General features: G+C 32.8%; 4 protein-coding genes across 5 annotated transcripts; 2 read left to right on the top strand and 2 right to left on the bottom strand.

The window, feature by feature from the left end:
• The first annotated feature begins 2,102 nt into the window (after positions 1 to 2,102).
• Positions 2,103 to 2,957, top strand: LOC130933785 (uncharacterized). Its single transcript, XM_057863398.1, has one exon. The coding sequence runs from the start codon at positions 2,103 to 2,105 to the stop codon at positions 2,955 to 2,957; it is 855 nt and encodes a 284-aa protein (XP_057719381.1).
• A 33,982-nt stretch (positions 2,958 to 36,939) lies between these two features.
• On the top strand, positions 36,940 to 39,023 carry LOC130935644 (fatty-acid-binding protein 1). The gene is made up of 4 exons (XM_057865486.1): positions 36,940 to 37,361; positions 37,482 to 37,731; positions 37,996 to 38,087; positions 38,617 to 39,023. Exons 1-4 carry the CDS (start codon positions 36,974 to 36,976, stop codon positions 38,754 to 38,756), a joined length of 870 nt encoding a protein of 289 aa, XP_057721469.1. The 5' UTR covers positions 36,940 to 36,973; the 3' UTR covers positions 38,757 to 39,023.
• Positions 39,024 to 39,106: 83 nt separating this feature from the next.
• LOC130933784 (ent-copalyl diphosphate synthase, chloroplastic) lies at positions 39,107 to 43,223 on the bottom strand. Its single transcript, XM_057863397.1, has 12 exons — positions 42,932 to 43,223; positions 42,051 to 42,234; positions 41,740 to 41,954; positions 41,545 to 41,665; positions 41,342 to 41,454; positions 41,031 to 41,257; positions 40,773 to 40,888; positions 40,498 to 40,596; positions 40,170 to 40,406; positions 39,739 to 39,862; positions 39,448 to 39,639; positions 39,107 to 39,349 (listed from the first exon to the last, which is right to left on the bottom strand). The coding sequence occupies exons 1-12, from the start codon at positions 43,185 to 43,187 to the stop codon at positions 39,107 to 39,109; spliced, it is 2,127 nt and encodes a 708-aa protein (XP_057719380.1). The 5' UTR covers positions 43,188 to 43,223.
• Positions 43,224 to 48,834: 5,611 nt separating this feature from the next.
• On the bottom strand, positions 48,835 to 54,138 carry LOC130935982 (protein TIME FOR COFFEE-like). Of its 2 annotated transcripts, none has more exons than XM_057865939.1 (11): positions 53,642 to 54,138; positions 53,229 to 53,558; positions 53,016 to 53,131; positions 52,731 to 52,917; positions 52,370 to 52,622; positions 52,209 to 52,269; positions 51,878 to 52,115; positions 51,699 to 51,765; positions 51,504 to 51,576; positions 51,037 to 51,423; positions 48,835 to 50,918 (listed from the first exon to the last, which is right to left on the bottom strand). In XM_057865939.1, the coding sequence occupies exons 1-11, from the start codon at positions 53,838 to 53,840 to the stop codon at positions 49,164 to 49,166; spliced, it is 3,666 nt and encodes a 1,221-aa protein (XP_057721922.1). In that variant the 5' UTR covers positions 53,841 to 54,138; the 3' UTR covers positions 48,835 to 49,163. The 2 variants fall into 2 exon arrangements, with proteins under 2 accessions (XP_057721922.1, XP_057721923.1); XM_057865940.1 differs by having other exon boundaries at positions 51,504 to 51,573.
• Positions 54,139 to 72,089: the final 17,951 nt, after the last annotated feature.

Here is a 72,089-nt window from a genome sequence, read left to right as displayed (position 1 = left end):
GAGTGTAATGATTGACTGTGCAATGATTATGAATGTTTATGAGACTTATACACTCAATTTTATCTGAGATACAAGTTTTCCTGGGTAAAATACCATGGCTTGCCACCAGGTGTTCCAGGTTGAGACTCGATACTCTGTTGACCCTACGACATAAGAGTGACCGGGAACTTATAAATTCCCGGGAAAGTTGACCCTCATTTAGCAGTAATATATATATATATATGAGAAAAAGCTATGCATAGACTCTTGGGGATGTGCATCGGGGGACAGTCCAGGGTTTAGTGACCAGACTTGTCAGGTTAGCTTGATAATTGACAGATGAGACTCATCAGCCACAGGACAGGCATATATCATGTGCATATTGTTTGAATTGCTTGCTTGTGTATTAAATGAGAATGCCTAATTGATTATAATATGATGATTGTTATACTTGCTATCTGTATTACTTGTATTCTACCTGTGTTTGCCATTGTCTGCTTATTTGTTTGTGCAAATTCACCGAAGATGGAGGTACGGAGGAAAGGTGGAAATATTTAGTGTTCAAGTTAAGTTTTAGGTAGGTTTAGAAATCCTTAGAAGACCACCTCTTTATGGTTTTTTGTTTAGTCCTATAAGTTTTATAATTTGAGTGTCGGCGTTCTAGGATTGCCTCTAGCATTCCCAAGACCTTATATCTTATATACGTGGCACCTTTACCAAGCTGAGAACCCTCGGTTCTCATTCCATACAATATTGTTATTTTTCATATGCAAGTCAAGAGGCACCTCGCTAGGCGTCTGGAGTTCTGCAGCGAAGTGGATTTTGGGACTTTATTTTGATGTATAATTTATATATATGGTCATATGTATTTAACTCTCCAAACAACTTGCTTTATTTTGTACCTCTTAGAGGTTTATGGAGAACTAAGGTTATGTATAGATGTATGTAAATATTCTCCGACTAACCTTAGCTTCGCAGGTTAGGTTAGGAGCTTGTTATTTTTGTATTCTTAGCCTTCTGCTCTTGTCTTCTGTATATACATGTTAGTGAACTCTAGTTTTCTTTGTACGGAAGTAATCCTTAATCTTGAGTGCTGCACTTTTAATTTTACGATTTTGTTTTATCTATTCTTCAAGGCTCATAATATACTACCTTCTTTTGACTATTATACATATATATGTTTTATTTCAGAGTTCGTAATACTACACCACCTCTGTTTTATTACTTAAGCGTAAAGCTCTGTGTGGTAGGGTGTTACATTATGGTATCAGAGCAATTCATTCCTGTAGAGCCTGAGGGACGGACTGACTATAATTCTGTGCATTCTCTGTATGTGTGTGTCTATGTGCTATTAGGATATCTAATTGATATATGTGGCATAAACGTTTATGAGCATGCATTTGGGACTTAAAGCACTAGATTTGCGATATTGAGACTGATAAACTTGATATCACTTGTTTGGTATGTATAGGAACCAGATGTCGACTCGTGGACGCGGTCGAGGGCGAGGCAGAGGTAGAATAGGCAATGCTATTCCTGAACCAATAGGGAACAACGCTGAATACTTCATGGCTACCCTGGGAAACATGGTTACGGCTATGCAGGCAACAGCCAAGGCGGTGGGGAACTAGATAAATAATGGGAACAACGAGAATAATGGTGAAGAAGGTCCTATGACACTTGCTTCCTTTCTGAAGGTTCACCCTCCGACCTTCAGGGGGACCTCAAACCCCACTGAAGCAGATAACTGGATTTAGGCTATGGAGTGGGCACTGTAGGCTCAGTAGGTTTCCGAGGAGCAGTGGGTCGAATTTGAGACTTATCAGCTATAAGGAGAGGCCCAGTACTGGTGGCAGGGAACACGACGTATTGTGCAGGCTGATGGAGCTATGGCACTATGGGAAGTGTTTCAAACAAAGTTTTATAGAAAGTATTTTCCAAGCTCGGTCAGGAATGCCAAAAAACTTGAATTGCTGCAATTAAAACAAGGCTAGATGACTGTTACCGAGTATACTAATGAAAGTGTATTAAGTACGCAAGGGGCCTTAGGAGTGGCTGAGAAATAAGTGTAGGGTGGCTGAGGAATGTGTAAGGAAGGCGGTAGTAGGAAAGGAAGTTAGCGGATGCCATTTCAAAGGGCTCAAGGAAAGAACTTTGCACCGAGGGGTAGAAATTTCAAGCGTGAAGGCTTTATTCCGCAATATAATCAAGGTCAAGGTAGTTTCAAGAGGCCGAATAACAATGCCAATCATGGAAGAAGGTATGGAAAGCAGCCACAGAGTGATCTAAGCTGTCAAAGGTGCGAGAAGCATCATTTTGGAGTCCCATGCAGAGTAGGATTAGGGGTGTGTTTCTTTTGTGGACAACCCGGGCACTTGGCTTGGAATTGCTCAGAAAAGAAGAAGTATGAGACTGGTAGAGTGCAGCAACCAGAAAAAGTGTGCACCACTTCTACAGCAGGTGCCGAAGGATCCAAAACCTTGATTAGAGGTAACTGTGAAGTAGCTAGAAAAATTTTAAGTGCATTGTTTGATTCTGGGATGATGTATTCATTTATAGAATTTGAAAGGGCTAGTGAGTTAGAACTAAAGATTGTGGTCTTAGGTTACGATTTAAAGATTCATAATGCCACTTTTGAAGCCATTGTGACTAGGCTAGGATGTCCACAAGTCTCGTTTCGGGTTCAACAACGTGACTTCATTCTTGATTTGATCTGTTTACCAATGATTGGTTTGGATTTCATTTTGGGACTGGATTGGTTATCTAAGAATAATGTTTTACTCAACTATTCTGAGAAATTAGTGTACTTTATGCCGGAGGGATCGAAAGGGTCGGTAGTGGTGAATAGCTACTATTTAAACTCTATGATGGTAAACTGTTCTGGATATGAATGTCATGGTATTATGTTGTTAACTACTGGTGTTTCGGGTGATGACCAAAGCTTAGAGCAAACTTCGGTTGTTTGTGAATTTCCTTAGGTGTTTCCGGATGACATTGATGAATTTCCACCTAATCGAGAGGTTGAGTTTGCAATTGAGTTGGTGCCTGGAATAGGTCTAATCTCGAGTGCTACTTAAAGGATGTCACTTTTAGAGATGGCCGAGCTTAAGGCTCAGCTGGAAGATTTACTGGGTAATTGCTTCATTCGACTGAGTGTTTCTCCGTGGAGAGCGCCAGTGTTGCTGGTAAAAAAGAACGACGGACATATGCATCTATGTGTCCATTATCGGCAGTTGAACAAAGTTACCGTGAAGAATAAGTATCTGTTAGCTCTACAGGTTGGGTTATGAGCTTGTTAGTTTTGTACTCTTGGCCCTTTACTCTTGTCTTCTGTATATACATGTTAGTGAACTCTAGCTTTCTTCGTCGCAAGTAATCCTTAATCTTGAGTACTGCACTTTTAATTTTACGATTTTGTTTTACCTATTCTTCAAGGCTCCTAGTATACTACCTTCTTTTGACTATTATACATATATATGTTTTATTTTAGAGATAGTAATACCATACCACCTCTATTTTACGACTTAAGCGTAAAGCTCTGTGTGGTAGGGTGTTACACCCTGCATAACGCCCTGTGTAACACCCTAGTTATCCTAAGCCTTACCTCATGCCGTAAAGCAAAGGTTAATTAAAGGCCACGACAATTCTAAGGCTTATACGATAACAATAATATATATATAGAAAGAAATAGTAATTCTAGAAGCCCGATAAAGAAATAAGCTCAAAAAGCAGAGTTATAAAAGCGCAAACGTGCACACGAGACTACAACTTAAGGCACAAGATATAGATACCAGGTAAGAAAGCATAAATAGATATATGAATATAATAGTCATAAGGAACTAGCCTCAGCCTGCAGAGTTAAGGCCGACTAGTTATATACAGACATATAGAGTATTGAAAGTTAAACAAAATACAACATATCTCTCTCAAAGTAAGCCTCTAAGGCAAATATAAATACAAAAGTGAGATAAACTAAGCAGAATATCCAAAAAGACTCCAAAAGGGGATAAAGATCCTCCGCTCTGTCACCATCACGTAACTAAATACCAGTGGTTCTCAGTATGGTAACAGTGCCCAGTAATGTAAGATATAAGACTCCAGGAAGCTAGAGGCAATCCTAGAACTTCATATCAATCATGGGATTCAACTTAAAGCATAACTAAATATAAAACCATCACTTTAAAAACCATAATTGAAATAAGGGAATCTAACTTAGGGATTTTCTAATGTAGCATATACACCGCTATCCCACAACCTTCGCCAGCCTAACCGCCTTGTGATCCCATCGCCACCGCCTTTCGAACCTCCTCAATCCCAGCAGAAAACACAAGTGATAGCAATGCAAGTAAAGCACAAGTATAAACATGTATATCAAGAAATTCAAGAAGCAAATAATCATGTTATACAATTAGGCAAACAATTCAAGTCGATAAAGTAAGCAAACAGATAGAATATGCACATGATGCATGCTTGTCTTATTTGGCTGTGATATCACATTGTCGGTTCAACTGCCAACCCGACACATCTCCATAGAGAAGTTGCCTTTCACGAATATAAATACGGGAACCCCCCCTCCCACAGATATAGTGTCGGGCACACTCTTGTGATTCGAAAGGATGCAAGCGGGATACTCTGCCACAGACCTCACATCTCAATGTAAGCGGGATAATCTAACCGTCCTTATGCCGCCGCCGCGACCTTGACAAGCAAGAATAACCAACCGTCCTTGCCAGGCGCATATCGTCTCAACAATCTCAGTATAAAACAGTATATTAGTGGTTTTCAGAAATCATTTTCAGTACTTAGTGCATTCTGAGTTCTAGACTCGTCTCAAGCATCGTCAAGTCCACAACTCCACAATTTCATCATACCAATCGTCTTTACAATACTCTACCACTTTACTCAACTAATTCGCCCTCAGAACGCCAGAATCCTAAGGCTCCATCTTATAAACTTTTTACCTGACATTATCTAGTTAACTTACTTATGGTATTCTCTATGTTTCAAAGCCTAAAAACAAGTTAAAACTCCCTAGATAAGCTTTACGAAAGTTCACAAGCATACCAGGAAGGTAAAACTATTAAAAACAAGGTTTTTTTAAAAAAAAAAACAGAACAGTGTGCGTACGCATAGAATTGTGCGTACGCATTCCCAGAAGAGTTTTCTCAAAGTGTGCGTATGCATAGAGGTGTGCGTACGCACATAAAGCAAAATTTTCCATTTTTTGTGCGCGCATGGATACGTGTGAACGCCCTCGATAGAAGGCACTTCCCAGTGTGTGCGTATTCACGATATTGTGCATGCACACAACTTGCAAATTTCACAGGGTGTGTGTGCGCACCAGAGTGCGCAAACACTCTAAACAGTTGGCATATCCCTGTGTGCGCATACGTACGTTTTCAAACATTTACAGGGTGTGTGAGCACACAAGGGTGTGCGTATGCACAAGCCAAAATATGGCCCCTGCTCAGAGCATGCACACAACAATGTGCATGTGCACACAAATCAAAACTCACAATTTCTGCAACATTACAGAAATAAGATTTTTGACACCAACTTCCAACGATCATATCTTTTTCTACAAAATTTCAACTTCCACAAAATATATACCGTTTTAAAGCTCTTTGAATTATCTTTACTTTGACACAAAATTCAATTGATTTAAAAAACTGTAACTCAAGATATGATCCACCAAAGTTTGTCAAAAATCCATTTTATCCAAGAACTTTTAAACCTCAATTTTACCAAACTCTCAATCCAAAATCACTTATTCCACATTCAAAATAGTCCTGATGTACCTAAATCATATTAACATACCTTTTCATCATTCTATAGCCTAGCAACACATAAAATCGTCCATTCCATACACCAAATTCTACTTGTAAACTCAAATCTCAACAATTTACATCACAAAATATCATTCCACCATCCTCTATCAACATCAACAAACCTCATTATTCATTAACAATCCTCAAAATCATCATTATCTAATCCCACATCATACATCAACATCATCATTCACAGAAGTAATAGCAATCATCAAAATTATCATACATAAACAATTATCACAACCAATTCAATCTTATCCTAAGGTTTACATGCTTAAGTGTCTAGAAATATTACATATTACATAGAGAAAATCAAAACCATACCTTGGACGATTCTCAATATGTGCTACACCAAATTGAGTCCAAATCAAGCCTCCAATCACCAGCAATTAATCCAAAGCTCCAATAATTCACAATTCAAGCTAGACATACATAATTTCTCATAAATCAACACCTAGGGTTCATCAAATTCACAAGGTAAAGAGTTTTCTTACCTTCTCCGATGGTGTTTGGGGCACAAACCACCAATAGCTCATCCTTAGATACCACGTAATCAATCAAAACACAAAAATTCACTCAAAACCAACACCCACATTTTCAAATTTTTTAGGGCTGCAGAAAGGAGAGAAAATTTCAAAATCTTACCAACATAAGTTAAATGAAACTAACAGGCTCAGAGAGAGTTTCGTGTAGCCGCTGACGGCATGCGAATCGGAGCACCGTATCTCGAGTTATGGCCACTGGAAGTGGAAGATGAATAGTGACACTCTCCCTTTTGCTCTCACTTCACTTCAGCCACTTAACCCTTATGTGAGTGTGTTTGTAGCTGAAAGGATTCATTAATGAGTGATATATATGTTGGGTTTGGGCCCAACTTAGTCCCTCCAACTCGTTAGCACTTTTGGCCCGTTTGGCTCAAAATTGGGTCAAACCTTTAAAATTAGCATCCAGTTTTCAATTCTAATTGTTTTTTAAAACTTTTTTACTATTTTAATTATTCTCACACAGTACCCGACAGATTTAAGCCGGTACTGCCGGTTAATTTGTCGGTACATGTTTTTACGCAATTTTCTATAAAAATTTACATTTTCCAACTCAGAAAAATCTATTGAGTCCAAACATCATATTTAAATTTTCTAATTAATATTCTAAATTTTTGGATCCTATTTTGGACAATTAATTTAATTAATTAAGCGGTTAATTAGTCGCAGTTCATATACCCTGTACAGGTGTGCTAGGCATGTTGATCCCCAACTATACTGTTTGATACTGCTAAAATCATGAAGCAAAGGTAGAAACTTCCAGTGCACAGATGCCTCAGACTTGTCTCCATATAATTTGGTACCAAATAACAACATAATATGGCACTTTACGTACCTCTGAATACTGTTTTCGTCAATCAACTGTAAACATTCTTTTAAATCCCGAAGTCACGTCAATTTTATGAAGCTTCCTCTACAGTCTGACTTTCTCAGTGCAACCTCAAATTGGTGCAAACACTCATCCTCTAAGACTTCAAAACTACTCATAGTCACTCCTGTCACTGGAAGACCGTTCGTCGGAAGACCAAGAATAACAGCCACATCTTCCAGTGTCACAGCACACTCACCAACCGAAAGGTAAAATATGTGTATGTCTAGGTACCACTTTTCGACTAGAGCATTTACCAGTTCTTTCTAACATTGAACTATTCCAATCTGAAAAACATGATAAAATTCAATAGACCGTAAATGCTCCTCCACACTATGATTGTTAGGGGTGGCAAAACGGGCTGGCCCGCCCCAACCCGTCCCGCCCCGCCTAAGCCCGCCACATAAACAGGGCGGACCGGCCCGTCCCGCCAACTAAAATGGGTTCAAAATGCTAGTCCGCTCCGCTTTATGGCGGATTGGCGGGTTGGCAGGCTAGCCCGCTTGACTTTTTTTTAAAATAAAATTCATTAAAATTAACCAAAAAATAAAAATTAAAAAATCAAATACAAATAAAAAATAATCAAATTATAATATAATTTTTTTACTATTTTTTTTACTTCAATAAAATTATTTAAAATAATATTTGTCAATAGAATCATCTTTATTTTAAAAAAGGGTTAACCACCAAAAACATCCCCGAATTATTCAAACGCTGACAAAAATGCACCTGAATTTTACTATCGACAAAAATACTTTCAAATAATTTAAAAATACAACAACGATACCCAACAGTAAATATATATTTTCAAAAAATACCTTAGAGATTGAATTTTAATATAATTTTTTGCAAGCATGATTATAAAAATAAGATATTATTATACATAAAAATTGGTGATTTTTTGTTAAGTATATATTTTTTTATAAATTTTTTGTTAACAACCAATAATATTTTTAAAAAATCACAAAACAATATATACATAACAAAAAATTACCAAATTTTAAGAATAATAATATCTTATTTTTATAATCATGCTTGAAAAAAATTATATCAAAATTCAATCTCTAATCTATTTTTTGAGAAATACATATTTAATGTTAGTTTTTTGCATGATTATCTAACATTAAATATGTATTTCTCAAAAAATACATTAGAGATTGAATTTTGATGCAATTTTTTACAAGTATGATTAAAAAAATAAGGTATTATTATCCTTAAAATTTGCTAATTTATCCTTGAGTATATACTTTTTTTGTAATTTTTTTGTTAACAATTAATAATACTTTTAAAAAATCACAAAAAATATATACTCAAAAAAAAATCATCAAATTTTAAAAATAATAATATATCGTTTTTTTAATTATACTTGTAAAAAATCACATTAAAAATTAATCTCTAAGATATTTTTTGAAAAAATATATTTACCAGTGGGTATTGTTGTTGTGTTTTTAAATTATTTAAAGATATTTTTGTCGATAGTAAAATTCGGGTGCATTTTTGTCAGCATTTGAAGAATTTGGGAGCGTTTTTGGTAGTTAACCCTTTTAAAAAATAAGTCACATAATTTGAGCATATATACGAAATTGTAAAATAAAATAAATAAAGTTAATAACTAAAAGAAGAATAAAAACAAAAAATGAAAAAAATGTTTAAAAATTCTATAATTATTAATTTTATAATAGTAATCACTCTTTTATTTAATAAAAAAAATAAAATAAAAGTCTTCGGCCCGGCGGACCGCCCCGCCCCGCCAATTTGGCGGTGCGGGTTTGGCGGGTTTTTTTAATTCGGCGGGCTCCAAATCCTAACCCGACCCGCTTTTTTAGCGGGTTTAGCGGATCGGCCCGATGGGCTTGACCCGTTTTACCACCCCTAATGATTGTACTGATCTGAAGGCAGTAGGTGATTACATGTCAAATTCGATGAACTCTACAAAAACATAGTAAACTATTAGTCAAATCATTAATAATTACTAATTTACTACTAAAGTTAATGATTTTCTAATAATACTAACTAATTTATTAAACTAATGCTTAACTTACTATTAATTAGTTAATTTAATAACTATCATGTATGCATAAATACAACTAACCTACCAATTAATTAACTATCATTATTAAAAAAAATTTACATTTAACTATACAAAACATATTAATTAAATACCTAACCATTATCATTAATTATTGAAAATACCAAAAAATAATTATTTTTGCTAAATTCAATTTATTAAACTCCAAAATAATAATGATTTAACTTTTAAATTTTATTAATAATACTAGAAATTATTTCGAATGCTTTTTTATTTTTAAAAATTATGATATTATTAAACATATTAAATATTTTAGTCATACTGTTTCCTAAAGTGAGCATTGAATTGTTTCTTACATAATTATTTATTTATTTATTCATAAATAATTTATCGGTAATAATTCCTATTTCACTAATAATAAATACTAACTATTAATAATAATAATAAGTAATAAATAAATCCAATTCTTATTTAACTAACAATGTTTTATTTTATTAAAACCTCAACTACAATAATATATTTATGTCAACTAAATATCTAACAATAAATAAATAATTATTACCAGAAAAAAATATATTATATTTTACAAAACCTAATTATTAATCATAATTTTTAAAATTATTATAAAAAATTATACAACAATCAATGTAACTCTAATAATAATAAATTATAATTCTCAAAATTATTACAAAATATTCTAAATATATATTTTTTACTAATATATCACATTAGTCTAATTCAAACATTATCATTAATTAAAATGTTCACTAACTACATTTAAACATATATATTTTTAACTATTATTTAAACATATATTCCTAAATTTTTAACAATAATAATAATAATTCTGTAATATGTCATTTAAATAAACATATATTCTTAAATTTCTAACAATAATAATAATAATTCTGTTATATAAAAAAATAAAAAAAATTACATAATCAGAATGACAGAGATAATTGATAATATAAAGTTCAGGACGATCAATATGTTTACATTTTTGTTTCTTTGGCATTGTAATTTTTTTTTAATTGAAGAAGAAGAAGGAATTAAAATGGTAAAAAAAGAAGAAGAAGAGAGAAAATGATGACTACTGGATGGGTTCAAGAAAGAGACTCCGGAGGGAGATAGTGGGTTTAGAAAAGAGAAAGGGGGTATGTTGGTATAAGGGATACCATGCTGGGGCGCAATGCATGTGCGACACGTGGCTTGATGGACTTAAATCAGACGGTCCGATTTATGCTACTTAAATCGGACCGTCCGATTACCTACTCTTAAATTAGACCGTCCGATTTCTCTTATCTAGACACTACATTCGTGTAAAACACTCATGCACTCCATAATCGCGTCCTACACCATTAACCTCCCATATATAAATTAAAAAGTGCGTCATATGAATAAGTACTATTAGCATTTAATGAATAATACATAGTTATACACTTATATTAATTTAGGACAATATCTTTATTATAATTATATAAAATCAATATGTAATGCATTATCAACTAATGAAAGTGAGATGTCAATTATTCATGAATTTATTTTGTAACACCCTACCAAACAGAGCTTTACGCTTAAGCCATAAAATAGAGGTGATGTGGTATTACGACCTCTAAAATAAAATATATGTACATTTAATAACAGAAGGAATATAATAAACGAAGAGTCTTGAAAAACGGATAAAACAAAATCGCAAAAATAAAAGCACAACGCTCAGGAAACGAGATTACTTGCGTGCTAAAAAAACTGAAGTTCATAAATATACATAGACAAAAAGTGGGAATAGAGGGTCATAGGTACAAAATAACAAGCTCCTAACTCAACCTGCGAAGTTAAGGCTGGCCGGAGAATATTTACATACATATTTATATACCCCAAAATCCAAAATACAAAGATAAACCATATTTCTCCATAAACCTCTAAGAGGTACAAAATAAAGTAGCTGTTTGGAGAGTTAAGTACATATATAAACATAAACTATACATTAAAATAAAACCCAGAAATTGCTCTGCTACAGAAGTCCAGACGCCTACCGAGGAGCCTCTCGACCTGCATCTAAAAAATAACAACACAATATGGGGTGAGAACCAGAGGCTCTCAGCATGGTAAAGGTGCCACGCACATAAGATATAAGGTCCTAGGAATGCCAGAGGCAACCCTAAAACACCGACACTCAGATATTATAGCTTAAGATACTAAAGTAGAAACCATAAACAGGTGGTCTTCTAAGGTTATCTAAGCCTAGTTTAAACTTAACCTTAACACTAAGTCTTTCCACCTTTCCTCCGTTCATCCATCTTCGATGAGTTTACAAAGACAGACAAAAACAAGCACAAGTAGGAAACAAGTAGTACAAATAGCAAATATAACAGTTAGCATTTTAAAATCATTTAGGCAATCCCAAGTAATGTACAAAAAATCAAATAAAATCAAATCAAATAATATGCATATAATGTATGCATGTCCTATGACTATTGATATCAACTGTCGGTTATGTAGCCAGCCTGACAGGTCCTCGTAGCTAATCGTGGAAATAAACCATGGAAAGAATTCCAAGCTGACATGGGGGAGTCAACACCCCAAGCTCAATAATAACCATGGGCAGGATCCCAAGCTGACATGGAGGAAACAACACCCCAAGCTCAATATTATTCATGGAATGAATCCTAAGCTGACATGGGGAGACAACACCCCAAACTGACATGGAAAAGACAACACCCCAAGCTCAATATATTCATTCATTTCTCATAAATATCATTTTCATTCTCAATAATAATTCATATCTCATCACATCTTTCTAAACGTTACTTTACTCTCTTAATTGCCTTATATGCCATTTTCATCATCCTTATTAATCAAGTACCATCATCCCCAACCACCCATTACCTCTTAAAAGTCTTTCTTCATCTCCAATTTACCATCATCTCCTAACTTCATCTTATTACTAGGTTTAATAACAATATCTAGGGCTAAAGGAATGAAAATAGAAGTTTAGAGGTTTGAATTTGAGCTTTAAAACACAAGATCCATTTTTGCTGAAATAGGGGCCACGCGTACGCGTGGACGTGCGAAAATTCTTGCTCGCGTACGCGAGCATCTCAACCCAAAAGGGTTGGTCGCGTCGCGTGTAGGTGGTCGCGTACGCAACCCTGAAAATCATTGTTTGCATATGCAAACACACTGCTCGCGTATGCAAGCTGCCAAACCCAAATCATTTGGCTGCGTCGTGTGCAGTGGTCGCGTACGCAAGCTGCGCAGAATTAGCAAAATGCTAAATGCTCCAGAATTTTAAGTTTTGCCCTCCGAACTTCGGATGCACATAACTTTTTCGTTTTAAAACATTTTTCATCAATTCTTCAAACGGCGTGAACTTCACGAACTCAATTTTCATATGAAATAAGTTTGAAACAATTTAGAATCCGGAAGCCAAGTTATGACTCGTCGAAGTTCGGCCAAAAATCGATTTTTCACAAAAAACTCCAAACCTCAATTTTCTTGGAACCTCAACTCTTATTCATAATTCTACACCTAGGTTCAGTACAATATCATATCGTAGTACATCAACACAACACTAAATTATTCACATCACACCTCCTTCAACCACACTTCATAAACACACAATTTCAAATCTCAATTCCTCATTTTGCATCAACAATATAATCAACAACTCATTCAATACACATATAATCATATCATTACATCATCCTTTACCAATTCATCAATTAACATACTATCATCAGCATAAATAGTAGCCATCCAACATACACTCAATTAATATCATCATATTTATCAAAGGTGCTAAGCATTGAACATCTTCTTTCATTCTAACCTATCCTATGGTCATCTAGCCTAAGTTTTCATAGAACATTATAATTAAATACGTGAAACCTAAACCATACCTTGGCCGATTTCTACGTATTATCCCAAACAACTCACTTAGGCAAAAAGGCAAGGCTTCAACACCACAATTTAGCTCTAAACACTAACCAAGTTCCCAATCAAGCTTCCAATGGCTCCAAAGACTTCATATCATTCATACATTCATGCCTAACACATATATAACATATATATACACCCAAATTCAATACCCAACATACTCAAATCAACAAATAGCTAGGGGTCTAGAGTTCTCACTTTACCCAAGTGTCACATAAGCAAGAGTGCATGTTTCCTCAAGCTAATCGGACCCTAATACATTAAAGAAGCAAAATATCAACACCACTTACATAAATTCCAAAATTCATGAGAATTGAGAGGATGAGGTGTGAGATGAGCTTTCTTACCAAAATTGGCTAGCGGGATTTGTAGAGCTCATCACGCTAGACGCGTGGCTACAAACGGTACGGCGATCGAAACTCGGAGTGAGAAGTTATGGTGGATGGAAGTGAAAGTTAGGGTTTGGAATCCTTTCTTCTCTCCCCCTTGGTTGTTACAGGGTTGTGATGAATGAAGAAGAAGAAGAGTGCTTTCTTCTTTTAGTGTATGAGCTGATCTGTTGGGCTTGGGCCCATTTCGGGTCCGGTTAGACCAGTTAGGTCCGTTCGCCTCAATCTTAGGCCAAATTCTTTGAAATTAGTGTCAAAATTATCGTTTTAATGAGCTCTATCCTAATTTAATATAATATTCAAATTTCTAATTTTCTTTATTAAAAATTAATTTATTTACTAATTATTCGCTAATTATCTACTAATCTCTTAGGTTTTACATATTTTTCCTTCAAAATAAAAGCAGTATTCTCTCTTCTAAATTTATTTTAGAAAAATATCTTTATTATAATTATATTACAATATTACAATTATATTAAAATTAGTATTTAATAAATAATACATGACTATACTAATTTAGAAAAATATTTTTATTATAATTATATAAAATCAATATTTAATGCATTATTAAACTAATTATCAATCGAAAATATTTTTAATCATTTTAATTATATTGATACATTTCTAATTCTCATTCATTATACAACAATTTTATTAGTGGCAAATTGTTACTGTAACACCCTTAGTTTTAGCATCTCATAATCGTACTAAAGGTTCAGGCGTTACTTACCTCTAATCTATTAATTTCATATTATAATCATTTAATATTGAGCCTTTGCGAATATACACTGAATTTAAAGTTACGAGATCGAAAAGCCTTTACTTTAACTCACTTAATCACACAATTATATCCATATAATAATACATAGACTTATACAAAACTCAAAATACAAGTCCTGCCCTTCTAAAATCTCAAAATGACAATTTATGAGGGGTAAAATCTCAAATAAACCACCAATATTAAGTACAACATATATATAAATTTTCTAGATCGATTGAGACTTCACGCCAACGCTTCCTAAACCTGTCACAGAAAAGAAATCCTGTAGAGGATGACAACATCATTCTCGCAGGTTCTCAATAGAGGCAGGAATACCATCAAAGCAAAGAAATACTTTCAAATAGAAAAATTTTCATTATAAAAACAGATTATCCTTAAAATACTCTTTTGGAAAAGCTTTGTGGAAGAAAATCTTAAACATAATATATATATATGTGTGTGTGTGTGTGTGTGTGTGTGTGTGTGTGTGTGTGTGTGTGTGTGTGTGTGTATAAAGAATAGTATAATCTAGAAGCCTGATGAAAGATATAGCTCAAAAATAGGATTTAAAATCGCAAAGCGTACTATCAAAGCTACTAGATTAAAGCACATGGTATAGATATGATATAACAAAATAATAGACTATAATGTCATAAGAATCTAGCCACGGCTCGTAGAGTTTAAGCCAGCTAGCCATATATAGATATACAAAAAACAGACGGTTTAAAAATAGCTTATTCAAGTTTTGTTCTCTCATATACAAGCCTCTAGGCAAAGACAAAATACAAAAGTGAGAGATGTATAAAAGAAATAAACAAAAGACTCCAAAAGAATCCAAGATCCTCCGCTTCTGTCACCATCCAAAGCAACTCACCTCGGTGAGTTGCGACCTGCATCTGAAAAAAACACAACAAAGATATGGTATGAGAACTGGAGGTTCAATGTATGGTAACAGTGCCCAGTGATGTAGGATATAAGACCCCGGAACTTCAAAGACAATCCTAAGATCCATATCCATCACAAGATTCAAACTTAAAGCATTCTAAAACAGATAAGCATAACTTAAACCTTAACATAAATAAACCGGATAAACTATCTTAAGGGATTTCTATTCTAACCAAACACCGCTGTCCCACAGCCTTCACCAACCGATCCTCCATGCGATCCCATCACCACCGCCTTCTGAACCTCCTCAATCCTAGCAGAAAATACAGGTAATATACAATGCAAATTAAACGCAAGTCGAAGCATGTAAGGCAAATAATTCAGATAGCAAGTAAGCATGTTATTCAATTAGGCAAGCCATTACAAGTAGACAAAGTATACAAGCAGATAAAAAATGCATATGATGAAGGTCTGTCCTACTGGCTGTGATATCACATTGTCGGTTCAACTGCCAACCCGACATATCTCCATGGAGACGTCGCCCTTCGGATTTCTCATATGGGAACTCTCGAGATATAGTGCCCGGATCACTGTCCAGGTACCGGCGCCTGCACGCCCTATAGATCCGAAGGGATGCGAGCGGGATACTCTTGCCTCAGACCTCACATCTCAACATAAGCAAGATTAACCACCGTCCTTACGGCAGCGCCGCTACCTCGACAGGCAGGATTAACCACCGTCCCTACCGGGCGCATAGCATCTCATAATCTCAGTACAAATCAGTAATTCAGTAGTTTTTCAGAAAACATTTTCAGTATACATGGATCCATCATCTCATTCAGAGTCCTCGACTCATCTTAACCACTGTCCATTCTCAATTCAGTTTCCAACATCAACAAATCATGATTTCTCATCTCATATATCCATTACCCTTCATATGACATCAAACCATCCTCAGCCTGCCAGAAACCTAGGCCTTCGTTTGCTAATACTCAAAACCAAGCCCAAAAGTCTTAAAATGGTGTTATAGAAGCTTACAACCTTGTTGGGAAGGTAAAATAGTTGAAAAACAAGTAAATTTGAGAAACATGACGTGTGCGGCCGCAAAGGAGTCTGTGCGTGCGCACGCCCAGAAATTTTAAAATGTGTGCGTACGCACATAGGTGTGCGTACGTACAGGTGGCAAAATTTTCAGAATCTGTTCACTCGCACAATCTGTGCCAGCGCTCCCAACAGATTGACCTTCCCAACGTGTGCGTCCGCACAGGCCTGTGTGTTCGCACAGGTTGAAACTCTTCCTTAGATATGTGTGCGCACAAGCTGTGCTAGCACAGCAAACAGAACGCACTTCCCTGCCTGTGCGTACGAACAGGTGTGTGCATCCGCACAGATCAAAATTTTTGCAGGTTGTGTGTCCGCACAAGGGTGTGCGCCCGCACATATCAGAAATCATGAAATTATGCAACCTTGTAGAATTTCAGATTTTTAACACCAACTTTGACTGATCATAACTTCCTCTACAAAATTCCAAATTTTGCAAATTTTGTATCGATTTAAAGGGTTTTCAAAGATCTTTATTTCTAAATAAATTTCAATAAATTTCGAAAACCGAGGTAAAAGTTATGATCAAACAAAGTTCACCAAAAATCCAATTTTTCCAAACTTCACCATTTACACAAGTTCTTACCATACACATTCCAAATCATACCAAACCATTTAAAAACCTCATATTTCATCAAACTTAACCTGTTATGCCAAAATACACCAACATCACCACATTTCCCTTCACATTTCATCATCCTCAACATCAACACCAATATATCACACTTTTATAACCATAATGCCAAATTATCAAGTCCAACATCACTTACATCATCATTATTCCTTTTCAAGTTACACAATCAATCATCATTATCATATTACCATCATCCATCATAATCAAACTCAACAATCATTAATTCCTCATAAATCACCACATACCATCATTTAGCAACTCAACAACTATTTAAATTCAACCCTATCCTATGGGTCATTAGCCTAAATGTCCATGAATATTATATACTACATAGAGAAAATCGAAACCATAACTTGGTCGATTCCCTATATGCACCAAATCTCCAATTTAGCACAAACAAGCTTCCAACCATAATCCAAGCTTCCAATACCACTCCAATAAGCACAATTAAGTTCCAATAGCTCTCAAAGCCACAATAATCAAACTATATATGCATAAACCATCATAAATCAACTTAGGGTTCATCATAAATCAAAATTTCACAAGGGTTCAAGGTCTCTTACCTTCTCCCACAGATTTAGTAGCAAGAATCCAAGGCTAAGCAAGGATTCAAGTAAACCTAAACATCCAAAATCACAAAAATTCATTTAATAAAAAAAACCCTATAAATCCGAAATTTTGAGGAGAGAAACTGAGAGGGATTCGAGTTTTCCTTACCAGTTTTTTATATGATTTTTGTAGAGCTCTTCACGAGGAACGCGTAGTCGCTGATGGCATGCAAATCGGAGCAATGTAGCTCAAGATATCGCGAAGAGAAGAGATGGGTAAATAGTGTTCAAGGGTTTCTCTTCTCTCCTTTCTCTTTCAGCTGGGTATGTGTGTTTGTTAGTGTGTTATGAGTGATTGGGTTCACTTATGAACCCTTTTATATGTTGGGCTTGGGCCCAACTTGGGTCCGGTCCAACCCGTTAGCGTTTCTAGCCCATTTGGCCTAACTTCGGGCCAAACCTTTAAAATTAACACCCGATTTTCAACTTCTAATGTTTTTCTAAGGTTTTTTACGGTTTTCACTTTTCTTGTGCGATACCGGACAGACTTGAACCGGTTCAATCGATTCAACTGTCGGTTCACGGTTTTTCACAGTTTTTCACAGAAAATACATTTTCTGACTCGAAAAGCCACACTGAATCCAAAAATGATATTTAAAACCTCAAATTCTCACTCTAACTTTTCAGAATCAAATTTAGGCAATTAATCACTTATTTAACCGGTTGATTAATAGTGGTTCTTACAAATGGTTTGAAGGACAAAAGAACCAAAGACATGCTTGAGGGCTTTCTACCCTATAACTTACCCCACTTAAATCCATAACTGGGTATAACTACAGCATACACAATCAAGCTTTTATCCAACATTCCACTCAGCCTATCTCTTTTTATTTACATAGTCTATCTGCTTATAACTCAACAATTTAGTATTAAAACTCAGTTTTCAACAAACATCTCATCATCAACACCAAGAACAACCATCAGCATCACCACCGCCAGCATGAGAGATCTCTCAGTTGTCAAACATAGACAAAACAAAGCAAAGCATACATAATTAGAGAATATAGATAGAGCAATTAGGACAATTAGCAGATAGATGCAACTATTCAATTAGGCAAACCCACAAATAAGATTCACACCCAAACAATACACACAAATGAAAATGATGCATAACTGCCCTATGGCTGATGATATCATCTGTCGGTTATATAGCCTACTCGACACGTCCTGGTAGCTAACCATGGACTGAAACACCCATCGTAGAGCAAATGGGTTTGAGCTACAACTCCCTTGCTACTAATCACTTAACCCAGAGCCAGTGGAATAACCACTACTGCGGCTATTACCCAGGCAGGTATTTAAAAGCTCAACCTGGAGCGAGTGGAATAACCACTACTGCCGCAACTACCCAAGCGTCACAATCACTAACCTGGAGCAAGCAGGACGAACCACCATCTTGCTACTGCCTAGGGTCTCCAACATACATTCATTCAATTTAAATCAAGCATCATCATTATCAAATCTTAAACATTAACCTGGAGCAAGCGGGACGAACCACCATCCTTACTACTACCCAGGTATCACAATCAGAATCATATTAAATATCATTTCATAATCATAATCAATCTCATCATTGATCTCATTTTTAATCTCATATTCAATCTCATTCTCAATCTCATCTTTAATAGTATTTAAAACCCGCCCATTATCATCCTTCATCGTCATATTTAATTACCATTCATCATCACAATCACTCCCAATCTCAAGCATAACCTTCAAACTCACACTCATATTCCCAAAACTTTGAATTTATAATTAATTTACTTCCTACTATCCCTAGCTAGTCAACCAAATATCTTCTCGTTATTATAAAGACCAAATAAGTTTAAAATCAACCAAATCATAAAAATTTGATCCTCTTGTAATTCTTTAAAACATTTAAAACTTGTCTCTTTTTAAAATTAGTTCAAATCAAACTCAATTTTTGAAATCATAGCCAAATCAACTCCAATTTCTTAAAAAAATTTCGGCAGCACCTCCCTTAAAAATTGGAGTTTGCCACCCATCACGAGTCCTCTCTTTTCAACCTCAACTCAACAAAAACCAACCTTTCAATTCAACATTTTCAAATCTGGCATTTAATGACCAATCATTATCGATTTAAATAAATAAAAACCAAAATACAAAGATTCAATCCATTTCACCAAAAATTCAGAAATTAACCAATTCGATAACAACACAACATATCAATCTCAACAGAAAATCATTCACATCACAGGCATTAATCCATTTGCATTAATCTATTAAACTTATCAGGTATTCAAAACCCAAAATATTTTCTTATTAAAATAAACCCCTACCTCAAAAGTCGAATCCCTTTTTATTCTTAGCTCGCGGCAGCAACCTCATTGACTTCCAGGCAATATCAACAGCGACAATCAAGGTTCACAGCAACAACGACTTATCTGACATAAATCAGAATTAACTCAGAGTTGATATTAAGCAAAATTAAAATAGAATTAATGATAGAGTATTGCGGTAAACAAGAACGGAACCAAATAGTCTCACCGCAAGAAACGAAGCAAGATGACATCGCATCGGCTTTTATTTTATTCATACAATTTCCAAAACTCAACCCTGGGATATTAACATCGCAAAATTCACAATAATTTATAGCAGAATAATAGCGGTAAGGATTTCAAGGCTAGAATAACTCACTTCGGCTAAAGAGAAATGAGGCAACAGAGTGGCAGCAGCTCCAGCAACTACCTCAAGTGACTGTGGCGGCCCGAATCTCTGATGACAGCAACTGTAATAGCCAGGCAGTGACAACAAGGTTCCACGAATTCAAAAAAATGAAAAATAGAAGCAAGTACACCCTTATCGGCAGTGGATCCCTACAACAGAAACTTGGCAATGCGACCTACAATGACGGAGTTCCGACAAAGCTCGTTGTCCTCTCTCTCTCTCGCATTATGTTCCTTATAGTGGCGGCCTTCCAGCAGTAGTGGTGATAGGACGCGGCAGTACGGAACGACAACAGTGACGCAAATAGCTCCACTTTCTCTCACGTGCATCAATCTCCCGACAGTATCTCTCTAACTCTTCGCGAACTCTCTCTCTCTCTTCGGCTTCCATGGCGACGACGGCAAGTTCAATGGAGGTGACGGCAGTGGTGGCTCTTCCTCCCCTGCACGCGCTCTCTCCTCCTTTCCGTGGCAATGGTTTACAGCTTTCTCTCCTTTAACGGCGACACGACGGCGCGGTGGCAGTGATGCCCGCCAGCGCCGTCCTTCCTCTTCCCCTCTTCTCTTCCCCCTTCATCCTCCCCTGTTTCTGCGTGTGTGCGTGTATAGTTGGAAAAAGGGGGGTGACAACTGATAAGGTAAAAGGAGTTAGAGTTTTGTGTGTTTAATTTTTAGGGTTAGGATTTGATTTGGGACAAATTTGAAATTAGGGACATTTTGGTTAAATTGGGGTTTGGCAAATTCTAAATCAAATTAGGTTATATTGTATTAATTTTTAAATCTAATTTAATCCCTCAAAATTACTTTAAAAATATTATTTAATTATCAATTTGCTAAATGGGTTTTCAATCAAGTATTCTAATTTAAAATTAGAGATAATATAATTAATTTTTTGTTTATAAAAATTTAAATATTAAATTCTAAAATCTCAATTATTTAAATAAAGTCATATAAAATTCTTATTATTTTACAACTACTAAAATTTATAATTTAAATATAGAAAATACTCAATAATTGTAGAATCAGATAAAAAGCTTAATTTATTTTAAACTCAATTTACCAAAATTTGTTTTAATTATCTTTAATAAAATAAATTTTGAGATTAAAATTTTCAATGAATAAATAAATTGAATTTAGCTCATAATAAGATTTTTTAAAATTTTCGGGTCTTACAGTTACGTTAATGGTATAACACCCCAAATTTTTGAAAAAATTATATAATTAGTTATACATAATTTATTATTGTATTTAAAGAAAAATTATTTTTCTAAAAGTAATTAAATTAAATTTTATGATACCTTGAGTTTAAAATCTATTAAAATTTTTAAATTATTTTTATTATTGTAATAGGATATTTAAAAAAAAATAAAAGAATTGTTATTTATTTATTTATTTATTATAGTCAAAACCATTAAGGGGAACGTGCATATATGCATATATTAATAATGACATATGCTTTCATTTATTCATTATCCTTGATACCTAACAATTAAATTGCCAATGAACTTTATGATTGGCATTAGTAATTACTCAGTTTTCATAAGGGCACAAGGGAAAAGAATTGGCCGAAACCATTAAGGGAGAAAAAGAAATAAATGAAAACGTGGCCTTCGAATGCATATATGTATATATAGAACAATGACACTTAATAAAGCTTAACTCCACACAAATCACCACCTAATATCTTTGCTCATCTCATAACCAAACTGAAGTTGGAAGAGAAGAAAAGAAAGCACAGAGAACGAGAGAGAAAGCCGTGAGCGAGGGAAGGAAGAAACCGTGGCATTGTTGAGCCTTTGGCTTCAATTTCTTGAGATTCGTAACTCCAATGAAAAATCTAATCCGATAAAAGTGTTCGTATCCTCCTCCTCTACGTATTGGCGTCACTTTTGATCGGTGAAAGTTGACGGTGACATAACTCCTCTTTCCCTTGAGTTCGGTCAATTGGAGTTTTAGGAGGCACAGACGATTCTTAACGTTTTCTTCTTCAGCAGTTCGGCCAGAAAACTTCTCCGGAGGTCCCGTTAGTTTGATTTCGTATGGAGGTAGGATTTGGTAACTTTATAATAATTAAATATGAGTTTGATAAGTGAATGTTGATTTAGCTGATTATTGCGTGAATTTGAATGAGTTTATGTTAAATTATTGTTGAATTATTGTTGTTTGCTTGAGATTTTGATTCAGTTATGTATGAACAACTAGCTGGGATGCTTTGATTATTTTGGGAATATGAAATGGAATTTTAAAAAGCTTTAAGAAATATATTAACTGATTTTGAATTATTAAAGAAATAATTTTGCTGCTGGAGTCGGTTGGATTATTAATTGTTTTAAAGATTTTGGAGAATGGCATAAAGATGTGGTTTTAGTTTTAAAAGAAAAAGAAAAGATAAATCGGCACGTGTACTTATGAGAATGATTGAAAGGTCACGAGAGGGTGACGAAAAGTAAATAGTTATGGTGCCGATGTGAAAGTGTTAAGCCGTGGGCTTTGTTTCTGAATGATTGTGCAGGGACGCCCGTGTGTATGGAACGGCTTCCAGGAGAAAGTGGCACATGCTTCAGCTGGAGAATCAGCGCCTGCAAGTACTTGCAGAGGTCATGTTCGGCATACTTCAGCTGGAGAATCAGCGCCTGCAAGAAGTAGAAACTTGCAGAGGTTATGCCGCTGGAATGCCTTATCTGACTTGCGGGTCGGATTGCGTCGGGTGCGGGTCGAAACCGACAAATGAGCTCATTACCTGCGATAGGAATAGACATGCATCATGCTTGTTTGCGCATATCTCTGTGCTGTGTAACTCTGTGATTGTGTGTGTGTGCTGCGTGACTGATTGACCTCTGAGTTCTTTTATTATTCATGCTTATAAGTGTTTTGTTGTTAGTTGCGGTTGGTTAATAATGGCAAAATGAACTTAACTTCTAACCCCGACCCTACTAAGAACTTCCCGGTTCTTACCCCCTATCTCCACCCCTTTTCAGCTACAGGTGCAAAGGCTCATTGTCAAGTTACGGGAGCACAGAGGAATATGTTTATAATTTGAGTTGTTAGGATTTGTTTTTCCCTCGCCTTGTTTGTTAGAGTTTTTAGAGGGGTAGGATTTGTTTTTGGGAATCTTGAAATAAGTTTATGTATTTAATACTATGTGAATATATATACTTTTGTGATTTAGTGGCGTAAAATAAAGTCTCCTTTCGTTTTCTTAATTAAAATTTCGATTCGTATTCGCGAAGGCTCAATATTAAATAAAGATAGTATATAATAAAAAGGTTTAGAGGTAAGTAGCACTCAGACTTTTAGTACGATCATGAGGTGCTAAAGGTTAGGGTGTTACATTAATGGTAACCCATTTATATTGATATCAATTGATAATAATAATAATAATAATAATAATAATAATAATAATAATAATAATAATAATAATAATAATAATAATAATAATAATAATAATAATAACAACTAAATGCTAAAATAATTGCCAAACATGGTCTACCTAGCTTGAATTAGTTAACAAATTTAATTTTAATTACTATGTTTTATTTTTTACATAATTATGTTAATTGTCAATCATTATACGTTCAAATTATCATTTAATACATAATTATATTAATTATCAATCATTTTAATTTTCAATCATTGTAATATAATTTTAAATTAATCATAATTTCTGACAAGTTGATATTGATATCTACCTTAAAAAATTAAAACAAAAATCTATGATTCTAATTATGATAAAAATGTGTATGATATGATAATAACTTATTCAATCACGACAAATATATGATGTATAATGTAAATAATAAAAAAATTAACTTAATAATAACTAATTTATACAATTATTTTTGTTCTAATAAAAGCTATATATAATATTTTTTGTTGTTTATGAGTCTAAATCCAAAAATCAACTCATTTTTTTTGTGAAAACATATAATAATATAATAGTATATATATTGTATTAATTAATGGTTATTCTTTGCAAAAACATATGATAATACTATAGATATATATAGTGTATCAACAATATTAGTTTACAAATATAGTTGTTTATAGTATAATATTTTATTCCAATAACATATCTTTTTGTTTCTACTTCCTATATAGCAATTAAAGTAAATAATATATCCTTTTTTGGTTCTCGCTTAAAAATATTGGCTTATAATTAAAGTAAATAATATATATACTGAGCAAGTATTTTCATTTAATTAATCATAAAGATTAATAAAATATAATGGCATAATTTTTACTTAATTGTAGTAAGTATTTCCATTGAAAATATTGGCTAATTATTACGTTACACAATTAGTGTGTATATGTGTGTATATACATATGAGTACAATTATTTATCATTTAGAAATTCATATATATTTTAAACATAGTTCTTCTTCTGTTTTTTATTCTTCATACCTAATGACTACTAGCTACGATTCTATCAATAGTATGACCTATGATAGTGTAACACCCTAACTTTTATCACGTCATGATCGTACTAAAGGCTTAGGCGTTACTTACTTTTAACTCTTTTCATTTTATACTATCTTTATTTAATATTGAGCCTTCCCGAATACGAATCGGAATTTTAAATAAAAAATCGAAAAGAGACTTTATTTTATAACACTTAACCACAAAAGTGTATATATCACATAGCAATATTTACATAGACTTACTCCAAGATTTTCAAATGCCAGTCCTACCCCTCTAAAAATCAACGACAGTAAATGGCGAGGAGAAAAAAAATAAAGTCTAAGATTAAACCATATACAGAAAGTATGATTACATATACATAAAACTTCTGTGGATCGGTCGCGGCTCCTCGCATAGAATTTCTGAACCTGTCGCTGAAACAGAAGGTTTGTAGGGGCTGAGAACGTCGTCCTCGTATGTTCTCAGTAGGGATAGCAAATGTCGTAAAAATATACAGAATAATATACAAATAGTTAACTCATAACCCAAAAACAGTTTTCTTTATTAAACCCTTGAGATCCTTCCTAAGTCTTATCTGAAGTCGGGTAAACCCCTTTCCTTAAACCACATTACTTAAATAAAATCTCCGTCACATTAATAATTCCTCGTCCCTAAACAATATTTCTCAATTGCCGTAATATCTAAATAAGCCATCATCGCAAGTAATATACCTAAACCCAATCCATAAACATCAGCCCCCACCACATTATTAAGTCTACAGCACAAGTAAAGTGTCCAGTCAAGTACACAAGCAAGTCACCAAGACAGCAGCACACTCACAAATAAACAAGATAAACAACCACAATTAAATACAAATACGCAAACAATATGATGCATGTCTGTCCTAAGCAGGTCATGAGCTCACGCGTCAGTTGTCTACCCGCAACCCAACATTACTCGGGGCGAGCCCCGAATATAGTTCCTTTACCATGTCAGTCAAGCACAATTATCATCATGGGCGAACCCATGTCAGTTAGGATATCTTGGCATCATGGTAAGAACAAGCTATCAGTTAGGCGAACCTTCCCGCATTAACAACCTTAGGCTATCAGTTGGGTGGGCACTTTCGCATTAGCAACCATAGGCTATCAGTTAGGCGGACATTCCCGCTTTAGCAATCTTAGGCTATCACTTAGACGGGCATTTTCGCATTAGCACTTTGGCACAAAAGTTCATTTAACATACAATTTTCAAGCATCTAACATATTCATTCTTTCTCATTTCTTTCCTCTTAAGTATCTATTTCCTCCATTATTTCCTATTTCCTTTCTTTTTATTATGCCTCTACATCACCAATTACATACCCACACCTCTGCATCACCTATATTATTGAACGTACCTCCGCATCACCGCTTAATTACACATACCTCCGCATCACCAAATAATCAATCACACCTCTACATCATCACCTATCCACTCATCTATCATACCCTTAAATCGATTAGTTTCTAAGTAATCAAACTTCATAATGCTTAATACAAAAATCCATTACTATCTACTTCCACAACCATAAATTCTAGCATCAAACTCAATCTCAACTCAAACCCAATTCATAAACTTAATTCACATTTCAATTTATTAAGCAATACCAAATTGACCAATATTCGCAATCATAATACAACTAATTCTAATCAATTAGACACACAAAATACGTATAAATTATTTGCAATTACTCAATAAATTTTTTGGCATTCTTAAATTAAAAACTGTTAATTTTAAAATGAAATCCCCTACCTCCGTATGAAATCAAAATCAACGAAAATTCTGGAAAAACTTTTTGACCGAGTTAAAAAAAAACGTCTGAAATCATCTGTGTCTCTTAGAACTCCAATTGGCCGAAGTTAATGAGAAGTGGAGCTACATCACCAGCAACTTTTACCAAATTAAAATAATACCAACGTATAAAAAAGGAGAATACAAACACTTTTACTTGATTAAAATTTTTATTGGAATTACGAATTACAAAAATCGAGCTCGGAAACTCTAAGAAAGTTCACGGTTTCTCCTTTCTCTTTATCGATTCTTCTCTCCTGCCTTACCGAAAAATAAAGCATGCAAGGATGATAGGTATTGCTAAATCATTATTTTAGGAAAAAATATTACATATGAAGAAGTTTAGGTGTCATTAGTTATTAAATGAAATGATTAGGTGTCATATTTAGGTTATACATATACATATAAGCATGTTTCTTTTTTTTTCTTTTGTCTCTTGGTTTCGGTGGAGAAAAGAAAAGGAAATGGGATTCATATAGTAATTAAAGTGCATGTGTTCCTATTATATATATATATATATATATATATATATATATATATATATATATATAACAATTCAGGTTTAACTTTTCTTTTTCTTTGGTTCCATTTAATGACTTCGGCCATTCTTTCTAATTTTTTTCTTTTTCTTGTAAACTTTAATAATAATAGTAATAATAATAATAATAATAATAATAATAATAATAATAATAATTATAAAAATTAATTTAGACTATAATTATCAATATAATTTTTAATAGATAATTTAAAATAATAGAATAAGTCATAATTAAATTAAATTTTATTTTTAATTTAAAGTGTAAATTTTAATTTTAAAAATTCGGGTCGTTATAAATAGATTATGAGATGAAAAAGTTTGAAAAATACAGGTAAAAATTATAAAGTTACGAAAAGTCTCATTTAAATTTGACAAGAGTAAGACTGCTTACATAAAAATGGTTCTCATAGATGATAAGATTAGTTGATTATTTTTTATGATTTTTTCAAGTGATGCTAGGTCCAATTTATAAATATTTTTTATTCGTATTTTAAGTTTTTTTGGCAAGTAAACCCTTACACGAATTAAAGATAGTACAATTTAATAGCTTGATAAGTGCTAATAGCTTTTATATTTAATTTGTTTTACAGTATGATAAAATTTATTATTCAATCAAGAATTATTTGACAAAGATGTTTGAGAATGAACTGATCGAAGAGAAGGTCTATGTCTTCTCAAATTTTCTGATTGAGGAATTAAGTGGAATTTATCTTTCGACTGCACACGTGCGTAGAATAACTTTTAAGGAGTCGCGTATAGTAAATATGGTCGATAATCGTAAAATTCCTGCCAATCATTACAATTTTCTTGCTCATGCTAATATATTGAGACAAACAAATGAACAATCTAACTTATTTGGTACGTAATTAATTTGTATTAAGTTACACAAATTTTTTTATTTTACTTTTTGTCAAAAAATTACATAATAGCATCATTTTATCGATAACGTAAATTTTAACAGTTTATTTATACAAATGTTTGAAATTGTATTGTGACTTTTTTTAAAGGTTTATTCTTTTATTAATATATTGTTAGTTTTATCGTTTAATATAAAATAAATTGGTAAAAAAATTTTAAGTTATAAGTAATTTATAATGTTATTTATTTATTTGTCTTTAATTTGATGTTTTTAATTCAGTTTTTTTTTAATTAGATGTTATTGTATTTTTGACCGAAAAAGGAGAGCTTATATCATGGTTAAAAACAGAGAGAAGTGACCACTACATTATGATTGAGCTTCATAATTTTCAGTATGAGAAATTTTAATATTTCACATTGAGATTTTATTTTGTAACAATTATCTATTCATATGCGAAATCTTTTATCTTTTTTATTATATATTACTACTTATCTCTCTTAATTCTCCTTTTATTCAGAAATGAGAAAAAAATAAGGTGCACGCCATGGGATCAATTTGCAACCCAATTGCTTAATTATTTATGTGATCACTACTAAGCAACCAAATACATATTTATTCTCTAATTTGCAAAATTTAAAGCATTAGTAATCATATTGATTTACCCATTTTTTACTCATATTTTTATTCATTAAGTATTCTATTTTTTATATTTATAGTAAATATTGAATATAAAAAAATAAAAAATAATATTAATTATTATCTATTTTATTTATTTAGTCATAATTAAATTTGACTCAAAAAAGCTATTGTTATTTATTATTTAACAATACATTTTAGATTTTTTAACCACTTATTTAATAAATTTTTAATTATTATATTATTTTAAATTAAAAAAATACAAATTTGATGATGTTAGAAGTCCAAATAAAAAATATTGCATTTGCAAAATTTGAAGAGTTGCTCAAGTCAAATGGTAAGTCATTAAAAGAATATTGTAAAATGTCATATCCTCCAGAAAATTTGGTGTCCAGTTTAGAAAACAGAATTATAATGGAAGAGTTTAATTTTGATGTTAATATTCTTGCGAGTTACTACTTATTTCTCTTAATTCTCCTTTTATTTAGAAATGAGAAAAAAAATAAAGTGCACGCTGTGGGATCAATTTGCAACACATTACTCAATTATTTATGTGATCACTAAGTAATTAAATACATACTTATTCACCATTTTGTAAAATTTAAGGCATTAATAAGCATATTAGTTTACCCATTTTCTGCTCATATTTTTATTCATTAAGTATTTTATATTTTATATTTACAGTAAATATTGAATATAAAAAAATAAAAAATAATATTAATTATTATCTATTTTATTTATTTAGTCATAATTAAATTTGACTCAGAAGAGATATTGTTATTTATTATTTAACAATGCATTTTAGATTTTTTTAACCACTTATTTTAATAAAATTTTAATTAATTATGTTATTTTAAATTTAAAAAAATACATATTTAATGATGTTGGAAGTTCAAATAAAAAATATTGCACTTACAAAAATTAAAAAGTTATTCCTGTTAAATGACAAGTTATTGTAGGAATATTGTAGAATGCTATATCCTCCAGAAAATTTGGTGTCCAACTTAAAAGACAGAATTATAATAGAAGAGTTGAATTTTGATGTTAATGCTTTTGCGAGTGAACCAAATGAGTATTTAGAAAAACTAACTGATGAGCAGAAATTTGTATACGATCAAATAATGAATGCTGTTAGCAGTAATATGGATAGGCTTTTCTTCTTATATAGTCAATGCAGTTGTGAAAAAATATTCTTATGCTCAACTATATCATGTTCAATTAGATCTAGAGAATGTATAATTTTAAATGTTGCTTCAAGTGGGATTGCTGCACTTCTGTTGCCTAATGGAAGAACTGCACATTCAAAGTTTAAAATTCTTTTTTGACCATAAATGAATATTTTTTGTGTAACATTAAACAAAAAAGTCCTCTTACAAGGTTAATAACTAAAGCCAAAGTAATCATATGGGATGAAACTCCAATGATAAGTAAGTATTGTTGTGAAATTTTAGACAAATACCTTAGAGACGTATTGAGGTGCTCAGATTCGAATAGTTCTCACTTGCCATTTGGAGGTAAAGGTGTTGTTCTTGAAAGAAATTTTAAACAAATCTTACTTGTGATTCCTAAAAGCTTAAGGTAAGATATAATTTAGTCTTCTATTAATTCTTCATATTTGTGGCATAACTGTAAGGTTTTAAAGCTTACAAAAAACATGAGATTGTCACTAGGTGAAAATAACATACAAAAATCCAGGAATTTTGCAAAATGGTTAATCAAAATTGGTGATGATTTGGCTGGTGATACAACAAATGGTGAAATCGATCATTTATATACCATATGAAATTTTGGTTAAGAACTTTGAGACAGATTTAGATGACCTCATTGATTTTGTGTATTTAGATATGTTATTTAATTTATCCGTTGAAAATTATTTCAAAGATAGAGCAATTCTTGCACTAACTCCGAATTGTATCACTAATGTCAACAACAAAATGACTATAGAGTTACTATACAAAAAAGAGTTTACTTAAGTTCTGATTCTGTGTGCATTGAGGAAGAAAATATGGAATTTAAGTGAGATGCTTTCTTACCAGAGATTCTAAATAGAATAAATTGTTTAGGTCTATCACCACACAAGTTGATCATGAAAGTTAGCACTCATGTTATGTTGCTGCGAAATACAGATCAAATTAATGGTTTGTGCAATGGAACAAAAATGCAAGTTAAAAGAATGAAAAACCAGGTGATAGAATGCAAGACTTTAATCAGTAACAAAGCTGGAAGCATTGTTCTTATCCCAAAACTGAATCTAATTCCAAATAACGAACAGGTTTTAAAGAAGACAATTTTCAATTATTATGTCATTTGCAATGACAATAAATAAGTCTCATGACAAACTCTATCAAAAGTTGGAATATACCTTCTAAGGCCAGTTTTCACCCATGGTCAATTGTATGTTGCATTATCAAGAGTAAAGAGTAAAGATGGACTGCGAATGTTGTTGCAAGATCACGGACACTTGGAAGATAACTACAAGATGAATGTGGTATATTGAGAAGTTTTTGAGAGCTTATAATGAAAATGTAATTTCTAATTCTCTTAATCAAATTTATTACTATCAATTAACAAAAATGACAAATTTTAGATGGTAATAGGTAATACATTCTTATTCTACATATATAGCTTGAGAATATTAACATTATCATAAAAATCTGGATTATTTTATTTTCTTGATAAACTATTTTAAAATTATGTTAATCATATAATTTTGTATACTAACATTGATATAATATTATTTCAGGTATATATTTTGAAGACATCAAAGGAGAGCGTTGAGTTATTTTTTAATGGGTTTAAATTATTTATTGTTTATTGGAGAACTTTGTACATTAGAATTCTCTAATAATTTGTTATTCATTTTGAGCTGATTTTGATATGTCATTACTTGATAGTAAACCAACATATAAAATTTGTTAGTGGGTCCAAGTATTATTAGGTTATTTCTGGTGATATTGAATATATATATCTGATTTATTGAAGAAAGTAGATTACTAAAATCAATTAATAACTATTTTAGAGTTGATACACTTAACACTAAATTAAAAAAAATAAACAATACATAACATATTATTTTTTTATAAATCAAATTATTATAATTCAAATTAATTTGAACAAAATAACTTAAAATTATAGACTAAATACCCATTTTGCTCCCTGAGATTCACGCGATTACTCAATTTGGTCCTTGAAATTCAAATTTACTTATACTAGTCCTCTAGATTCAAGTCCGGGCACCAATATGGTCCCTCGACTCTTCCCGACGATGACTAGGCAAACGGAGTGCTAATATAGCACCCTCCCTACTATGCTGGATGATGAGTAAATGACGTTGTTTACCCTTGGCGCTCAAACAAGTCAAAAATAAAGAATAGTGGAGATAGAGAAGAAGAATACTTAAGTGACTGACATTTCTGACTTGTTTGGATGCCAAAGGTAAACAACGTCGTTTACTCATCCTCCAGTGTGGTAGGAAGGATGTCATCTCAGCATTCTGTTCATCGCCGCAAAGAGTCGAGGGACCACATTGGTGCCGAGACTTGAATCTAGAGGACCAGTATAAGTAATTTTAAATTTAGAGAACCAAAATGAGCAATCGCGTGGATCAGAGACCAAAATGAAAAATTTAGTCTAAAATTAAAATTTCAATCTTATCACTTATTTCACTTGTTTTTATAAGGTTTAATTACTCTATTGGTCCCTATAGTTTCGCGAAATTTTCAATTAGGTCCCTATACTTTTTTCCTTTCAATTGGGTCCCTATACGTTAATTTTTTTCAATTTAGTCCCTACCGTCATAAAACCGTTTGAAATAACAGAATATTCCATCAAAAAATCGAATATTCTCATAATTTGGTTAAAAAATCTAATTAAAAACATCTCTATTTTTTTGAAATACCAAAAATACCCTTTATATTTTGTCCCCCAAAATCAGAGAACTCTAACTACCCCTAAGTTATTCTTCTAAGTTTCCAATTGGATTTCTCCTCTGTGGCACTCTGCTGCCGTCTTCTATGGCGTCGTCGTCGTCCGTCGCTGGAAGCTCGTCGTCCCTCTGCGTTGCCCACGGGTGCTGTGTTCTGCTCCGCTCATCCGCCTTGCCTATTGCATCTCCTCATCCCGCTTTGCCTCACCGCGCCTCGGGTGCCTTGTCTTGAGTTGTCGCTCCTTGACTCCGTTTTGCTATCTGGACTGGTTCTGCAACAACAGGTGATGATTGAATTTTGTTTTAGTTTTTCAACTGTTGGATCGGAGGAGATGAAGGGACCAAGTGGCATGTGGAAAGAAAACCAGTCAGATGGTTTTCATTTGTTTGAATTGCAAAGATCGGGAGTAGAATGAACATGTAGGTTTCTGTCAGCGTTGGGTAATAATTCTTCTCAATAATGTCTTCCTCCCACTAAGAACGGGAGAAATGTTATGCTTAAAACAACTAGTAGTCAAATGGTATCCTCTCCCGATTCTAATGCTTCAGGTACAATGTTGAGAAATTTTGATTGTTAAATACCTCTAATTTTGCTTATGTTTATTTTTTGTTGCTGCTTGTATGTAATCTGACTTTATTTGATTAGGTAATCAGCATCCTAAATGACAAGGAGAACTAATTGATCTAATTGTGAAACTTAGTTTGCTAAAATTAATTTTGATTGTGTTAAAAAATTTTGATTATGAGTTTTGATTATATATTTTATCTGTAATTAATTGATTATGTTAGAAATAAGAAAAGAGGTGAGATTGGAGATAAGATGTTTGATTAAATGTCTTTGAGAGAGTTGAATTAATTATGAGTTCTGATTATGTATTTTATCTATTATTAATTGATTATGAGTTTAATTGATCATTGTCATAGAGGCATACAGACTCTCAGAGATCGTGGTCCCTATCCTGCTGCCCATGTCGTGAGATATGAAGCTCATCTTTGGGATAATAGCTACAGAAGGGGACATCCATTACTACCAACTTTCCTGTAATTTACTCTATGTAACTTGATGCTTCACTTCAATCAATTAATTCTATATATAATTCTGTATCTATCACTGTTTTTACAGATCAGCAACTATGAGAAGGAATTGGATGAAATGAAACACATGACAGGACAAGAATTTGTAGCCGCCATAAATGTAGTGTGTTACTGTTGGGAATAAGACACCATTCCCCCTTGAGAAAACACCTTTGACAGAGAAATAAAATAGACACAATCACAACACAAGAATTTAACGTAGAAACTCCAATTACCGGAGAAAAAACCACGGCCGTTGTCAAATGACAACCAGAGAATATCACTATGTGAAAATTGTTACAACACATAGACTTCTTTCTTTCTAACACCGGCACCCCAGTACACCCACACTCTCTCAAAGCAAATATCTAACTACACCTCACAACACTCTCTAATCAAAGAGTACAGAGGAAAAGAAAAATCAGATACAAGCTTAAAGTGTTTCTGACTAGTGCAAAAACAAATGGAGAACTTAGCCTCATATTTATAGCCTAGGCCACCCACTCCATTTGCTATCCTAAGCAATGTAGGACTAATTCAACCAGATTCTAACAATCTCCACCTTGATTGAAATAGTCACACATCTTCAGCTTCCATTGTCAACACCGACAATTCTTTGCTGTCATTGTCTATACCGACAATCATAGTTCAGAGAACTATCATACTCCACCATGAAAGTATACTCACTTGGAATTAGACCACTCCAAGCATTTCGCCTTGGTACAGATCGAAACCTTGCTGAAAATTCATGGTGCAACTTCCAAATTGGCTTTTCCTGGAAGTTCTTCAGCCATCGACCTAACTCCGCCACACACCTTGCATCTCAACGCCAACCAATGCCCGTGTGCAATTGTGGACCCGATTGCCACAACTTATCCTTATCCATGGCAGTGCGGTAATACCATGACGATTCTTCTTGTCTTCTAGAGAACATCATCTTTCATACCAGAGATCTTCTCCTTCAACGCCTTGTGCAAACCTAATTGTATCAACACATCCTTGACTTGTATTTGCCACAAGCCAAAATTGATTCTTCCATCAAATTTCTCTATTTCAAGCTTCACAGCACTTGAATATCCTGACATTGTTGCAACCGTATACTGGAATAGTATAACTCAACTGTAGACCATGCACTAGGAAGGGTCTCCAAGAAAGAGAGGTGGGTCACAATGGACACACTTAAATACCAGGTCTTTCCTTAGCCAAAACCTTTCCAAACTGCACTCTCACAGTGTCACACTGCCTTCCAGCAACAACAACAGCAACCAAAGATCAACCTCAAGCTACAGGACAAAATTTTTTTCTGATGTGGAAGGTCAAACTAGGCTGCAACCACAGAGCATACTAAGAATAAATCCCACCGAACCGAAGCTCTGATACCACTTGTTGGGAATAAGACACCATTCCCCCTTGAGAAAACACCTTTGACAGAGAAATAAAATAGACACAATCACAACACAAGAATTTAACGTGGAAACTCCAATTACCGGAGAAAAAACCACGGCCGTTGTCAAATGACAACCAGAGAATATCACTATGTGAAAATTGTTACAACACATAGACTTCTTTCTCTCTAACACCGGCACCCCAGTACACCCACACTCTCTCAAAGCAAATATCTAACTACACCTCACAACACTCTCTAATCAAAGAGTACAGAGGAAAAGAAAAATCAGATACAAGTTTAAAGTGTTTCTGACTGATGCAAAAACAAATGGAGAACTTAGCCTCGTATTTATAGCCTAGGCCACCCACTCCATTTGCTATCCTAAGCAATGTGGGACTAATTCAACCAAATTCTAACAGTTACACTATTATCCCCTGCATTATGGTTGTGGATACATTGGTTGGGTAGTATTTTTGTGAAAGCATTTGCTATATGTGAACGGTAAATAATGCCATTGGTGGATCCGGACAGAAATAGATTGCATTATTGAATTCTGCATGTGTTGCTAGATCATGGTTATGATTTATGAATTTAAAAATATTCTTTTAATTTAAGAATATTTCTGACCCAAAGTGTACCGGGCCATGGCATAAGTCTTATTTTACAATTTTTGTGTGCTGTAAGAATTTATAGAAAAATTTGTGTTTAAATAATTTGGAATTGCAGCCATTATCCCTGCTTGTGTCAGTTCTTCAAACTTCAGTAATTTATGATGCAAAGGATGAGGGATAATATAGATATAGGCTAATTATGTATATTTCTGGGTTGTTTATGTGCAGCATGCCCGGTATGTTACCTTCTTGTGGAAGAAGCTATTGAGTTTATGCCAAAATCACCCACACCTTCACCAGTTCTTAAGAATTTAACTTATATCTATGAGAAAAATATAAGTAGATTTGGAGAATTCGATGGCTCATACTTTGGTGGATATCCTACTTTAAAGCAAAGGAATGAGTCTTTTGATATACAAGAATCAATGAGTGTGCACTGCAGGTATGTTTTTACCTTTTGTTTAATATCTCTGACTTATATCTATAGCACTCAGGAATGTTCTTTTTGGTTATAATAATTAAACTTTTATTTACTGCAACTATGTTTAAATTAAACTAATATAATTCAGGCAATTTTATTTTTTGAACTTCTGTTTACTGCAACTTTATTTTCTATAATTCTATTTTGCACAATTGATTTTTACAATTCTATTTTTAGCTCATTTGTTTGCTGCACTTGATATAATTCAATCCAATAGAAGATTAAGATAATTATTCTTTTTCTTGTTGCACTTTGTTCAAACTATAATTATTTTTTTATATAATTATGCAGGATAATTTTAGAGGTGTAAATAAAAATTGAGATGTTTATCATGATGGTTTATTGATAAAGATAGAATTTTGGAAATTGAAGACATATGGTTGATTAATGATGTCTTTTACTAAAAGATACTTTTATAGGATATAATATTTTGGTTTTTTGTAGTTTATTAGTAGTAAACTCTAAGTGGTCTCATGCATATTTTAATGAGTAGGTTTACATTAGTGTGAGATGTATGAATACTCAAAATTATTATCATTCTAATACTTAAGGTTCATTATATAAATATATTTTGTTTAAGAATAATTTTTATTATTTAAAGATTATTGTATGGTATTATAATGTTGTAGAATCATTGAATATGGATTATAGAAATATCTTTCATTGAATATTTATAGTTTAATCAAATTTTTAATTAAGTTTCTATACTTTTTTTTTTCTTTTCAATTGGGTCCTTAAAGGTATACAAGTAATTTCACAATTTACTAACATTTTTTTGACATTTAACGTTAATAAGGATTAAATTAAAAAAAAATTAACGTATAAGGACCAATTGAAAGAAAAAAGGTATAAGAACCTAATTTAAAATTGTAAAACTATAGGGACCAACAGATTAATTAAACCTTTTTATAACTAATTTTGGCTCTCTGTAATGAAGCGTGTATTCACCGCTGAATGAGTTTTTAGTAACGAAAATAAAAAAAAAATGGCGTCACTGCGCTTCCCCTTCTCGTTTTCTCAGACCCAACCACCTCATTATTCCCGCCCTCTCTCCTCCTTCCCCGTCGCCGCCGCAGTTGGAGCTACCGCCGTCGGAGCCACAGCAGCATTCGCCGTCCTCACTTCCTCCTCCTCCTCCTCCTCCTCTCACCGCCAATTCTTGGAGAGCGCGCTCAACTTCCTCTTCTCTTCGGACCGTACTTCTCTCCCCGCGTGGGGTACCCTTAGCCTCGCCGACATGTCCGTCCCCGTCGTTGAGTCCAAGAGCGGAGCAACGTTCCCTTCCGTTCTCGGCGATTCTCAGAAGCTCTGCGGCATTGGCTTGCGCAGAAAGAGCGTTTTCGGTTTGAAGAACATTGACGTCTACGCATTCGGTATACAACGTTTTTTTTCTCTTCAATTATTATTTTAAATTCTAAGTATTTAGAATGTGTTGATAAAGCAAATCTAGAATGTTACCGATATATGCTTGGATTTGGAATTTTTTGTTGCAGGTGTTTATGCTGATGACAATGACATAAAGGAATGTCTTGCTGGAAAATTTGAGAAGCTTTCTGCTTTGGAATTGAAGGGAAATAAGGAATTCACTGAAGATATATTGGAGAATGATATATCCATGACCGTTAGTCTTCAAATTGTGTATGGAAGATTGAGCATTAGTTCCGTGCGGTCTGCGTTTGAGGAATCTGTAGGTAGCAGGCTGCAAAAGTTTGGTGGATCGGATAATAAGGAATTGCTTCAAAGGTAAAGCATTCTTGTTCTTCATATCCTATTATCATGAGAAGTGGTCATCATTCATTATGTGTACTAGTGTTAAACTTGTCATGAAATTCTAGATTCACTTCCAAATTCTTGAACACTAAGAATACATGTGGAATTGTGGATATATATCTAGAATGCTTCAAAAATCTTATTAAAGTTGAGAGCATTATATATCAGTTCGGACCAACTAGGTGGGGGGAATTTTTGGTTCATATTATAATTAGTTACTATCAAGCTGTGGTGCAGGTTCACTGCACAATTCAAAGATGAAATCAAAATACCAAAAGGATCTGTGATTAACATCTCAAGAGAGAAGGGCTATGTTCTCCGCACATCAAGTAAGATATCCTTATCCCTGTGCATGTCTCCATCTCCATCTTCTTAACTCATAGAATTATAATGTAGTGCATACTTATCTCTTATGCTTGATGAACTATGTGTATGATGAGAATTCAGGTCTTCTGAATATTAATTCGGAAGATTTAGTTGAGGACTCATGCATCTGTAATTTCTGGTTGCTTCTTTCTTTCATTAGTGCTTAGTCTAACTTAAGGAGTTCCCTATAATAATACATCATATTTTATATTCTGAGGTTGACAATTTGATCATGTAGAAGCTCTCCATCAAACCTATAAAGCATATTTCTTACTATCAACAGAAAATGGCAAGTATAAATATAACAGATAATGGTTGAGGTTTGTCTTTGTTTAGAGGTTTCTTTTAAGAACTTTTCAAAGTGGAGGTAGGTGCTTCTGTTTTTCCAGTGCATGTTCTGTAAGCACCTTGTTCGATGAATGTGCCATTCATCATATGATTTGTATTTTAGTTATACATTTGAGGCTTTGACATTATCTTTATTTGTTGTAGTTGATGGACAGGAAGTGGGAAGCATCCAGAGTAAACTCCTGTGTAAGTCAATCTTAGATTTATATCTGGGTGAGGAACCGTTTGATAAACAGGCCAAAGAAGACATCGAGCTCAACTTGGCGTCTTACCTCCAGAAGTAGACACTATTTAGTTAAGAGTTACCTTAATGCATGGTTTAATTTATTTTATTACTTGTAAAATCAACCTTATTGATGATGTTTATCGCTTGGGTCACTTCTTGATTGTAAAAGGAATGGTTTATTTAATATCTCATCATAGAGGTCAAGTACACTACAATATGTTACATATCTCTCTGGCTGAGTGCCAAGAGCTTCAGAACAACTAAGAAATTTCATACTATCTTATCAAAGTGTCCATGCCTTTGATGATTTATTTTATTGCATAAATGATGATTTGCTGAGAAAAAAAGGAAACACGGGTGACATCTTAGAAGTTTCAAGGTTTATATCCCAAATCCGATAAACGAAAATTACATCACTTTTTGAAATAGAACTTTGTCAATGTGTGATATAATTGTCTGATAGTCAAAATAGGCAGCATAGTAGAAACTCTTAGCCACCATAAGAAATGAATTCTTAACACGGGGTTGATTCTGAATGCCATCTGGGGAATTTTGGAGCACTGTTTGCGAAAGCTCTTGCATTTCTGATTCTATTTGTGGTGTAGTGACTCTGGTTCCACTCATGTTGCAGCTGTCATTCACATTTGCCTCCTAACAAATTTAAGAATTGTAAAATTTTAACAACAGAATCTTGGTCGTTGGCATAATATTAGAAACTTCTTAATTATATTATTATTGTTACAACTGACCTTACTACTTTGGTAATCTCTGAGTTTATGGCAAACTTTGTTAGTGACTTGCAGCAATTTCTGATACTGAAGATTTAGCTGTAGCTCTTGTGACCAACAGCCACTCATTATATGTATGGTTTTCAAAATCAGCTCCGCTTCCCTTGTGGAGCTGCTTCCTTCTTTTTGCCAACTAAACAACCAACTTTGCCACTGACCAATTCAGAAGAAATGTTCACATTCTTGCACATTACCATTCGATGCACATTTCATAAGATACATTTTATGGTGTCACTAGAAAAGAATACTCACAATTTGATTCAAATAATGAGAAATTTCCTGCCCACGAGTTCGAAAAAACTCCAATCCAAGATACTCAATAGTTATCAGCAAAATGCAAACAAGTTTTTCTGTTTCGTTGCTCTTATCTAGCCACCTGCAGTAGTACATTCGCATGCAAGGTAAGATTGAATGTGTCACAACTTGAATCTCTCATGTATATCATATTTACTACAGACTCAATTTTCTCAAGCTAAGTATGATACCTAATAATCTATTTACTTTTTGGGTTTAGTTAACATAGGGCACATGACAACCTTACCGTGAAAAAATTTAAATGTTTTCATTTAATGAATATAATATAAATGCATTAGAAATTTAAATTTTTTATATTTACAATACAAACTTCTTTAATTTGTAAACTTAATATGTGCATTTAGGGCAGAAGTTAGATAAACCCTTACTTCTTTGGAAAGTCTTGTCTGTTAATGCTGTTATTGAATTGTTCTAAAAAAACCCTCCTTGCTTCTTCATCCCCTGTATAGGACTTCAATGTCTCGATCAAAGTCGTGGTTTTAGCCCATGCGAGTCGCTCTAGGGACTTCTCAGGCTCGAACATGCTGGCTGCCGCCACAAAATAACTTTGCAGAACACTTTCTTTGCTCACTCCAAATTCCTCTAATCCTGTTTCCAAGTACCACCTAATAATTTCCATTGCCAAAATTGGGAGTTCAGTTTTTTGTTATCTTTGTAAAAAAAAGTGTTGCAATATTACATAATTGAAGCCCTCACCTTTGGATTTTCTCCCATTCTGCAGAGAGCATATCTTGGCAGTTGTTGTAATCTAATTTAGCAAGCTCTAGATAAATATTATTATTCACGTAGGGCATCCTGTCAAAAGAGCAATTCATTTAAGAGCGAAAAATAAGAGTTAAATACACATACACTAAAATCAAAGAGTAACAAAATAAAGTTAATTTCTCACAAGTTATGTGACTATGTCATGTGTGGCAAAACACATAATATTAATTGATCCATTAATGTCTGGATTAAAGAACTAATTCTACCTGTAAAGTGACTTGCCAATCCAAATATCATTTTCACCGCCATATTGTTCTATGTAAAATCTTGTCTCTAACAGGGGTAAGCTAGCATACCAAGGCACATCCAAAGCATAGCTCACCTATAAAATATTAGAAAGGGTTTAATTAACAATCGCTCTGGCAAAATTAAATAAGAAAAGAAAAAGAAGTTTTAACAACAAAATATTAAAACAAGAAAAAGAATAAAACATGATCATCAGCAGTAATGAAATGATAACCCACCTCACCAGGCAAATCTTTTGTTATGATCCATTTATCCACTATCTCATTAGCCAACCGTTTCTCAGTTAAAAATTTGGACGAAAAAAGTTTGGCATCCTCAAGAATCTTCTCTCCAGGAAACAACACTTGAGAAGCTCTATGAAGATTGTATATCCCAGTTATAGCTTGATTTGATTGTCCAGCAAAGCAGAAGAAGTCGCCACTTTTCTCAAAATGCTTGAATGCATCTATCAAATTTAGTACAATAATTAATAATTTAATCATTTCTAAAACCATTGATATATTATTATCAAATGTATCTCTAATTTTACCGGGTGAAACTTGGTGGCCATGTAACCTTAGCAATCTAAATGCCATTGCAGTATCGTCAATATCTTGAACTTCCGAATTTCTTGCCCAACAAATACCCTTCTCGGTCCAATATCTGAAAATTTTTTATTTGACTAATTTTACAATAATATTCCACATATATTAAATAAGTCAAAATCTAAAACAAACAATCCCACGAATTTACCTTGAAACATATTCCATACATTCTTTAATTTCTGTCTGAAAATATCTTGAAATACCTAAACGTTCTAATCGATCAACAGCCCAAATGTGCTCAAATAAATCCACGGGATAAACGTTTGGAACTGCCAAAATTAGTAACAATTAATTATGATCCAGATAGTGTTATATAGATATGGGCATTGTTGTAATTACCTACCTCCCCCGTTAAACCTTTTCACAGTTTTCTCCAAATATTTGAGAGCATTTTCATCACTGGTTTGCATGAAAGCGTATGCTGTGGATGATGGAGAGAACAAGAATGAACCATCTTGTGACTGCAATTTCAAGAGTCTTTTCCAATCCAAATTCGCCATTCCCTCCAAACTATGAAGCAGTGTTGTGGGCACCTTATGAAGCACCTCCATTGGTATTCTAATTAAACACATCAATCATATTAATATTATATCACAAACATTGATTAATTAATATATAATAGAATAAAGTATATACAGTAAAAATAATATGTACTTTGTGAGCTTTAGGTCTCTCATGGCAAAGATTTGTTTCAAGATAGGAGAATCATGTGGCACTTCAATATTCATACTTCGAGCCAAGTCGAGAAGAGAAGGGAAAGCTACTTCAAACCCGATTGGCATATGTTCAACATTCTCATCCTCAAGCTTGCTTAGATTTTCCTTAACAAACTTCAACCCTGTGATTTAAAAAATAAAATGTCGTTCTTCAATATATATCTATATACGGTGTATCTCATTGTTGGTAGAAAAAAACTTTATAAAGATTGCTCCCAAACAAATTTCAAATAAGCCGTTTTAGTTTTTAATATTTTTTAAAGTCATTAAAAATTATTTCAGTTGGATAGATTAAACCTTATGTCACTTTCAATCAAGTTTTAGAATATACATATTTTTAAAAAGTTTTATCATAAGACAATTAACTCAAAAAAAATATCATTATAAGCTATTATATTTCTTTAAAATAATAGAAAAACAAATTTATTTGATACGAATAATTAACTTTTAAAAAATACAAATTTATTGAAAAGTATTGAATTTTAAATTTGTTGAAGATTAAGTGAGTGAGTGTTTATTCATACAAATATACATAATAATAGATGAAAAAATTTTATTTCTATATAAAATATTTGTATATTTATATAAAAGTATATATAATTATTAATTAATTGTGTATTTAAATTATTTTTTATTAATAAAATAAAAAAAACAGATGCTTAATTGTTAAGAAAATACAAATATTAAAATGGTGTTTATTACTAAGAGATTAATAACAAATTTTTAAATAAAATTATTAACAAGAAAGCGTAAAAAACCAAAAATAAATAAATAAATAAAGAGGACAGATGAGGTGACATTGATAGATAAACCAATTACCCATGTCAGACTTTTGGGGGTGCAAATTCCAAGCTCTTAATGCAATAACACAAGCCAAGGTGTTAAGAATGCGATCATGGGCATTGAAAAGTTGAGCATCACCCCAAGAACCATCAGATAGCTGATTACTGGCTATCCATTCAAGACAAGATGGGAACTCAGGCCCTCCTCCGCCATTAACATCTCTCACCAGACCAACCCATGCTGTGTCATAAGCTGATATGCTTATTTCTCCATCTTCCATTGACCCTAACATCCTTTTCACCGCATTTATCTTCTTTCTTATCTCGTTTGTCACCACCACCTTATACAATATAATTATCATCACTTCATCACAAACCTAATAAAACTCTTCTTATGGATTAAACGTAGTAACTAACATTACGTTTGACAATTGCATTAGTAATAATTTTCACGTGCAAAAGCTTTCAAATAAGATTGCATTATCAATTTAGGAATAATAAGAATAATATTTTCTTTCAAATTTTAATATATAAATAAATACAAAATTAATTAAAGCAGTTGAAACCTAGCATAGATATAAGCACCATATAATTTGTAGAAAATAAAATTTTTCTTCTTATTAATTAATGCAACATGTGATATAGTTGTAAAGACACAATAATAATGAGAGACAAACAACCCTAGTCTAAAAAAGAAGAAAGTTGATTAGTGTTGATTTGAAAGAAAATAAAAAAAAAAGTGACAATCACCTAAACTTCTACTAAAGTTAATTATAGTACTAAAATTGAAAGGGCATGTATGTACATGTACCTGATGAAGAACATGTTCCTCATTTGGTTCAACATCGTCCTTCACAGTTTGTAGCCATTTGAAGTAGGGCACACTCTCCTGAGACACTTCACCGTTAATATGTCCCCAATAATGTACTCATAATATGTGAAACACATGGATACTTTTTAATAATAATTCGTACAAACTTAACGGATGAACTGAAGAGAAAAAGCAATGTTTAACAACAGCCCTTGTATATATAGTCCCTTAATATTAATATTATGATAAACTAACAAAAAAATTAGTCCACCTACCTTGAATCCAAGAACTTGATGTGTTGCTGCAGATATTGGACGAAATTCACCACTTTTCTTTGCATTTTTTCCTTCAATGATGATTTGGTGAGAACATGTACGTATTATTAGACATACTAAGTAATTAATTTGCTAAAAAAAGGTGGGATTGGTGAATACAAAAACACCTATATACACTAATTTGAGTATTTATATTAGGGTTTATCTATTTAAATTTTTTACCTATATTAAATTTTACATTAAGTATATTTAACAATTTAATTATTAGAATAAGCTAATTTTTTGTAGTCCAAAATAAAATTATATAATATATAATAACTTATAGACTTACTGCTTTATGCATATAGAAGCTTTTAAATTTTTTTAAAAAATTATCTAGAATGAGATATTTCCATATTACACAATACACAGAACTTTATGTTGTAGAAATTTCTAATTTACAAACAATAGATTATGCACGTTCTTTATGTATAATATATATATTAAACAAAAGAACAAAAAGTCATATATAAACAAGCATACCCCAAAACTTGGCAGGAGGACCTTGAGAGAGGAACTTGAATCCAAATTTAGATTTGTGTGAAGGTGCAGTAAGGTCAGAATAAAGAACCTTATGATCTAGATGGGAGAGAAATTGAGAAGTCATCATGCACTGGTGGCTGCTGATTCTAGCTGCCTCTATGTTCTATGGTCTATTGTACTTCTATTGGTCCTGGAAAAAGTGTGACAGAAGATTATGTACCATTTCAAACCATATCTTTCCAAAATTATGTTCGTTGATAATCTATTATTGTAAATTGTGTTTTTTGTAAATTACAATTGGATTTAATGTGTACATATTATCCATGTAACAACTTTTCAAAGAAATTAAATTTTATTATGACCCACCAACATATCAATAAATGCCTTTGATGACCTAAAATGTTTTTTTTATCATCATTTATCGCGCTTATTTCTGATGAATATTCATATTTTAATTTTTTTGATTTGATATTACATGGTAACAATTATATATAATCAATAAATATTATCATTTTTTACTAACATATTGTTAAATAATTTATTCTCATATTTATAAAAAAAATTCATAAAAATTATATAATTTATATTAAAAAAATTTGCATATAAATATCAAGACAATTTAGAATTTATACTAATAAAAAGTATTAAAAATTACTGACATGCAAGTGTTTTTTTTATTTCATAATTAAAAGTACAACAAAAATTTTTACACAGATATTTCAAAAATTCAATTAATATGTAGTTTAAGAAGTATGCTAAAATTAACGTTAATAAAAATTTTGAAAATATATTTTAATAGATGTGTTAAAAATTTAAATTTAACACATGTTTTTGCACTAACTTTGTTATTAGTAAGATTAATATATATCCTAAAAATACATGTAGTAACTATGATTATTTTGTGTGACACAACTGTTTAAGTCACTAAACATTATGAACCACGATGCAAGTTGGTTTATTCTAGAGATAAGTATACATACTGATAAAGAATGAACATCGCCCATTAATGTCTTTCAAAAAGAATTTTGTACATTAAGAATATATAAACAAATAATTAAAAAATATATAATTTTTTCTATTTTTATTGTAAATAAAGTATCTTTTTATTTTAAAAAATTATTAATTAATTTTTATCTATTATACTTCCACTATTAAATAGAAAAAAAAATAAAAATTTAATAGAAAAATAGTATTAAAAATGCTTTGGTCTCTCTCTTAATGGCTTATATTTTTAATAAAACTTAACAATGATCTCAATATTTATACACTAGTAAACGACACTTAATGAAGGAAGTATGATCTATCATTAATTAAAAATTTTATTATTGTAAAATTGAACACCAGAATTTATGGAAGAAATATTTATGCAAAAGGACTATACATATGACTTATAGCCAATTTTATGTTTATAATGTTAGCTTTTTATGCATAAAGAATTTTATTGATCCAATAATTGAATTCTAATATCTCATTTTATAAATCAATCTAAGAAAGTTAAGTAACTTAAAATTAATTTGATATGTCATCGAATTATAATTTGTATACATATTATAAATTTAAAAATATAAAAAAATAAAATTATACTATACATATTAATCTGAATTTTATGTAATTTAAAAAATTTACTTATAATGATAATATGACATGATTCAATGAATATATGGATTAAATTTATATTGCATAAAAAGTCACTCATCTATATGTATAATTTAAATTAAATATACAAATATAAATGTTTCATTTTATTATTTAATTTGTAGTTTATTAGCTTAAATAGTATCAGTTATTTCTTTTTATTCCAGTTTTTACAGATATTTAGCGACTATGGTAATCGAGTACAGTGATGAATATACAATGAGGTGAGAAGGAGAATGAGAGTACTTAGTTAAGTGCTATTAGAACACAAACTGAAAGACAAAGAGAAAAGTAAAAGTAAGAAGAGACGGATGAAAGTTTTGCTTACACAACTATTGAAGGACGGGGAAGAAATTGATATTCGCATAAAGAAGTGACCTTTGAGAATTGAGAAGTTAACTATACTTGCAACTTGCACCTTACAACTTGCAAGAATAAGGTAATTAAATCCTAATCCTCTTTATATAGATTTTTTTCTCTCTTCAATCGGCATTCTAATTTAAAAAGCTTCAAAAATTAGGATGTGATATTAAAAATTTTAATTATTATATTAGTTCTTATAATTTCACTTGATTCTTAATTAAATTTTTATAATTTAAAGTTTGTAACTGAAATTTTATATTTGATAAAAATCATTTTATACTCTTTTTAAGATTGTTATTTATCTTATGAAAAATAATAAATAATAAGGATTTAATTATATATATTTTTTAATATAACAACACAATTATAAATTTTTAAATTACAAAAATTAAATTAAATATTTAATAAAATTATAAAAATTAATAAAATAATTAAATTTACCGTAATTTTTTTATTCAATTCTCCTCTTTTTTTAAAATTTAAATAACATATATTTTATTTATTTTATTTAAAATATTTTTCAATAATCATTGTAATTATATATAATAGTAATAAGAATAATATTAATAATAATATAAATATATATTTATTTTTAATGTAATAAATTTTATTTATTCTTAATATTTTATCAATAATCATAAAACATATACGTAGTTTTAATTTAAATATTTATGTAACAAGTTAAATATTAAAAATAAAAATTTAGTAAAATAATAAAAATATTTTATATTTTTAAATCAACCAAATAATTATTACTAAATTATTTATTTAATTATAATTATTAAAAATATTTTAATCAAAGTATATATTACTTACTTCTAGGAGAATATATGTTATAGAAATAAAAGGAAGAGAAATATTATCTAAACTTCTTATAAAAAAAAGTGTTATTATATTCAATTATTAATATATATTTTAAGAATATATTTAAAAATATAATATTTTATATATTATCAAAGATAAAAATTAAAATATTTTATTATTGTATATTAAAATACATTTTTTTTTACCTATTAAGATACATTGGTGAAATGTAAATTAACTAAATTTGTAAATTATTAAAATCAGTAGACCTCTGAAAATAGAAGTGTGTCGGATTTTCCAAGGTAGAGTTATTATCATAATGGGTTAGCAGAAAAAGGGAGATTATCATCTTGGAAAATGTTAAATTCAGTCAAGTTGAATGATAAACTTATTAACTACAGGAGTAGGTGAAGAAATTTTACTATAGATAGCCCGGATTCGCTAACCGCTTCTTTACCCAATCTACGAAAATCAAAGTAAAAGATAGTTTTAACATAAAATATTTAATTTTTTATTTTTATATTAGATTGACAATATTACTTTTAAAATTTATAAATAGTTAAAATGTTAATATCAGATGTAGTACTGTTTGATTTAAAATATAGAAATCAAACGTTCGATCTTTTTAAAATATATAAATTGAAAGTACATTAACAGTACAAAATATACTCCAGAATTTAACTTCTATACTTTTAATAATGGATTACAATGTTAACATATATTATTATGAACAAATTTAGCCAAATTACTTACATATTCAAATAAAAAAATAATTACATACTCTTAATTTAATTATATTTTTTTTACAGTAATTTGTAAGCATTATATTCATTAAAGCATTTGACCAATTTAATAGCTTGTAATTCTCGTAAATATGAAATCTTACGTAATAAAAGTAAAATACATCATCTACCAATAAATATTCAATTTTTTTTTTTACATTGATCTTAATTTACTAACAAGTATGATACTTTTAAAAATATAAAAATATAAAATTTAAAGTTTTTAATGATATTAAATATATAATAAATTAATTTCTCTACATAAAAAGGAAAAATCGTTTTATATTTTAACAAATATATTTAAGAATTTAATTTTGATATAATGTAAAACTATTTTACACACATGTATTCAATCACATAACACTATATTAGTAAAAATATATGTATTTATATTTGTGTATAAATATATGTATAATTTAGTTTATTTTCAATAAATTTAATGTATACACAGCATGATTGACAAAAATAATTATCTTCTTAGACACTTTTTAAACTTTGCAGTCCACGTTCACCCTTTCTAAACTTCCTTTTTAAACTTCGCAGTCCAATTGACTATTAAAATTAGCTATGTATTTATGTATAAATATATATGTAGTTTAATTTATTTTTAAAGTATATTTATATTTTAACATATATTTTATATTAGTGGCTTACTTTAGTAGCTAATTTTGGTATACATGTAACATAACTCATTAAAAAGTGAACAGAAGTTGAATGAACGATAGATTTTTCAACTAAAATTGACAAGGGGAAAAAATTCTAATTACATTTCTTGCTATAGAATTAAAGTAAAAAAAGAGATATATATATATATATCTACACACTACAATTGTTGCATATAATGTGTTGTTGTGTTACATAATTAGGGCTCATGGTGAACTTGCAAATAATAGCCTTATAGAAGGCAACAAGAATGCAGTTCCTAATCCCCTACTTCCGATTTCAAAATTGTTAGGCCCAAATTGATTGTAACTTCCTTTGATTATCACAATTCACCACAAATATAAAGCAAGTGGTTCCACCTTTTCCAACATGAGATTCTTCCGATTTGTTGAAATAAAATAAGCCATGTGAATTCTAATACTTCAGCTCAGACAGGTGGCTGGGGAATGAACTTAATATTGATGGCACATTCCTCCCACAAACTGGGGAAGATTTCTGGCCGCTCCCGGCAGAGGAATTCTCAGTTTGGTGCTTCTGTGAAGTGTTTATTGATAATGATGGAACAGGTTTGCTTCCTTGGGAATTTGTCTTCATGTTGCCACCACCATTAGGTGGAGTTCCTGCAACTATTGTATTTGTGCTAAAAGGCTGGGTGTTACTCAGAAGTTGTTGCCCTTGTTGGGGTGGCAGGGCTGGCATGTAATTTCCCACGAAAGATATTTGGCTGTGACCTTGTAAAACTCTTTCTTGCTCATAAGAAAAACCATTCAGTGATGGGGTAGCAGATGTTACAATAGATGTGTTCTTTGACTGAGAAGCTTGGTTAGATATTTTGCATTGATTAAGAGTTTGCGAGAAAACTGTGGGACTGTTCACATGTTTTGTAGCAATGGTAGAATTAGTTGATGATGCTTTATATTGAGTAGGCATGGCAGGTAGCTGCTGCAACATACCATGTTGCTGCTGGAGATGAAACAGCTGTAGTGGATGTTGAGAATTTGAAGCAATACTAGAAAGTGGCGAACTCGAGGTTGTTGAAGTCGAAGTCATGGAATGGCTGGGCCAGTTTACATTCATAGGAGGTGACATAAAGTTGAGATTCTTTGATGAATTATCGAAAACAAGGGTCGTTGGCACATTGGTTGATGGCTTACCAGAAGTTGAGGCTTTCTTTTCATCATCTTGGTGGGATGACTTACCTCCATACTTCCCTTCAGTAACTGAATAAATGTTTTGCTGCATAGTGTGAGATGCACTTGCAGCTTGATATCCTTGCCATGATGCAATGTCAGGGAGGTTCTGAAATATCATTGGGTTCTGTGCCAGAGAAGAGAAGTTCAGATTTGAAGGAACACTAGAGCCATTGAATGCTGCAAATGATAAGGCAAAAGGTTGAGCTGGCATTCGATCATCTCCACCTTTTGGAGCCTGTGGCAGTTGCTTCTTGTCACTTAAATTTCCACCGTTACCACCAACAATATTATCTGATGTCCCAGATGGCCTGAAAGAAAAGTTTACTGGCTGAACCGGAATGGTGAAGTTCTGCCCAAACACATTCTTTTGGGAGTAAGATGTTCCACCAATAAATGGACTGTTCTCTCCAGTCATCCCAATCTCATCATGCTTGTGAGGATTAGACAGCAAAGCGTGCTGCTTTTGTAACAGCTGTAGTTGCATAGGTGTAGTGGTTAAAACACTATTATCATTGATTTGTGTCCCCTGTGATTGCTTATGAGAAGATGAACCATTTGAAGTGCTTGCATTGAGATAACTCGGTTGAATCAATGACTGGGAGTGAGGATGTTGAAGAGGATGGAACATCTGAGAAGTGTACAAAGGCCCATTCAGTATAGGTGTTGGTTGTGCAGGGCTTGCACCCTTGATGGCAGCAGATGCTCCAAGAGGAGTTGAGAAGGGGAATGGATACCCACCATTCGGAAGTATTGTCATATAAGGAGTGTCATTGGCTGTCAAATTTGGGGAGCTAAAGCCCGTTGCAGCAGCAACTCCTGCCAATGTAGAGGAGGTACCAAGAGCTCCCACGGGTGAACTATGGGATTTATTAGATAAGGCAGCACTGCTGGTGGAGTTGACTCCTGCGGCCTGAATAGCGGTGTTTGTCATTGATGCTTGATGCTGGCCAGTAGGAAATAGGAAAGCAGGACCATGCTACATCCAAAATCAAAGCACGTTAATTTCCAAAATGATATCAACCAAAGCAATCAATTAAATAAACAACATGACATCCTATTCTTGAACTTTACAAAAGAATAAGACAAGATCATACCACTAGATTACCAGTTGACCCTGCTTGTGAACCTTGCTGAAGCACAAGCTGCTTCATTTGTGTTGAATCTATTGAGTTGGCAAGAGCAGAATTTCTAACTGAAGCAAGACTATAATCGTTAGTAGCAGCGCATCCCTTCTCTTGTGCAACACTTTGGTTTAAACTTGCGTGTTTTTGAGACTTCTTCCCAACAAGCATACTCCCTGCAGAGCGCATACAATTGATATCACTGTGCTTTGTGTTGCACGGAGGAGGACCAGAGGCAACAGCTGATGGCAAAAGGGGGTTCATCTTTGTACGTTGTTGGTGGAAGAAGACATTGCGAGCAATGTAATGATGGGTTGCACATCTCTTTGCTCGAGGTTCAGAGAGAACAAAACTCATATGCTGCATGAATAAATCCATGAGAATAAGGAAAAGACTCAAACAGGTACAACAAGAACTGATTTAGCTCAAAATTATAGTACCTCTTGTGGGGCCATTGCGGAAACTGTGGTTTTTTCGGTCTTCACTACATTCTGCATGGGTGCCATGTATCTGCTGATCAACAGTTACTGATCTTAGAAAAGTCAACTCACAAAATTCACACCACCAATGACATAGTAAAATTAGATTGGCAGCAGAATGAAAGCAGAATCCAAGGGAATTAAAGGATGTAATACCTGACAGCCAGGAGATTGCCTGGCCCTTCTGATACCGCTATCGACAAAGACACAGAACTAGATTCACCTGAAGAAGGAAATAAGAAATATAAGAAACATTAATTCTGAACAAGTCATATGGTACTATATACAATAATAATAATAAATAAATAAATAAATAAATAAATGTGCCAAGTTACCAGTTTTCTCCACTTTGAGGTTTGTGAATTTAATGGGTTGCTCCATATTTCTAACCTGCTCCTCGATATGTTTGCCTGGCTTCAAATCAAGTTTTAACTCATCCATCGCCACGTCTTTGTCTTCTTCCTTCATTTTCTCTTTCTTAGCGAGTCTTTCTGCATTATCTTTAAGCTTGACACTATCTTCACACATTAAAAAATTATCCCTTTCTGGGGATGTCATCATAGGAGGAGGAGCCTGTTCACAAAGCCACACTTCTTCTTTAATATACTTGACAGCAAAAACTAAAGGGGAAATGTATTTGCCATGCAAACAAAGAAGGGATCCTACCATAAGATCAATCTCAAACTTGTCCATTCGTTGGCCCTTGTCCTCGGGAATAGCAGGCACACTAGCAAATTCAACAACCAACCAAATGGGGTCACTAATTAGGAATCCCAAAGAAATCCAATATATATATATAGTTTTTTTCCTTTTTTGTTAATGCTTACTCTCTAATGGAAGCAGAATCCTCATGTTTGTTAACATCCAATTTGGAAGGAGTTTCACTTATGAAGAACTCTGATCTTCCATCTGGTAAAATGTCACATCCAGCACCTGAATTCAAATCATTTTCCGATTTTACAGCCTCTGATGATCCAATTTCATGACCAGGACCATTGTCAGCATCATCAGAAGGCTTCTCCACTTTTACAAATTGGGTAGCTAGAGCCGAAGAACTGTGATCTTCCACTTTCTTGTTGTCTTATACAGAAAATGAAAAGGTAGAAAGAAAAATAAAAGGGTCAAAAATCAAATAATTATGATGAAAGAGAGAGAAACTCGAGGAGCCGATCCTATAATTAAACCCACCAGCATCATCAGAAGGAAGAGTCGATGGACTAGTACTCGATTCCAGCTTCTGCGAAGAAGAATAATGGCTGCTATTGGAGGTCTTCAAATCGAAGAGAAGCTCAGCTATTTCAATATCGATGTCTTCGTCAGTTGACGAACACAATTTCAACTCCTCCGAAAGCCGAGTCTTCGATCCTATCAATTTCTACAACAACAACAACACAAACCAGAAAACTCAGTCCCGGAAAAAAAATAAATAAGAGCGAGTTTTTCAAGAGCAAAGAAAGAACACAGAACAATTACCATCTTCTTCAGAGAAACAGTGGAAAAGGAAGGTGATGATGCCGCTACAGCACTCCGTGAACTCTGCTCCTCCGATGTTCCAAAAGCCCGACTCGCATGCGTCCTTTTTGCACCAGCTGCACAAGCCCGCCAAAAAAATAAGAGAATGATAAAAACTAGAAAAAGCATTCAAAAAAGAGTGGACTCTGATTTTAGATGAAAGCGTGCTTTGACCTGAGCGAGCCTTGCGGGGAACCGTAACACCGATGATTTCGCGACTGATGGAGGGAGGACGAGGAGGAACAAGAGGCAGTGGGGTTGAGCTGAACGTCCGACGATGATTTGAATCCGGTGCAGAGGACGAGGCCGTATTTGAGGAAAGCTCCCGCGAAACACCGGCGTCAAAAACGTCACCGTCTTGGTGTTCATTGGTAACACTCTCAGCTTCTTCGTAAGAGCCTCTCCTTCTCTTGGACGGTTCCCTTTCCCGATCCCTTTCCCCCTTTCCCTTCAACCTCACCGTCTCCGTCTCCGTCTCCTGCACCAGCTGCACCTCTCCCTCCTCTGCCACGTTAATCAGATTCAAAATTAATAAATACAAAAGACGCAGAGAAATGAACAAAGAGAAAATAGAAATAAGAACGTACGAGAAGAGCGACGGAAGGGAATAGTAGAGTGACGGCGTTTAGGGAAGGCATTAGCGGTGAAAGGTAGTGGTCTTCTAGAATCTCTAGTTTTGTTGTTGTCAATGTCCATGGTGATGAGATTGGGTCGTTGTCGTCCCTTGCTGTTGTTGTTGCTCTTGTTATTGTGTTGATGAAGATGAAGATGGTGGTGTTGTGTCATGTGATGTGATGTAAAGAAAGTGAAGCGAGAAATCAGTGGGTGTGGGTGCTGAGCGCAAAGGCTGATGCGGGAGAATTGGACGCGTCACTCACCGGAATCCCTGCACATGCGGCGGCGAAACTCTCGGAATCGTTGACGCCGAAAAGAGTGCTATGCGAAGTGTCCAACCTCAAATCAAATAAAAACATCCAAACACTCACTCTCTCTCTCTCTCTCTCTCCCTCCCTCTGTTTCAGCCTTTCTTTCCGCTTTCCGATCACTTTTTTCTCTCTTCTCATCTCCCTTGTCTTCTTCTCGAACCACAACTTCGCTTCCCTATCTTTTCTCCCTCTTTTTTTTTTATTCAAAATTATTTTTATAATTATTAAATAAAACTCATCTTTCCCTTTTGGTACTTAATTAAAAAGGAATAAATGTTTTGTCTTTCGCTTTCACACTCTATCCGAAGCTACTACTACTGTCCACACTGCGCAGTAGTAGTGCCCGGCTGAGATTTCGTAATAACGATGATCGAGCCATAGACACCCTTGGATTAGTTTTGCATCGGACGGTTGATCAATTAAAGAGCCGAGTTGCTTGGCATGGCGCACACGTCCTCCGGCACCTGGCCATTTTTCTCCCTTGCTCCCACGCGTTACAGTGGCGCGTGCTTTTAGTACGGTGAAATGAAGGAGGAAGGAGATGAAAGTACAAGGCACGTGTCGATGGATTATTGGTTGGAAGGCGTAAAAGAAATATCTCGTACAACTGCCACGGAAGATATTGAATAAAGTAGTACTAAGAAAAATGAATGGTTAAATAAAATAAAAAAATATATATCTATTTTGGTCTTTAAAAAATTTTAAACAAGATATTTTAGTCTTTAACTAAAATTAATTACTCGATTGGTTTTAACAATTAATTCTGTTAGTCATTTAGGTCTTTGGTTCCGTCAACACTAACGGAAGATAAAATAGTCCCTGAAAATTATAACATGGGACAAAATAATCCCTAACAACTCTAACAATGGATAAAATGATCTCTCACTCATTTATTCGTACCTATCTCAACATGTCATAAACCACACACTTCCTAAATTTTTGTGACTGATATTCACCCACCAAAAACATCAACTTCCACGTTTTTTATAACATCACCTCCAACCCCGACAACGTCCACGACATCCTCAAGATCAAGTTCCACAACTATTCCAATGGCACGCCTTTTTCCACTAGCCGGCAAGTAATATAGACGGTTGGACATTAGGACATCATGAGAAAATTCTTCTTCAACATCATATGCAAATTCTCATTTGAAATAGACACCGAGTGCTTCATTCATTCTTTTTCGGAGTCTTAACAAAAATGACTTGCTGTCTGGATTCATGGAATCCATCGAATACGACAACTAGTTGAGAGACATAGGCATTAGTTTTTTGAGTATGAATTGGTTGAGAACAAGTTGAGGTTTTTTTAGATAATCACATCTCCACTTAATTCCAACAAAGTGGGCGTAATTCCAAAAAACAGTAACAAAAACAGAGCAATAACTACAAAGAAAACATAAAAATTAGCATAAAACAGCAAACAAGGAGCAAAAGAATATAATGATTTTAACTCCTTCAAAGACACTTCAAGATGAACCCGATCAGTCATACAACATCAAATCATGATCATTCTCCTTCTAACTTTTACTCTGCGAAATTATTGTCCTTTTTCATAGATCAATAAATCATACATCAAAGATCAACTTCATATGTCTTCTTATTCACTTTAGACTTGATATTTGCACTCATAAGTACATCAATTACTCCTATATTGTCGATCTTGACACCATCGATTTGTGCATTCTACAACTTCCTCATTTAACTTCTCTAATACCAATACTTCATTATTAAAGACAATGTTATTTCTATATCTCCATGTGCACCATATTACAGAAAAAAATAACACCATCCACACTTCCTTCATATCTTTCCTTATCTTTCTATCCATCCACGCCTCAAAACATTCTTTGGTGGTTCTTGGCCAAACCTAAATCACACTCCAATCCACCAAGATTGATCCCCACAACTTTCATATACGATCACATCATGAAAAAAATAAGTGATGTACCGTCTTCAATCTATCCTTACATAAGACACAAAAGGATTCCGTTTCTGGTACAATCTTAAATTTACATAATCTATCTCTAGTATTCAATCTTTTTAAAATTACAAACTACATCAGCAATTCAACCCGTGGAAAGATTTTTTTTCTTATGAACATTAAATTTATAGAGTGTGCATTGTGTAGTTTGAAGTTACAGTGTTAGATTGCTAGTGTTATGCGAGATATGATGAAAATTGAGAGAGAACAGTGTCATTTTCGAACAGAGAATATCAATAATCATTTTGTTTCTCTGTTAGAGTTGTCAGGAACTATTTTGTCTTCGTATTAGAATTAACAGAATAAAGGACCTAAGTGACAGGCAGAGTTAATTGTTAAGAAATAACCGTATAATTAATTTTAGTTGAAACTAAAATATCGAATTTAAAATTTTTTGAGAACTAAAATAGGTATATACTCTAAAATAAAATAAAATAATTAATTACCTAATAATAAAGAAAAAAAAAAAGAAGGAAGAAGAAGAAGGATGAGATTCGTGATAGTAATGGACCATTGCTTCCCTCATGGGCCATTTGAGTAGTTCAAATCTATGTCAGGTCAATTTGAGAATGGTTTGCATGTGAGGACCCACAAATTGAAAACTCAAATGAAACAAGGTGGCACCGCCAACCAACTACCTCGTGTTTCCAAGCCAACTCACATTCATGTAACAACATTCCTTAGGTAGCGTTTGTTTTCAGGGGCAGGACACGGAGATATGGACAACACTTGTTTAAAAAGTGTTTGGAAGCAGAGACATGGACAGTGGACATATTGTCTCCGGGACGGTTTTTTATAATTTTGTGTCCACTCTTTCACGAAAGACAATGATGGACACGGACAATTTTATAAATTTTGTTTTCCTTTTTTTCCATTATTACCCCTTCTTATTTTTTCTATTGCGTTGTTCAGAGATACTTTAAATGCAAAAACTAATTGTTTTTTCATGTAAAAATAGATTTTTTTAAAATTAATTTTTTATTTAAAATTAATTTGGCTTATTAACTTAAACAAAATTTTTTATTAATCAAACTCAAATTTATTTTTTTTGTTAATCTTAACCATATGTATTCCTACATATTAATAATAAATTTTTGAAATAAAATAATTATATTTATAAATTTTATTTTAATATAAATACTAATATATTTTTTTATTAAAATTTTTTATCTCTTCAAATATTTTTTTCAAGTTCCGTCTGTACTCCTACGTACTCTCATTTTTTATTAAATTAATTTGTATTGATGTAGAAAATTTGGAATCACATGGCTATTTTAGTCATTTCATATAATATTTTAGTCTTGTCCATGTGTATCCAAACGTAATACTAGACATTACATTAGTGTCTTGTCCATGGTATCCAAACACAATACACAAAAGATAATTTTTAGTGTCTCCGTCCTATTATCTCCGTTTCAGTGTCATATCCTGTCCTGTCTCTAAAAACAAACGTAGCCTTATTCCTTTTGAAAAACCAACAAGAAAAGTCGAGTCAAAATAATCATCCTTAAAATAATATTGTATGTATGACCAAATATATATATATATATATATATATATATATATCGTATGAATAATAATGAAAAAATATTCAAAATGGTTCCATTAATTAAATTAGGTTTTCAAAATTTTTACCTAATTAAATTAGTTTTTAAAATTTTCTAATATTATTTTCTATTTTCAGTCAATATATTACTTGTAATAAATTATCAATTATTAATATAGCCCATATCATTTAATTTAAGGGACAATTTGATTAGGTGAAATTTTTTAAAAAGTGTTTTAATTATTTATTCGAACTTTAATGTTGTATTTATATATAAAAAACAAATAAAAATATATAATATTATCTTAAAAGTCACAGCAAAGTGTCATGGGTGATAATGGAAGAATGTATGGACATTGGACAAATTTAACAAAAATATTATTTATATATTAAAATTAATTATTAAAAAATAATTATTATAGTATATATAATACATATATTGTCTAATTTATTAAATATATATTTTATATTTTAATATATATTTTATAATAATAATTAATTTTAATAGTTAATTTTAATATATATGCAGAAAGATTGGATTATTTTTATATACATATATACTCATCATAAGACAGACAACTATATATAATGGATCCAATAAGTTCACATACATTGTTTCCCTATACTATAGTATAAACGAATTAATAAGACAATAATTAATAATGCTCCAGGCTAGGGCAGTAGTGTCACTTTGTTGGGACACATGAAGGTCTGAAACCATAACCATGAGCCAGCCATATGCCATGTCCGTGCCTCTCTCTGTTTGTAGGTGGTGTTTGTTTTGAGAAATGGACAAACTTGCATTCTATAATTTAAATGATGATTTCGGTTTTGCCATGTATGCAAGGCTTTCGTTCTCATTCATGCATGCATGATTTGCCACTTTCAGCAGCTGGACGACACTATATGAATTATATAATTCATACAATAATTATAGGAGTGGATAACGTAAAGAAATCGATCACATAAAAACAATGCATATTATTTCTTTTATAAATTTAAGCATTGAATACGTAGCAAATTCCATCATCCCGTCATCATTATCACATGTATATCTCTTTTGAATTCGAGATAACGAAATTATAACTGTTGATTGCCAACCTATAAAATTAGCACGCAGAAAGGATTCGTGGATATTTTTTTGGGTAATCTAATGGGGCCTAAGCCCAACTAATTTTACTAATGGGTCTGGAGACCCTCCAATCCGGTTCCATGAGAATCCCTAAATTAATCCCATAAAAATATTCTCACTTTAAATGGGACATGAAGTCCAAGAAGCTAGAGAGACTATATTGTAACTATGCGGGGTAAAATAATCCCTCTAGTATCATCATCAATAATCATTTTAAGAATACCAAAAGGCCCTGACCAAAAAAAAAAAAAAAAAAAAAGAATACCAAAAGGCAGATTCACAAAATGGTAACCAGGTTCTCTTTCTGAACTTAGCTTAGCTAAGCGGTCAGCCACACGATTCTCCTCCCTGTATGTATGGCTGAATTTGAGTTGCCATTTTCTATTGATAAAGGAATAAATTCTCTTTATTAGACTATTTGGATGATTTTTTGCTTTATTTTTTTCATCAAGAACTTTTATCATCGTCTTGGAATCCAACTCTATCACAGTCTTTCTGAATCCCAACTCTCACAATATTTTGAGACCATAATACACTCCCCAAAACTTCGCTTGATATGCTGAACATGTCCCTATATTCCCCATGAAACTTGCAATCCATCGCCCATTCTCGTCTCTCACAACTCCACCACATCCAACCGGACCAGGTTCCCTGCTGACGCCCCATATGAATTCAATTTTACCCATTCTCGTGGAGGCAATTTCCATTTTATGTTCACTTGAAATCTGGTTGGGCCGGTATTCAAGAGACTTTCACTTTGATTGGCTGCTCTGTGGGTTGTATTTTTTATATACCAATAGAAAAGTATAAGGAACCAAAAGCTTGTCAACCAAAAACAAAACAAAATTACATTAATTTATATTAATAATTAATTAATTTTTAAATTTTTAAATTCAAAATTTAAAAAATTTTAAATTGATTAAGTAAACCTAATTAAAACCTATAAAAACCTTCCTCTTCTGTCTCACATTAACCTACCCACCTCTAACAATTACACACACAGACCCCTCTCTCTCACCGTCTTCTCCGTCCCCCCCCCCCCCCCCACCGCGATCCACTCCTCTTCTATCACTGACATCTGACTCGTCGGATTCGCCACCGTAAGGAGATGTTGTGAAACGTAAAGAATGGATAATCATGATAGAAGAGTGTGATTTTCATATATATCATAGGACGTGGCATGGATACTATTGATGGTTATTGCTGAAGGGAGGCTGTTGCTTTCAAGGTTTTATGTGAAGCATTACCTGTTTGGTGATAAGTAGAATGCAATGCGACTTCAAGTGAGAAGGGGCTGGAATCCGTGTGTACTGGATTTTATTTTTATTAGGGTCTAGGGATAGTTATTATATTAGTAGTTAAAGGGTATAGATGTTGACAGTGATGTGGGAGGTTGTATTCATATTTCTTTTGGTTCTTTATGTTTTTTCTGGGAATTTTTTGACTGTTATGATCTAGTTATCTTCTATTGAATGCGTCCCTTTTGTGTTTGGACACACTTTTTTCTGGGATTTCATCACATTGTATGAAGAGATTCTACCTTGTACACAATTATTTTGGGATATTAGGTGTCATTTTAATAAACTACATACTTGATCTTAACTAAAAGAAGTCCTTGAACAATTACAGAAATATAAAAAAATATTCATTTAATATAAAAAAACATCCTAATACTTAACAAAAGAAACATCTAATTATATTTTAACAAAAATAATTAAATATCTATAAAATTAAAAAAATATAAAATTCTTAAAGAAATAGAGACATTCACATTTACAATACAAAAAAAATTCGAAAAATATATAAAAGAACATCCATTTAATATGAAAAAGAAACATTCTGATACTTAGTAGAAGAAACATCCATATATATTAACTCGTAGAGATTTTGAATTCATCCAAAGGTATTTGGCTGGGTTTTGGCTAATATGCTTTTGGTTCCCTAGCTTTACTCTATACCAATATATGTGTGGTTAGCACTTAACAGGGCCGCAGGTCTAGCGTGAAGTGGAATTTTTTTTTTTTTTGCAATAAACAGGCTTAAGCCGAAGAAAAGAATTACATACTAATTATGCGAAGTAAAACTGCTTTTTTTAACCAAGTTGGGTTGGTCTAGTGGTTAGCTCACTAGTCCGCTTAAGTAAGTGTCGGGAGTTCGAATCCTGCCTTGTACATGCAGCAACCCGTTGGTCAGCCGCGACGAATTAGTCCTTGATCTGCCGGGTTGGGGAATATCGTAGAAAACAAAAAAAAAACTGCTTTTTCTTCATCATCTATATAAATATAGCAAATTCTAATGTGTCTATAATTTTGGTGCCAAAATTGGTGAACTTGCCTTTTATGATAAATTTTAAATATTAAAAAATTATTTATTTTTATATTTTTAATTTAAATATTTATTTTTATCTCTGGTCATTCCATATGTTAATATCTCTAATTAAAATATTTCGGTAGTTATTCAAGTTCCTTCTGTTATTGAGTACTTCTATCATTCTTTTGGAGTCATCACTTTAATATCAACTTCTATTTCTTTCATTCTTTTCTTTTATCAATTCTTTGGTTGAGTGTTTATTCAACTTTCAATAAAGGAAAGGAAAAAATGTTCTAGAAAAAAAAAGATTATTCGAATATTTTTTATCAATTAAGTCAATATATTTGAATTAAATAATCCTCGTTCCATCTATGCATTAATCTTCTCCGATCTAATAATGTCTAACAGCTCTTTTTTCTTTTTGAATAATCTTATATCATATGTAAGAATTAAAAAAAACATAACTAAATTAGATTTGTCTAGTAGTTATTTTTCTTAATCTGTTTAATTAAAAAATTTAAATTTTGTATTGTGCATGTAATAACTTATTGTTTAATAACAAATTCTTAAATAGAATTTTAATCGTGACGAATTAAATTCTTGGCCAACCAACAACAAACACTTTTTATTGTCTTTTTTTAAGTAGTAATAATGATCTTCTTAATCTATTTTCTTATACTCATCTTTAATATAATTCATTCTTTTTCTTCTAATAAAAATTGTACAAAATTTGTAATAAGTTGGACAAATAAATTCTAATATTAAATATTAAAAAAATATAATAAATCATAATACGAAGTAATTTATCAAATATGTAATATGTAAAAAAATAATGCTAAAAAATATAATAAATTTATAATAAAAATTAAAGTAATTCAACAAACATATAATACGCAAGAAAAAAAATAAGTTAATTAATCAATCACTACAATAAGTTAAATCAATAAACTCCAATAATACTAAATACTAAAAAAAACATAATAATTTATAATACAATACAACTCATCAAATATCTAATGTGTAGTCACTTAGGAGCGGAGTTAGATAAAATATTAGAGAAGGTCAAAAATATTTATACAATAAACTATGATTAAAATAAAATTTTAAGAAGGGATTAAACTGAAATTTACATATAATTTATATGTAAAAAATTAAAATTTGAGGTCATCGCCCCCCTTTCTTACCACCGGCTTCGCCTTTGTAGTCACCCAAAAAAAAATATCTAACGTGTAAGAAAGTAATAGTAAATAAAATATAATAAATTTATAATACAAAATAATTCATTAAACATATAATATTCAAAAAAAATAAAACAATTAATTAATTACTACAATAAGTTTCAAAAATCAAATACTAAAAAAAATATAATAAATCATAATACAAAATAATTTATTAAATATGTAATGTGCAAGAAAATTATATCAATAAAAAGATACAATAAATTTATAATACAAAATAAACCTCAAAGTGCTAAATTCTTATAATCATTGACCACCATTTCTTTCTGTCTCTATTTTTATCTGTCTCTTTGTTTTTTTCTCACAGAGCGCAAATGTAGCACAATATGTCCTCGAATATTAAAAAAAAAAAAATACATCAAAAATTGAGGTGAGAAGTATTGAACCAAAAAATTAAAAAATTAAGACATACATCGAAAATTGAGGTGAGAAGTATTGAACAAACAAAAAAATTAAAGAACTAAGGCAAAGGATGACCGAGAAAAAAATTGAATGTTACACGCAGGACGGACATAACCGCTGGGGGAGGGGGAGGGAGAGGGAGAGTGGAAGCATCGTCCTAGCTTTTTTAAAAAAAATTAATAATAATAATAACTTATTAAGTAGAATTTAAATTTTTAAAAAATTTATTAATATTTAAATTTAGTATAAATAAATATTTAGTCCAATTTAAATATTAATAATTTTTAATATTTAAAAAATAAGTAACAATATTAAAAAAATCTAAAAAATATATTATTATTATTATTATTATTATTATTATTATTATTATTTAATTAAATCAAATTCTATAAAATTGATTTTTTTTATCATCTTTCTTGATTTATTTGGTATTAATTTTCTCTGTTTCAACTGCTACAACTGAAAGATCTTATCCCGCTATAAATATTGTGAAAAATGACTCAGAAACAAAATAAAAGATGAATTTTTTACTAATTGTCTTTTAATTATATTGAACAGAAAATTGCTTAAAATTTTGACACAGATTTTATTATCGATAAATTTTATGATACGAAAAATTAACCACTTAGTTAGTAAAAAGTATACACATATTTTTTGAATTTTAAAATATATTTTATATCGGTATTGTAGCGTAACCCTCAAAGACCGGATAAAACCGAAGTTATACCTTGGTTAACCCACACCTAACCGAAAAGATAAGGTCTCCCAACGTATCCGAATCTTTTCCGAAAATCTCGCCCATACGTGCTTATTCCGTATCACGAAAATCTCGGCACTCACTCTCAAACAAATCAAGCTCAAGCACACTATAAATCAGACCAGAGGCCAAGCCACACAATCCACTCAGCAACTACATACTACTATACAAGTAACTTATATTCCGAGCATTTTCTTCATATATTATTCTTTACTAACTTGAGCGTCGGAGTCCTTTTTACAAGTACCACGCTCGGGTCCAAGTTCCCGAGGATATTCCCAACCTGACCAAAGTCACCGAGCACACCCTGATCAACAAGGAATCGACATATAGCTTGGCAAGAGTATCCTTGCAAGAACATTTGGCGCCCACCGTGGGGCCCGAAAGTTTAACCTCGCCCCCTGCCCGAAACATTTCAGTTTCTATAACCCATCTATATTTGCTCTGTACCCCCTTTTTCTTTGCAGGAAAGAAACTATGACTGATCACTCGGAGACCCAACAACCTCCCCGAACCAACGCCGACCTTCTAGTTGCTAACGCCGCTCTCCTAGCAGAAAATCAAGATGGCCAAAATATTAGCAGCAATGCAAAACAACGGAGAACAAAAAGTTGACAGCAAAAGAACAAACGCTGATCAACACGAAGAGCATTAGTCATAGTCCAACGCAAAGACAGGGGAGACACCCCAAAAAATCGGAAGACGACAAACTAACCTATTTTTCGAGGAGATAATGAGTTTCAAAATGCCCAAGAACTTTACGCTCCCAATGACTCTAACATCATATAAGGGGATCGGGGACCCTAAAGTTCACGTCACAAAATTTGAGGCTATGATGTTCCTCAATAGTGACTCCGATCCCATTCTATGGCGATCTTTTCCTACTTTTTTAGTTGGAGCTGCCTTACTATGGTTTTCTAATTTGCCTGTAAGATCCATAACCAACTTTGACGAGTTCGCCAAGATGTTCATCAACCAATTCGCAGCATCTAAAATCTATGTGAGAGATTCAGATTACCTCAGCACAATTAAACAAGGGCAGCACGAGAGTCTAAAGGACTACATGACGCGTTTCACAACGGCGGCCATGGAAATCCCCGACCTTAATCCAGAGGTTCAGCTGCACGCCATCAAAAGTGGCCTTCGACCTGGGAAATTCTAGGAAGCTATAGTTGGGGCGAAACCGAAGACATTGGAGGAGTTCCGAGACAAAGCCACCGGACAAATTGAAATAGAAGAATTGCATGAAACACGAAGAAACGAACGACCACTATCACGGAAGGAAGACGACAGGCCGAACATGTCCAATAACAGAGACTCCAAAAAACATTTTAAACTAACTCCAAATTTGATTCATATACCAAGTTTAATACCAGAAGAGAGGACATCATCAAGGAAATACTGCACAACAGACTTATAAAGCCACCAGTCAAGGTAAGAACATACCAAGACCAGAAATACGTGGACAAAAGCAAACACTGCGCGTTCCACCAAAAGTTCGGTCACACCACTGAAGAAAGCGTAGTAGCAAAAAACCTACTGGAGAGATTAGCCAGACAGGGATTATTGGAAAAATATGTCAGCTCCAGAGACTGGAAGGAGACAACCAAGGACATCGACAAGCCGAGATATGACTCGTATCCCAAAGAAAAAGGAACATGGCACAGCCCAATCGAAACCCATGCCTCCAAAGGAGTCATAAATTACATATCAGGCAGCTTCGCAGGAGGAGGACTCACCAACACAGCCAGGAAAAGAAGTTACCGGACTATGATGGCAATGGAAGGGTCGCACCAAAACCCAACAGTTCCGACCTCAGTTGCCCACATCAGTTTCAAGACTAACGATTTCAAATCACAGACACCAAACTTGGACGATCCAGTAAGGCTGCATTTGTTTTTATAGACAAGACATGATATGACGCTGAGACAGAGACACTAAAAATTACTCTTTATGTATTGTGTTTGGTTACAATGGACAAGGCACTAATGTAATGTTTAGTATTCTGTTTGGATATATATAAACAAGATTAAAATATAATGTAAAATTACTAAAATAGGCCTATTTAATTTTAATTTTCATACCCACCTCTCACCGTCTCTGTCTCTGTTTTGCACTCCTTGGCTGCCACCCTAACTCTTCTCCAGGAACAGTGGAGGAGTGAATGTTGTTCCACCTGCACGACATTGCCTGTTTCTTGCGCCACTTCCAACTCATTTTCTGTTTCTCCCAACTCAGTCTCTCTTCTTTCTCTTCTTGGTTGTTGTTCTGAACCTTTTCTTTGTAAGTTCTATCTTGTTTGATTTTCATTAGTTTCTTACAACATGTTTACAAACCCTTGATTTGAAAAAAAAAGACAAGTAAATTGATGTTTTTCCCTTAACCTTGAACAAAACATGTTAGGAAAAAGTTTATTTGGGAAAGGAAATTAGGTTTCGAAAATCTTCCTTTTTGATTATTCTATTTCTAAATTGCTCCTTGTTCACAATTATAACATGAAAATTTGAACCATTTATTACTATATACTCTATAATACAACTCTTTCTCACTTCTTACTGTTCCTACAGCAGAAAAAAGGAACACGCTTGATTCAATTGTCGAACCCTGTTTATGCCTAGATTCAATTGTCCTCTATTTTCTGGTTATTGAAGATTGTGACTGTGTTGTTCTTATTGATGATTAGTTACACTACTAAAATTATATGGAAGAGCCTTACATTAATGTTTATGTTTATATGATAATTTTAGTTGGATTTCCCAGTTAATTATGAGTTTATCAAAGCAGTGAATTTGATATTTGAGTTAAATGATCCTACTCCAATAACACATTTTTTGTTTCTATTTTGGAAGCAAAATTTGGTATTACCCTCAATTTCTTGCAAATTATTTTAGCAACTGGAAAAAAATGAATAGTTGCTCAATTGATATAATATCTTTTATTTCACCTTTCAAGTACCAGAATAACACTGCATTTTATAAGAACAATGCAAAATCTGTGGCATGGTTTATATATTCATTATTGTATATCAATTATTGCGTGTGAGTTTTATGGAATAAGAATATGCACTATTTGGCCCCCAATATAGTATTGTGGTTGATTAAAGAATTTTTATTATCAGAATTTCTCATTTGTGAATCAAACACAGTTGCGGTGGACCAAACATAGATCTTGTAACAAGGTTTTACTTTGAAAGTGTCTTGGTCTCACTTCATAGTTGGAATTTGATGTTTTCTCCCACATACTATATAGCTCAATATTCTGCAATTAAAATTATTATACAGTTAACTATATTTTTAATATTTTTTCTTGTGGTCATTTGTGTTTTGCAGATTTATGCAAAACCATTTATCATGAGATACTGTAACAACAGATGCTTTAAGATTATGATTCCTGGGTTCAAAAGCAATTGGAAAATACTACTTAGAATATGGATTCTAGTTATTAAATTATTTGTAATTTGTTTTTTGTCACAAAAAATTCATTTTATTCAGGCTTGTAAAGAATGACAACCATATGCAATGAAATATTTTTCATAGTTAGATTTATGCTGTAAACCAATTTATGTCAAAATTTAAACCAATATTGCACTAATATAGAATTAGATTTACGCTGTAACTAAACCAATTTCTGATCACAATTTTTGCCTTAACATAAAATTAAATTTCTGCACTAACAAATCAATCTCTCTCTGCATCAAAATTCTACACTATAAACTCAATGCAAAATTGAAACAAAATCCTAAATTCTGCACTAATATAAAGTCAAATTCTGCATTAAAAATCTGCACTAATAAAAACTCACTGCAAAATTCAAATTAGAACCACATAACTAAATGTATCACATGTCACATCCTAACACACAAATTACAGATAAAACATAATACTAATTTGAGTCATTTGTTTTTTGAGAAGAGATTAACTCTAGCTCTAACTATACAATATAGCTCTGGCAAATCCAACTTTCTGATTATATCCTAGTGACCAAAAGGTTTTCTCTAGTTAAGGATTTGTGGAGAACTTGAGTGCAATCGAAATAATTTTGTCATGTGAAGCCAAGCTCGCTAAGCATGTCACCAACCTTTTTTTCTTCATGAGTGTTTATCATAGCCAGAGCAAATGCATCCAAACGTTTTCCATGTTGATCGAACACATATTTTAGGGTCTCAGTTAGCTCCTTCATCATGTTGGTATCCTTCGTCGCCTTAGATGAATGTGGCTTCTTTCCTTGTTTCCTCTCAGAGGATGAAGCCACAAAGTTAGATTGTTGGGGAAGAGATTTACTGTAATTATGATTTGAGTTGAACATAAAAAATTCTTTGTCATCCATTTTTTCATCTCCATCTTTTTGTACTTCTTCTTCAGTGTCATTGCCACTTACAGCATCCACTCCACTTGCTCTTTCTTTACAAAATATTTTTTCCAAACGTGGTTACAGGAGAAAGAGCTTTCCTAGAGTATACAACCTTTTTCCTTGTTTTTAGGGAAAGGAATTACAAAAATATCATAAAAGGACAAAAATACATGTTGCACAAAATATAAATAATTTAGTAAATTCAAACTAGTAAACCAACCTTCAAATATGCAGCTAGGATCTCTTTGTTATCCACAACCACACATTGCTTCACATAATCCCATCCAAAATCGCTACAGACTGCCATGTCAGCTGCAAATTGATACTTCTCTTTTAATCTTTTAACTTTATTCTTGCAATGGCTTGTTTGAAAACTATCACCTAAAAATTTCTCATTCATTTTTGTCACAAGCTTTTCAAAAGAACCAGGTCTAAACTGACCTGCATCAGCTCTTCTTTCTTCAATGACAAGCTCCTCCATAAAATCAACAAATGCTTCTGTCTCTTCATCAGTTCAGACATGTCTGTCTATTTGTCTCTATAATCTAGATTAACTCAATCAAAATTCAAGTAAACATTTAAGATATACATGATGTCATCATTGTAATAACTCATAAAATATAATACATTTAATAAAGTACTACATGTAGTTCACATAATTAAAGTTTTACAATTAGCTCTTACAACAAATGTCCAACCAAACAAATTGAAAGATTCTAATAAAACACACATGTAACAAATAAATTAACTAATTAATTCAGAAATTCATCCAATCATTGTACATTTCGTTTGCTAAATTGTCTCGCCAAGCAGTCCAATCATTGCTGCCCTCTATGCTCTCAATCATGTCATCATCGCCATCTTCGTTACCACCATGATCATCTCCAATAAGCACTTGCTCCTCTTCAAGTAGTGTGTCCTCTTCAGGGTCGAATTCCATATTAAGCCGAATAAAGTTTTGCAGTAGACAACAAGAAATAATTATTTTATTTTGTGTCTTAATTTTGTAGAAACAAGGACTCCTCAAAATTGCCCATCTCTTCTTCAATAAACCAAAACAGCGCTCAATAACGTTCCTAGCCGAAGATTGCTTCTTGTTAAAATATTCTCAAAAATTTCTAGGAGCATTTCTACCATGAGCCCATTCTTGAACGTGGTATCGAGTATGCCTATATGGTGCTAGAAATCCCTTGCAGTTAGTATAATCCGCATCTACTAAATAATAATTCCCTATAAATCGAAAGAGATACATTATGAGGACTATGGAATTTGAATGGGCTAAAAATATTGAAATATTTTTGTTACCTAAAAATTAATACTTACATACCAATTGGTATCTTGAGGTTATTACGACGTGAAATGGCATCTCTAAGGATTCTTGAATCCGAAGCGGATCCTTCCCATACACTAAGTATGTACACAAAGTTCATATCTCGATTGCATACGCCTAGGATATTAGTTGATATCTTACCTTTTCTTGTTCGGTATCTTGATTTATCTTTTTCAGGGATAGTCACATATGTATATGTTCCATCTAATGCTCCTAGACAACCCTAAACTAAAAAAATTGAAGTGTCAAGACTAATTCTATACAAAATTATAGATTATACAAAATCACTACCTCAATTATTTACTACATTTACCTTGAACCATTTTTATTTGGGATCTTTGCAGTCATCTGGAACAAGAATAGCTTTTGCAAATAATAGATTTTAGACACGTATGACCAAGGATAACACTTCGTTGAAATACCTACTTATTGTTTCTCCTGACCTATAAAATCTAACTTGAAGCATGTGATTCTTTTTATGATGAGCTAGTATTATTAAAAATGTAATCACTTGTTCAGGTATACTTACACGACATTCATCTCTTAATCCACCTTGAACTTTTAGTAACTCACACAATCTTCCTAATGCATCTACGCTCATCCTCAATTCCCAAATACAATTTCTATTGCCCCCTCCTATTAAGCAGTTTCATACATTTCGTCTTAAGGGATTAGTATTAATTTCTCTATTCCTAATCAACAAATGTTCTCTTCTCCTTTTTCTCAAATATAAAAATGCAAACATCAAAACTAATATCGTAACTACTTCAAGCTCAGCATGAATCATAAAATAAAAATAAATAAATCGTCCAAATTGCTCAGAGCGAAAATGGTTCCATTCTTCCCTAATCAACACATAAAAAATAACTTATATAATTAACACATTCTAAAAATTATCAGCAACAATAAACACAGCAGCCATAAGAGCAACAGCAACATAACTCACTAATTATATTAATTTTTAGTTCAAACTAATAATAAGAGACAAATTCAATACAATTTTTTCATTCATTTTTTTATTATGAACATAATACATCAACATATTAAAATTTAAAATAATTTTTTCATTCATTCATTCACACAATTATTGTAAACATTTGAGATTTTGTCAAAGAAAAGAATGTAGCTCTTCTTATATGATTTTCAGATTGAAAAATCATAAAAAAAATTAAAAACAAAAAAATGAAAATAAAGCAGAACAAAATTCTTTTGAATAGAAAAAAAAAACAAAAATAAGAAGCAATAAGGAGAGATGCAAAGTAATACTTGGTTATGTGACTGATAAAGAGAAGAACAGTCTTCCAAGAATTGTAACAGGAACAAGCGGTAATTGGCTATTAGAAATATTGTCATTAGATTAACTGCCCAAAAAATCAATAAAAAAGATAAGAAGATAAAAAATCAAAAAAGAGAAGAAGATAAAAAAAACCAAGAAAAGAATCGAAAACAAAAAAGAAGATACAGAATCAGGAAAAAAAAGAAGAAGAAAGAGAAACAGAAACAGAGAACAAGAAGTGAAGAAAGATGAAGAACAGAACGAAGTAGAAAATCACGACAGGAAGAGCAAGAATAAGATCAAGAGTAGAAAGAGAGATCAAGAAGAAGAGAGAGTACCTGGAAACGACGGCAGAAAAGCTTAGGTTAGGTTTTTCACAAAAAGGGAAAAAAATTTCATTAAAATACCCGTGTCCACCTTCCTATTTCCGTGTCCATCAGTGTCCTTCGTTTAGAAGTGGACACAAAAATGAAAAAAAGTGTCTCAGAGACACTGTGTCCATTGTCCATGTCTCTCTATCCAAACACGTTTTACATATGTATTGTCCATGCCTTTGTGTCCTGTCCACCATAAACAAACGCATCCGTAGTGATCTCGGTGCACATAGGAGAGCTGACCGTAAAGAAAGTCCTGCTCGATTTGGAAAGCATTGCCGATGTCTTATTCTATTCCACATTCACAAAGATGCAGCTAAGCGACAAGGCATTGCAACCATCAGGAGGAGAATTAGCAGGATTCTCACGAGAAAGAGTCCCTATATCAGGTTATGTATGTTTGAGAACAATACTGGGAGAATTCCTAAATTCCAAAACACCAGACATCCAGTTCCTGGTAGTCAATTGTGTTAGTCCTTACAATATTATTTTAGGACGCCCGTCCCTTAACTCTTTTGGAGCTATTGTTTTTACCATTCATCTATGTGTCAAGTTTTCTTTGCAGGATAACACAGTGGCGACAGTCCACGTCAACCATAAGGAAGCTAGACAATGCAACAACGCAAGTCTGAAGAAAATCACAAAGGAGGCCATTCCGAGAATTCATTCAGTATACAACTCGGAAAGCATCCCCACCCTGGCCGAAATAGACCCCAGGGACAACAACAGTCACCCCTCCCCAACGGACGACTTAGAAAAGGTATCGTTGGATGAAACAAATCATTATACTAACATCGGTTCGGCTTTCTTTGCAGGAACAAAACAGAACTTGGAAGGCATATTGAAGGCCAATGCCGACATGTTCACCTGGACTCCTGCTGACATACCAGGGATCGACCCAAATTTCATATGCCACAAACTAGCAGTCAACCCTAATGCCCGACCTATAAGGCAAAAGAAACGTAACCTGGGCACTAAAAGAAGAAATGCAGCAGCAATAGAAACACAGAAATTACTGGATGCAGGTTTCATATGAGAAATCCGTTTCTCCTCATGGCTAGCAAACGTAATTATGGTCAGAAAAAGCTTAGGGAAATGGCAGATGTGTGTAGATTTCACAGATCTAAATAAGGCCTGCCCGAAGGACTCGTACCCATTGCCGAACATTGACAGACTCATAGACGACACCTCAGGATACCAAGTCCTAAGCTTCATGGATGCCTACTCTAGATACAACCATATACAAATGCACCCAGATGACGAAGATAAGACGGCATTTGTAACTGACCAAGGTAATTTTTGTTATAAAGTAATGCCTTTCGGATTAAAAAATGTAGGGGCCACTTATCAGAGACTAATGGACAAAATGTTTAAAAGTCAAATCGTACAGAATATCAAAATATGTGTC

Source organism: Arachis stenosperma, chromosome 6, assembly GCF_014773155.1.
Source record: "Arachis stenosperma cultivar V10309 chromosome 6, arast.V10309.gnm1.PFL2, whole genome shotgun sequence".
In the NCBI taxonomy this organism is placed as follows: Eukaryota; Viridiplantae; Streptophyta; class Magnoliopsida; order Fabales; family Fabaceae; genus Arachis; species Arachis stenosperma.
The sequence above is the reverse complement of the archived record's forward strand: the minus strand, read 5'-3'. Positions and strand labels throughout refer to the sequence as shown.

Bases quoted from the DNA above. Each gene is read 5' to 3' on its own strand.
- LOC130933785 (XM_057863398.1), top strand. From the start codon at position 2,103: ATGCCATTTCAAAGGGCTCAAGGAAAGAACTTTGCACCGAGGGGTAGA.
- LOC130935644 (XM_057865486.1), top strand. From the start codon at position 36,974: ATGGCGTCACTGCGCTTCCCCTTCTCGTTTTCTCAGACCCAACCACCT. The intron at 37,362-37,481 runs GTATACAACGTT...TTTTTGTTGCAG, and splicing joins CATTGACGTCTACGCATTCG to GTGTTTATGCTGATGACAAT. The intron at 37,732-37,995 runs GTAAAGCATTCT...GCTGTGGTGCAG, and splicing joins AATAAGGAATTGCTTCAAAG to GTTCACTGCACAATTCAAAG.
- LOC130933784 (XM_057863397.1), bottom strand. From the start codon at position 43,187: ATGTTAGGGTCAATGGAAGATGGAGAAATAAGCATATCAGCTTATGAC. The intron at 42,235-42,931 runs GTAATTGGTTTA...TTTAAATCACAG, and splicing joins CCCCCAAAAGTCTGACATGG to GGTTGAAGTTTGTTAAGGAA. The intron at 39,350-39,447 runs GTCAGTTGTAAC...TAAATTTGTTAG, and splicing joins GAGATTACCAAAGTAGTAAG to GAGGCAAATGTGAATGACAG.
- LOC130935982 (XM_057865939.1), bottom strand. From the start codon at position 53,840: ATGACACAACACCACCATCTTCATCTTCATCAACACAATAACAAGAGC. The intron at 52,623-52,730 runs GTGGGTTTAATT...TTTCTGTATAAG, and splicing joins TCTTCCTTCTGATGATGCTG to ACAACAAGAAAGTGGAAGAT. The intron at 50,919-51,036 runs GTATGATCTTGT...TTTTGGATGTAG, and splicing joins GGTCAACTGGTAATCTAGTG to CATGGTCCTGCTTTCCTATT.